This window comes from Conger conger, chromosome 9 (genome assembly GCF_963514075.1).
Source record: "Conger conger chromosome 9, fConCon1.1, whole genome shotgun sequence".
NCBI lineage: Eukaryota > Metazoa > Chordata > Actinopteri > Anguilliformes > Congridae > Conger > Conger conger.
The window spans coordinates 37,551,193-37,615,056 of NC_083768.1; the positions used below are offsets into that span (position 1 = coordinate 37,551,193).

The window sequence follows — 63,864 nt, forward strand, 5'->3', positions numbered from 1 at the left end:
TGATCTTTGAAATGGAAGTAATACATAACTGCACCAAGACATTTTCAATTTCCATATTTGGAATCGAATTACAAGTATGGAGCTTCATTAAGAGAACCTACAAACTATTTGCAAGTATTTTGACTGATTAGTCTTCCGCTGCTGTACCCCGTCCACTTCAATGATGAGGATAATCTTCTGCAAACCACTGCTGTATTTGTCTTTTGAGTTCCTGTGGCCTTCCTGTCAGCTTGAACCAGTCTGGCCATTCTCTGATCTCTCTCATTAACTAGGCGTTTATGCCAATAGAACTGCTGCTTACTGGCTGTTATTTATTTATTTTTGCACCATTCTCTGCAAACTCTCTGGAGTTCAGCAGTTTCTGAGATGCTGAAACCACCCTGTCTAGCAGCAAAAAACTTCCCATGACCAAAATTACTTTGATCCCATTTCTTACCCATTCTGATGTTTGGTTTCAACAACAACTGAACCTCTTGACAGTATTAACATTAATGAGCAGGTGTACAGGTACAGGTGTACCTAATAAAGTAATCTGAGTGTATAGCTCCATACTCTACAACACTGAGTGTATCTCTACATGCATTGCTTGGGTTATTCTTGATCTCATGCGTTCTCATCTGACCTGGCTTCATAGAGAATTCCCAAAATATGGTGCTTCTCCAAAAAATATAAATAAATAAATGTGTTAACACTTTTACAAGCATGCTGTACACATTTCTGACGTGTGTAAAAACTTTTCTCTAAATAGTTAAAAAAAGGGTCAGTAGTGTGAGATATGAGTGACGGGTACTTACATGACAAGAGAGTACCTGTTCAGATTTCTGTGTGCACGTTGCACAAGAGTAGAGGGAGGCAGACAGAGGGAGCGAAATAAATAAAGAAAGAGTTGTTTCTGCTGTGTATGGCATTGACCTTTACCTTTCTGAGCTTCAGCATGCTGTATGCCAACCTCAATGTCAGTGCTCCATATGAATAAGTCTGAAAGTTGATGAAAGTCTCTGGAGTGAAGACAAGCCTGTGAACCATTCAAGGCATTCATGCTTACAGCCATGGGTACAGTATACAGTAGAAGTAAAGATATACAAGTTTCCCATTGTATGTTGGACTGTAAATGTGAAAATCCAGTTCTCTTGTCAAGATTAAACAGACTGACTGAAGTGGAAGCGTGTGAATGGCAATTGAAAGGCACTACATTGAAATCAGAACTTTCTGTTGTGATGAATGTTTAAAATTCACCCTCTGACATTAGCTGGAAGCCAGTAGAGTTTTACAGATATGAGGTGATCAATCATGAGAGAAAGCTAATTTGTCTTTAATTTACAAGGAGATGGATGCACGATGTGAAGTAGCTGACTTCAGCACTGTTAAGATTACGGAACCTTTTAGCCTGCATATTAATTAATATCCATGTACTCAGATCTTGTGAAAGACTTCAGATGCTGTTCATTTTCCATATGAGTTCAGTGCACTTTCCAGGCATGTTTACATGTCCCAAGTAATAATTGCGTAATAAAAATCGTAATTTTCTATTATAGCAAAGTGGTACTGCAAGCAAAACGTTAGTCTGTAATGAAGACATTAATCACACTGAGAATGTCTCCATACAGCATTCGTTATTATTCCGTGGTACTACTCAAAGCTGTAAATTACCCATGAGACTTACTACAGGCCTACGGTTTACTCAAAGCAAGAGACAATTTCAGATGTAGGTCTTTCCCATTTAAAGCACAGATTTGTTATCATGCTGTTCAATTCACTGGCTCACTATTCAACCCTGCAGTTTGAAACTCACAGGTCAAATCATCACATACATATAATCAGTCACATCTGCCCATTGTTGTATTAAATCCACATATTCATTAGAAACCTGCCATTTCATGGCTCCCTGGTCCTATATTAAGATGTAGTTCTTGGAACATATTGGGTGAGACCAGAGAGCACAGGCATAAATACATTCAGCAAAGCGATATCACGTTTTATGGCCAAACCTGGAGCGCGGACTAAATTATTTTTTCGAAACACATTGATATATCAGGTTAAAATTCCAGCGGTCATGCCCAGTGATTTTATTAGAGCAGACAGGGGTATTATAAATGTCCCTACTGAATGTCAATATGCTATCTGGAAATGGTGGCTTCACAAAATATGTTTTTACGAAAATGGGTGCAGGCAGATAAAAATGTATTTTGATTTCTGAAATGCACATGTGTTATTGATTCCGTGGGTCATTTTCCTGGTCATAATAACAAGACTTGGAATGAGTATATTGGTAAATAATAAAGGGAAATGGCAAGACATTGTGAAAACAATTTCTGAAAAATGAATGTGGAGATCAATGGAAGATAAAGCTATATACATACGGTATATAAAACACTGGTGGTGCCACCATAAAAGAGAAAAACAACAAAGCATCTACAGATGAGTAATTGTGAAAGGGCTGCTAATGTAATCAGAAAGATCATGGATTAACTGCACAAGCCTCACTGCTTTGCAGTGACAGACAGACCTGCCATGACAGCCATTTTTACACCTCCCCAGAGGTCCTGCAAGATATTTCAATACAGTACATTCTGAAGCCAACGCAAACTTCGATATGCTGCTATACCCTTGTCACCATCGTGGGATCAGGTCCAAAAGCGGTAATGAGACAAAAGAAGTATGCTACTCCTTCTCATTTGGCTTTGTGCCATTCAGAGTTTGCTGCCCTATGTAGAGGGCAAAAGCATACTTGATATTCTGAGAGTGAACACACTTACACTCACTCAGCGCTTTATTAGGAACACCTGTACTCCTACCTATTCATCAGAAGGGGAAGACAATGTGATCTCAGTGATTTTGACTGTGTCATGATTGTCAGTGCCAGGTTTGAGTATTTCTGTAACTGCTGATCTCCTGAGCTTTTCACACAACAGTCTCCAGAGTTTGCAGAGAATGGTACGAAAAACCAAAAACATCCGGTGAGCAGCAGTTTTATGGGCAGAGATGCGTTGTCAATGAGAAAGGTCGAAGGAAAAGGGCTAGACTGGTCGAAGGTGAGAGTAATGCAAATGACCACGCATTACAACAGTGGTATGCAGAAGAGCATCTCTGAACACACAACACATCAGGTTCCGAAGTGGATAGGCTACAGCAGCAGAAGACTTAATAATTCTAATAAATACGTCTAATACCTACCTAATAAATTGTTCACTGGGTGCATGTGGAACATGTTCCAGTGCAATACTGGAACCAGAATACAGGCTTAACACTTTTATACAGCAGCTGCTACAAAATTTTGAGCTGTTGTATATACACTCACTGAGTGTAAACTATTCTAGTGATTAAATCTTTAATTCAATCTCATCATTTTGAGAAGCTACCCATTACGACGTTGCATTACCAAATGCATTATCTGATTGCTTCATTATGTTTTTGTAAATAAATGCATTATATGTTCATATATTTGTTTGTCTTATAAAAACACTTTCAAAAAGGTCAAAATAAGGTGCTTCGGGTCACCGTGACGCTACAAGGTAATTCAAAGTTGCTCTAATTGACATAATGACCCAAGTACACATAGATATATAATACTAGAGCACTCCTCTTATAACATTTCAGGCTTCAGATAAATGGATTCTTCATACAAAACTCAAATTATTCCAGGATTAAGATGAATCTGGGTCTGTGAAACTGGCTGAAGGTTGTATACATATTTTACTCTATTGCTTCAAAACATTCACTCATTAAGTCATTCTTTATTTTCCTCAATGGATAGTATAGATTTTTAGACCAGGAACTGTGTTCCAAGGGTGATGTATGGAAACCCCAAACCACTAAAGAGATGGGTTCAGTGACTGGACTGTCTGGTCAAACCTTTTTAATAAATTAAATGAAGACTCACATAATTCACCATGATGTGGTTGTGTCACCTAGCCATTTCTGTGAATGAGCATGTGTTTACCAGGGTTAGCAAGTTAGATCTATCACAGAGGGACAGCTTGTTAAAAATATCAGTGAATGTGGTGGTTCAGGCAGTGCAAACAGAAGAGATACATGTCATGGCTACTAATAAACACTCAATAATATTTTTTTTCCTGATTTCCCAGACAGATGACTGCTGGGAAATGAGACTAAATTAATATGGGAAGTTATATGATCCTGTGTCAAATGTTTAATACCTCTTTATAACCGCAGGCAAGTTTATATCAGGGAAACAATAGGAAGATAAAGAGATATTGATCTGTTCAAGCTCATAATACTGCAAATCTGCACTCACAGTATGTTGTACATGTATTATTGTTCAGCGGAAGGGAGTCAGGCATATGCTATGTTCTCATGTCTTGTGAAAAAACCTAGGGGTTGCATTTGGGGTTTTCTATTAGATAAACCTGTTTAATAAAATAAAAAATAAAAAAACTGTCAAAAAACATTACGAAATTACCCTAGGTCTCAAAGGGTAAAATGAGAGTGGTAGGATCAATATTATAAACAGCAGTTTATTTTGAATACATGCTTACTCCAGTAACATTGAAAAATACTTGTGGTATGCTTGTTAGGTTTCGTGTTTTTGCCTGTATGTTTTCTGTCGATGTCGTTAGCGTTTTTGTGTTTTTGTTACCTCGGTGCACAGTCCGTTTCGCTTCATTCATTCAGTTCACCTGTTTCACTTCCTGATTGTTTCCCCACCTGATTCCAATTCCCTCTCGTTAATTGTGTCATTTAAACCCCTTTGTTTGTTCAGTTCCCTGCCAGATTGTTATGTGTTTATGCCATACTTTCCAGCATGTTCTGAGTAATTGACTCATTGAAAGGGGCATGTTCAAAATAATAGCAGTGTGGAGTTTAATTAGAGAATTCATTCATTCTGTGAAAAAAACAGGTGTCATTAATTGTCCTTTATTAAGGAAGAAGGGAAACAAATGTTTCACACATTGTTATAAACTATATTTGCTTCTGAATTGCTAAGTAAAATGGTAAAATTCAGAGGAACAACACCATTTGATTAAAAAGTTGATTGGAGACGATCTCAAATGCTTCAAAACAGCAACAAAAACCCGAAACAAACGGAAGAAAATGAGCAACTACTGTTAAAACGGATCGAAGAATAGTCAGAATGGCAAAGATTCAGCCATTCATAAGCTCCAGACGTTTAATCGAAGCTAAGTTATTAGCAAAAAGCCCCCGTAAAGCACCATTGTTGAAAATAGGGCATGTGCAGCAGTAGCGGTTAAATTTTGCCAAGGAACACATCGATTGGCCCAAAGAGAAATGCCGTAACATTCTGTGGACTGATGAGAGTAAAATAGTTATTTTCAGGTCTAGTGGTCATCGACAGTATGTCAGATGACCCCCGGGTTCAGAATTCAAGCCACAGTACACTGTGAAGACCGTGAAGCATAGTGGCGCAGAAATCATGGTATGGGGATGTTTTTCATACTACGGTGTTAGGTTCCCATACCAGGGATCATGGATCGGTTTGAATACATCAAAATACTTGGAGATTATGTAGCGGTATGCCGAAGAGGAAATTCCCCTGAAATGGGTGTATCAACAAGACAACGACCCCAGAAAACGAATCGATGCAACGCAGATGTGCAGCCATTATCAAAAACAATGGTTATGCAACTAAATATTAGTTCAGTAATTTAAAGCGAAGTTAAATCTTGAAAAATGTCTTCAGTTTATACATTTTGAAGAGAGTTTGAAGAACTCTTTTTTTGAACAGATTAATATTCCTTTTCTTTGCTTCCTGTAAAAGAATAACACAGACTTATGCTAATGCTTCGATTTGGAATTGAATGTGTAATGTTTACATTACATTTGAAATATTGAACTAAAACTATTAGAAAATATTTGCATTCACTTTCATTCACTTTTTTTAACGCACTGCTATTTATTTGAACACAACTGTACATGCATACAGTCCTAATATTTGGACCTCAGCTGTGCTCAGTACAGCCAATACAGTAACTGTGTCCACAGAGAATAGTCACCTCATCATTTAGTAAGTTCAGGCAAAAAAGACAACTTATTGGATCTCCAACTGCTGTCACACTGTCATGGGAATAAGAGAGACTGAAAATAAAACAATGATCAAATAACAATTCAAAAAAGAGCAGTAACTGACATTAAGTGCCTGGATTTTATTTGAGATCTGAGGTCTATAAGGTGCTTTGCGTTTGTCACTCTCACTCCTTATCTCAGTTGGAGAGTCTTTTTTTCCCTACAAGGTTATGAGAAAGGCTGTGGCACTCCATTACCTGTGCCTGCACTCTCAGCATGTTGCTGTAAACTTCCTGAAGGCACATGAGTCATTGTTTTATCTCTGCTCCTGGTCTGAAGGTGTTGCCCACAATCCAGTGCGTTGTGCCCAAAAAATGATATTCTTCGGAAGATTTGATCAGTTATCAGCGGTGATTTCCCTTTTTGAGCTGAGCTTTGCAAACCAAACTGATCTAATCGAATGTGTATGGAAGTAATTGAGAGCTGATGTGAGCTTACTCAATGAATTGGAATAATAAACTGGAACAGTTCGCTTATGAATTTTGTCAATTCATTCCTGAACTCTACTGGATTTTCATCATGTAGGATGTCAGCGTATTTGGTCAATGCAATAAAAAGAATTGGCTCCATACAATTAAAATCTCTCAGCATTAAGTGATTTAATTTAATCCTTCATAGTGTATGCATGCTGTTTTGACAGCAAATCACACACAAATAATTTCTAAGACACCAGCTTGTTCACCCCTCTCACATCTGTTCATGCAAGCAGCAGTTTAAATAATTAAAACACAGACAAAATCAATAACAAAACATAAATAAAAAAATATTTATGGATTAAGCAAATGGACCTCTACTACAGAAAACATTGAAAGGATTTCACCGACTGCCAGCTGCAGAAGAGTAAGGATTCCCCTGAAGCTGGTTGGTCCTATATGGTTTCTCGCTATCTGACATCCAGAGAGTTTTTCCTTGTCAATACCACCTTTTTCTGGGGGTTTAGGCCAGGGTATATTGAGAGGATGTTGTGATAAATTATTTGTGAATTGTGCTATATAAATACATTTTGGCCTGATTTGTTGTAGCTAAGTAAATAACAAAAAATGGTGACTGATTATGTTTAAGAAAAATATGATTATGGATGAGGAAGATGATACTGTTGACCCTCACAGCTGAGGACCTGTCCGTCAAAAACAAAAGCCAGATTGCTCCTTGGTTTAATTGCTGCAATTTAGCTCTCAGATCTTAGATCCATTGGAAAAATAAATAAATAAATAAAAGATTTATCTGAACAGAAGAGACAGTGCATATATGCAGTTTCAGAATGGATGACCTTTACCAGAACTCTAAATGGCATATAATCAACCCAATTCAGTTCTGGAGAGCCATACAGGAAGTAGATGTGTGATGCTACAAGCAGGTAGCTGCCATTGGTAGCCCCTGTCACTATAAATAATGAAAATAACAGGAACAAGTGTGGTCAAGGCACAAACATGTCTGCTGTTGTGGCATTAACAGAATTTGGAAGGGAAGTAAGCTTCCCTTCAGGACGATTCAGTGAACATAAATCACTGCAGACAGGTGTGAGCAGATTGCAAATCTGGCCACACACTGAAGATGTGCCACATACAGCAGTTAAAGTTTTATTCTTTGCACAAGATCAAAAAGAAAAAATGCCTACCCATCCAACATTTCTCTTACACATTCTAATGCTTTTACAGCATAGAAGCAGTATTGTGGATATTTTCAACAACCTTGTAATCCTTCTTAATCTGCAAAGGCTACAATGTTATAGTGCATATATAGTGGAACAAATGTTGTTGTCATAATTTAATTGAAATTAAACAATGAACACAGGCTTAGTGCAGACTGTCAGCTTTAATTTAATTTGGTGTTTACATCCATATTGGGTGAGCCATGTTGGAATTACAGCTATGTCTTTATGTACTACTGGATGTTGTTCCTTCATCCTTCAGAAGTAATTTGATAGTTGGCTGGTCAGCTCATTATTAATTCATATTGAATAGTACATGTGTATACACTCACTAAGCACTTTATTAACACCTGTATACCTACTTATTAATGTGATTATCTAATCAGCCAATTGTGTGGCTGCAGTGCAATTAATTAAATCATGCAGATACGGGTCTCAAGCTTCAGTTAATGTTCACATCATCCATAAGAATTGTGAAATAATTTTGACCATGATTGTTGGTGCCAGACAGAAAGGTTTGAGTATCTCAGAAACTGCTGATCTCCTGGGATTTTTTAAGTGCGACGGCCTCCAGAGTTTGCAGAGAATGGTGTGAAAAACAAAAGAAATCAAGCGAGCGGCACAAATGCCTTGTTAATGAGAGAGGTCAGAGGAGAATGTTCAGACCGGTCAAAGCTGACAGGAAGGTGACAGTAACACAAATAACCACACATTACAACAGTGGTATGCGGAAGACCATCTCTGAACACACAACGCATCAACCTCTAAGTGGATAGGCTACAGCAGCAGAAGACTTAATAATAACTCTAAAAAATAAGTATAATAAATAACTAAAAAAGTGCTCACTGAATGCACAATATCGGAGTATAAACTTTTTCCTCACCATCATTCTCCCCTTCTTTATATTTCAGTAGCGTTGACAAGATCATGCCCTGATTAAACATTCTGGGCAAATGTCAAATTGTTTATAGCAGGCTGGGAGGAGAACATTTTAATGAGTGTTCCACATCTTCTTTGGATGAGTGATAGGCAATGTGAGGGTGACAGGCATTTCTCCTCCTGGCTGAAGCCTGCTAATAAATGATTGATTTGTAGACCAGTGCTCCACTCATGTGGAGGGGGAAAAGGCATACTCAAAGCTCGCTCACTCAGATCTCTGAGGTTGACAACTTTTTTCTCTTACGAGATTAAACGTTGAGAATTTTATTTTCCTAATATGTGGTGAAATTCTCTTCACATTCCGACAGCTAGCAATAATCAACTGCTCTGGGGAAGAAATCTGATATTTGTGAATGTCTCAGGACAGATTTTCAGGGACTCCCATTTTTCATCACTCCCAGTAGCTAACATCCAATGAGGGCTGTAGTATATAATGTCTTATTTGTATTGATAGAACCATTCCACTCAGTATTTGCCTTTTTTAATATAAAGTAAATATCTATGAAAAATAAAGAGTGGATGGAAAAACAACTTTTCTCAATTATTTCTGAATTGGTGTTTAAGGATTGTTTATGTATTACCTCCCAACAATACAATTTTGTTTGTTGTTTGTCATGTTGTTTGTCATATTCAAACTGGATTTTAGTCTCTCTGGGCCATACTTCACCAAGATTTATAGAAGATGAAAATCACCGATCCTTAAGAAATATCTATCCAGCCAAAGACAGAGTGGTGGTCAATTAAACAACTGGAGTTGTATTATTTTTACCCTTCATTAGTTTATATATACACACTGGCATATAAATTATTGAATTTTTAAAACTGAAACCAATCCAAGAATCAGATTGCAAATGGTGGACTACACTCTGATTATTTGATGAATCAGACCTAATTTAGCCTGCCAGTCAGTTGGATTTGTGGTATAGGGTGTGGAAACTTTTTTAACTGATAACAAATTTGCATGGATCCCTTGTTCATTTCAGAGTCATTAACTACATGCACTGCTATGTGGGTTGAGATGATTAAATGTTCATGGCTCTATAACAGGTGATTCGGGAATGCACATCATTCACAGGTCAATAACAGTGAGGGAGATTGACTGTTTTAATACGTTTTTGGATGAGGGCCGGTTGTCGGGGATCCATCTGTCAATTTAAAAGCCATTTTAATTAAGATACGCCTTGCCAAAAAAATACAAGGGAAAAGCAAAGGCGAGAGAGACAAATAACTTTCCCGCATTCACTCCACTAGAGATACAAGGTCATCTCAGGTTTCAGATTTCAGTTTTCTGTCATACCAAATTTTATTCCTCATTCATTTGTTTATCCACCACACTACTTTAAAATCCCCCTAATTTACATTTTTGTCATTTATCTTCTAGAGACAAATCTCAGCTTTTGCACAACATGCAATTCGTTAAAGTTGTAATTTCATAGCACCCTGAAGTTCCTTCACAAGAAGAATTAACCCCATTGATCTTTCCACAGCCGGGGACGAAGGCACAACTGCAGGTCAAGTCACCTGAATTACCGACATGAAAAATGTATGTGGAAATTTAATGTTTCCTTGGGTCGAGTCATACCAGTGGGGATGATGTAGCCAAGCACACAAGTAGACATGAATGATTTATGCACACGCCCCAGAGTGACCTGTTATATTACAGTGGCTGTGCCTGGCAGGAAGAACTGAAATAATGGAAAAATGAGGAGATAAAAACAACCGCCGATATATGGAAAAACAAAAAAAATACAGGAGAAAGGAAAGAGAAGACTATTTTAATATAACCTCCCATTGACTCTCTGTTTGTTTGTATCCGCATTAGACTGTGACTGGTGACAAACTCGCTGACTTGTCTCGCGTGCTTCCACGTACCTGCGTATGACAGCCGGATGAGGCCGGGGCCGGCGGGACCAAGCCATCAGCACAAGGCTCAGTGATGAGGTCACTCAGGAGACAGGCGACGGTGGTTCTTTTGCATCAGCTGAGGCACTGACAGCATTTACTAGTCAGCGGTGTAAAATCCAGGGCACCGCCTGCCGGCTGTCAGACACTGGGATTACATCCAATGCAAGTGCAAAAAAGTGGAAATGATAAGGAGGAACTCGCAAGTTTACTGTATTTAATTATCATTTTAATTAATAATTTTTTATGCTTTTGTCCTTGTTGTTCACAAAACATGCACCAGTTGTGATCTGTCAGGACCTATAATTATAACAAAAGGGAAGTAGTATTAAACACTAAACAAAGACCACTTAATGATGCTTAATAAACAATCAGCCAATGGTAAACAAAAGCATTCCTATACAGAACAGAACAGTTAAAGTTACAATAGGTAGGATTTATGTGTTACAACATTGTTACAAGACCATTGTAAATCCCTTCCTATCACTGAACACGGTTGGCTCAGGCTTTCTAGCTATCGCTGTTTGTCACTGTCATCTTTCCAAAACAGTGCATGAGAACCTGGAGCGAATGGGGGGGTTTCAACATCAGTGCATTCACAGAGAAGGGATAAACAGTGTTGTGGTTTGAGGGTGTTTGTTGCTGCAATTCCTCTCTTGACCATTAGGAGTCCAAAATTGCCTATTGTTGCCTAAAGTCTCTACAATAGAAAGGAGACCATGCGGAATTTAGCATACACAGAAAGGAATGTATCTTTTTAGGCTGGGATCACCCTACTGGTTGCTGGAGGTGGGATGGTGTTGGCCCCACTTTTAAGCCTTACAGAATATAACCATCATTTAAATCTCCAGTGCAAGTATTACATTTGCACCTTTGTGTGAGAAATATAGAATATATTAAATATTGACCAAATACAGCTTTGTGAATGGTGTTTAGCTCCAATGCATAGGCAAATGGCTGATTTGGCTGTTGAACAGGCGAATTAGCCATTCAGACTGCTGAAAAGTCTCCCTGGGAGTAATAATGTGCTGATAATGCACTTATCCACTGGTTAGACAGTGGAACATTGTGCAGTCTGGCTTCACGGACTGCTGACAGCTCCTAACACAGACAGCAGTGTGGTTCAAGGGTTCTACCATTGAAATCTAGCTGGAATCCCATTAACACACCTGTGAGTATGTCAATAGTCTGGATCATTAAGGGTGTCTGGTGTAAAATGCAGCTATGGCCAGCTTGCAGATGTTTCAAAACCAAGCTTGAGCTGTTTTTTGTTTTTTTTCAGCAGGGGTTACAAAATATTGGTTGATTACTTCTGAGTAATGGAGGTTGACTAAAACGTTCAGACTGATCAGCAACATGATGATGTCACTCTTCCTGTGGAGCGGAATATCAGGATTTTTCTCAGGGCAAAAGCATGATGATCTTTTACTTACTTTTTACACTGACATCCTGCATTCATCCATGATGATGTCATTACTGCAGGAAGTAGAAAAACTGCAGCTATTTGGCTGTGGTCTATAAACCACTGAGCTGTTAACAGAAGGAAGAGGGAAGCGGGAATGTCTGCATTTGTCTCATTTTCAGGGTGTTCTGCTAGGCCATATGAAGTTCATTAATCCCCTCATATTGGCTCATCTGGGGAGAAGATTTTCCTCAAGATTACTGTTCCATTCCCTCCAGTGAAGCTGATGTACTTATTTATTAGACTTCTTTTTTGACTTATTGGTCTTCTGCTGCTGTAGCCTATCCACTTAGAGGTTTGATGTGTTGTGTGTTCAGTGATGCTCTTCTGCATACCACTGTTGTAATGTGCGGTTATTTGCGCTACTGTCACCTTCCTGGCAGCTTTGAACAGTCTGGCCCTTCACCTCTGACCTCACACATTAACAATGTGTTTGCGCCCGCAGAACTGATGCTCACTGGATGTTTTTTAACACCATTCCTAGAAACTCTTGTGTGTGAAAATCCCTGTAGATCAGCAGTGTTTGAGGCACTCAAACCACCCTGTCTGGCACCAACAATGATTCCATGGTCAAACTCACTTAGATCACATTTCTTAGATCACTTTTCAGACATTTGGTCTGAAAAACATCTGAACCTCTTGACCATTACTGCATGCTTGTATGCATTTAGTGCCATGTGTTTAGCTGATTAAATATATGCATTAACAAGCTGGTGTACTGGTCTACCTAATAAAGTGCTCAGTGAGTGTCTATAACAGAGAAAAGGACAGGCCAGTAGTAAATCACTGAAATGATTACAGGGTTGAAAAATATCAAGAGAATAATTCAAATGTACTGAACACATACCATATGCTCTGCATGCATTTTTCAAAACATATGTTAAAACATGGTGAAAAATCTCTAGAGTATATTAGGGGCAGACACACACACACACACACACACATACACAGGGATAGACAACATGTGCATGTGATTTAAAACAGCTTAAGTGAAATTACAGTTAGAACAGTAGGAGGTGCAAACAGAGCACAGCCTGAACTGCCCATAAAAATGAGCGATATGGACACACACCACTACACTTACAGTCTTATTGGATTCCCCCTGTAATTAGGACATTTTTATGTGTTCATGAAACATATTGTGATATTATGCCAGCGGCTGCTACAAACACTGCCAGCATAATCACAGAATCAGATATATATATATTGAAATATTAAAGCATATGAAGTCCATTCCAAAAGCTTCGAGAAGCAGTAACATAATATTGTTGTTTTTTTTCTTTTCAGTGCTTAAAGAGTGGTAGAGTTAGGGCCAGTTTCACAGACACAGACTAAGCCCAGTCCAAGACTAATTTTCTATACAAAACTGATTTAGTCCCAGACAAAGCTTATTCTTTGTCTGTGAAACTTGCTCTTAATGTTTTCAGAAATACAATCTTCGATATGTTGTATTTTCAGTAATAAGCTGACCTAAGTGCATACATCATATATAAGCAATAACTAAACACTGATGTGCCATTCATCATTTCAATATTCTTCATGTTGTTACATTGACGTAACCTACATGCAGTATATTAAATAACAATTTATGAAAACTTTGAATTTGCTCAGTGTACCACACTCACTACATTGAACAGCAGCCCTGCACACTGCATACATTAGATTAGGATTCATACATGCCTTCCACCATCACAGTTCTCTACATTATAAGGCACACTGTGCCTATGGCACTGCACCTATACACACCCGCGGGATCGTTTAACATGAATGATATTCACCAAAGTAAAACTGTCTATTGGGCACATAATCCTATATAGGTTAGCCGTAAGGACAACACACCAACAGACCTGACAGAATTTAAAGTGATGGTCTTTTACGATCGCACGCTCGGGACTGACCCAAAGTTTGAGAGCTCCCCCCCCCCCCCCCCCCCCACACACACACACACACACCTTTGTGGTGAGTGATGCGCAGCGGAAGGAGAGGGACGTCCATGATAACGCGAGCAGACAGCGCTGACAGAGGGGGGAGACGTTTCATCAAGCCATCAAAAGAGCCAACCAAGATCTCTCCTTGCCAAGGTTAATTCCACAGTCCTCTGAGAATTAGCTGAGCTGGCTGCCATCCATCATGGCGGTGTCAAGTGCCGCACACACCGGCACCCAAGCGTTTCCGCCCAGCCCGTGAAGCCCTCGCACTCCATCCGCAGCCCCGCACTGAGCGCTGTCCTCTTCAATTTCTCAAAATTTATACCTCGTAATTCACGCTTACTGGAATCATGGAGGATGGCACACGGTGAGCAAGCAAGTAAAACGCTGCTATAAATGTGTAAGGGCTTGGGGTGCGCAGTTCTTTACACCTAAACGGGTTGAACATGAAATGGAGCTGGAATTTTGTCATAAACAAATGTATTACTGTCAAAAGGCCTCTTGCTGTTAAGGGATTTTAAATATATGTGGGACAGGAAAAAAATATAATGTTTTGTTTCAGGCTATATATATATATATATAGCCTGAAACAGGTCAGTAGAGTGATTTCTAATGACGTTCTGGATATCCATGCAGTGGCAGCTTTAATCTATAATAACAGTGTGTATATGACAGCAAACACAGCATGCATGCCACACGTTCTGTATACAACAATATATGTCAGGGTGTCATGTTGTTATCTGTTTATTCACGGTCGTGTTAGTTTACATGACAATGAGAATTATGTTAAAATGAAAAATAAATGAAAAAACACTGCTTAATTTTGTTTTCTCTGTTAAATGGACACAATGTGGAGAGGATAGATTACGACTCCCCCCACTCCCCAAACCCCCCTCTCCTTTTTGATTGTATATAAAGTGAAGAGCACTTATTTCCATTACTCTAATGAGAGAGCAAGGCTTAAAAACCCACTCAGCCTCGAGGCCACATGAAAATGCTTTCCTTGATTTCTGAAGTTCGGGCCAAGTGTACATTTTTACTTTACATTCTTTATGAGCTCAAAACAAACCCTTAATTTCAGTTTAATGCTGTCACGCGTAATGTGAGGCACAGTTTCCTCAACCATTGCTGTGTGAGAGTATGCACAATTAAGCGATAGCACAGCAGTTGGCTTTGAAATTACTTAAATTAATGCAGAAATGCAGACCGACGCTTAGACTAGGACACACAATAACCAAACAATTATTTTTGAGAAAATGGCCACGCTATGGTTTCTCTCCCTGGTCTTTTTAGTGAAAGCTCTGCCCCTTTCTCCTCCTTATATAGACTTTGAAATTGAACCATCCTTTTTGTATTTTAATATAATTCCCTCAGAGGACTTTTTTCTTTTACAATAACCAAAGATGTGTTCATTCATTTTTTAATGCATTCTGCAATGTTCACTTCCCTTTTCAATTAGCATTTCAAACACATAACTGTTGCCCTTGCGCGACACCTTCTCACTAATAACCTCAGATAAAAACCCTATGCATGAGTTCATTTGCATAGGCATGCTTCTCATCTCATTCGCTCTGACTGACATTGCTATTTTCAGAGGATGTTTTCTGATTAACCAGAAACATCATAGAAAATTGAAGGATAAATCTGTTACCCACAATGTTCCTCCATTTTAAAAATATATACCCTTAGAAACTTAGGGTGTAAGTTAATGATAATGAGCATGTGCCAACGACAGCCAGAGCTGCTGATGGCAGGCCACCCTGCTGAGAAGTGCCTCATTCTTTAAGGTGAGCAGCAGGGGAATTATAATGATTGCTTAAGAGCCAATTTGCCCTTTAGCAGTATGCGGTCATGAACACGGGGGAAGCCATTTTGATAATTATTGTGTAAAGCTGCTTGACGCCTGTAAGCGCCAGACCTCGCCAAACAGACCCCTCTGTCAAATCATGCCACATATTCCATTCAATTCCATTTTATTTGTATAGAGCTTTTCACAGTAGACTGTCACAAAGACACTTTACATAGTAAACAGCAGGGAATAAAAATGGGAAAAACCAGCCTTAAGCCCCCAAATAGCATATGAGGTAAACGACTCCCTAGTAGCAGAAAACCCCTCAAAGAGTGGTGAGAAAAAACTCCCTGATGGGAAGAAATCAGAAGATTTCTTTCGGCGTGATTGAATGACTGTGGCGGTGGGGACTGCAGACCTGGGACCTTGTCGGCGGCCGGGTAAAGAGGGTTGGTGGTGGCGGCTGGGGAATCACAAGAGGGAGGAGAAGGCTCTGTTATTGATTGCAATTTACAATGTATCACATCACCAGTAAACTCCAGTGGTCAAAATACTGGAATAAACGCTGAAAGTAAACTGATGTTTTGCGGCACTGCCTTCTTGTTCTGCCACACAACCGCAAAACATAATGGATCCACCTCCATGTTTCACAGTTGGCAAGGTGTTCTTCTCTGCAAAGGCTTCATGTTTTTTCTCCAAACATTGTGGTGGCCAAAAAGTTCAATTATGGTTTAATCAGTCCAAAGCACATTCAGGCTTTGGGTTTTTCACTGTTTTCTTTGGCATGCTTCAGATGCTTAATTTTGTGATGAGGCCGTTATTTATGGCAACTCTGCCATGTAGGTCTTTGTTGTTTAAAGTATGTTGTTTTGTTGTCTTTTGAACAGCTAGACCTGTGTTTACTACTCTGTTTTTGCAGCTCTTTTGCAGTGATGCATGGATTCTGAGCATTTCTCACCAGGTCTCGGGCCGTTCTATATAAAACCTTTCTTGGTCTTCCAGACCTTGGCTTGACTTCAACTGTTCTATTTATCGTCCATTTTCTAATAATATTTCTGACAGTGGAAAGAGGGTAGTTTGCAACATTGATCATTTTTGTAGCCCTCTCTTTCTAGGCGGAAATGAACCATCTTCATTCTGAAATCCTTGGATTGTTTAGAGGAATCCATGGTTGTCAACACCAGACAGAACAGCCACTGCATTTGGATAGTTCATTGAAGCCCGAGTAAATCACCTGGGTCATCTTTTTAAAAAATGACAAATAATCCAAAAGTGTTCCCAAACTTTGTTTGCACAGTGCCCAATAACTTATCAGTCAAATTAATTAAATAAGAAGCAATCTTGCTTGAACATTTGCAGAAATGGCTCATTTTGAACCATTCAGAGTTCAGGTTTACTTTCAATCACATACAGATTCATTGTAACCGGCACTTAAACCAGGGATGCACACATTTCTGCACCCCGCTGCATACTGTACTTTATATTTATGTACAGAGTACAAAAAAAAAGAGTACAAAGTACATTGAACAGAGGCACTTCCTCATAGGTATGTTTTTTGAGTGAAGGTGAAGAAGTTGGAACAAATTTGAATTCAGGTTGGACAGCCTTTTTTGTCAACTCAATGTCAACTTGTAGAATACGGAAAACTGGAATGGCCACAGGGTTTCACAGACCTTGAAATCCCCCTCAACAGAAGCAACTTTCTCATACCGTTCTTCACACTCAATCCTTTTATACTGCTGGATATTTCACCGAAGCAAATCAGGTTAAGTCCAACCACAGTGCCCCACATGGGAAATGACCCCACAGCCTTGGAGTTGTAAGCCTTGTTCCCTAAACAGTCTGCTGCGCCACCAACATAACACTCCTGGCACTCCATAACATTTTTTTTTCTGGAGCTAAATATGACATTCTAAATTTAACAACCATTTTATTCACAGTAACCAATGCAGTTTCTGCATTTTGGATTCAACTTGTACAGTGTGTGTGTCTTTCTTGTGCATTTATTTATTTATGTGTTTATTTATTTTAGGGGGGCCTTATTACACATCCATTGAATCTTAAAAATATTTTTTCTAATACAAATGTTAGTACATATATTTTATTATATGAATCTAACAGCATCTAATAAATTACAAAATTATATTCTGCATGATTTACTCTTGATTAGTACTTATCCTAGATATTAGACAGACATCTGTGCTTCTCATTTGTGCAGTGTGTACATCATTGTTTGTTTATTTGTTTATTTATTAGTTATTCCTCCCTTTCTGACTCTGAAACATGGAAGCATGCTGTCAGTAACATTGTGATGTCCTGCGCTTGTGTAGAAATCCCTGCACAAATGCACGCGTGCACACACATAGGTGTCCCACAGGTATGGGAGTCCATGAGGTATAGCCTGAAATAAGTGGGTAATGGTCTGAGCAGAGTACTATTATGTTCTTGCTCCATTCTGTGACTATTTGTTTCTATGGGAACCAAAGAGAATAAAGAATTCAACAAGGTGACCCTCGCTTGTCACATCCATTCATCACCATAAACGTAACTAATGGAAATAAATAAAACAACACTTCCGAAAGAGGGCATATGTCTCCATGTTTCTGCCGTGCATTGCAATTATGTTTTTGATTATTATTATTATTACTACTGTCTCTGTAGACTGAATTTGAATTCATAATTCCCTTCTAGTTCGGCTTGCCTTGCATCACGTGGCAATGTGGTATTGCAGATAAAATAATGTTGTGGAAACGTTATGTAAATAATATTCCTTCTGTGCTGGGCTATTACTGGAATAGCCTTAGCGCTGCTTCAGTTTGATGGAGGAGTCCTCAATGTTCACACCATCCTAAGAGATGCAGATTAGCACAAACCCATCAGGTGTATTACTTAATCTAAATGCAGGAATCGTGTCAGGATCCCACAGTGCTGAAGATCTCCCTCAGTAATCATAGAAAGTTTACTTGCAATCCCATACCATGTACTACCCCAATAGTGTCAGCCAGATTCTTTATCAGCTTGATTTGATTTTGATTCACCTGTCAGGTTTTGTGTTTTTCACTTTTGTCTAAGTGTTTTGTCTAAGTGCGTCACCTTTCCATGTTTTAGTACCCTCTGTGCACACCGTAGTCACCTTGTCAGTTTGTTCATTCATTGCTATTTGTTTCACCTGCGTTTTCACTTCCTGGCTGTTTCCCCACACCTGATTGTCCTTTCCTTTTGTTACCTGTATTATAATAACCCCTTGTTTTGTATGTATCGTTTCCAGATTATTATGTATCTTCATCATACTCTCCAGCATTTTCTGACTGATTTCTGTTATCACCTGTTTTGCCCCCGACTTCCGCATTTTGAACTGTAGTTTATAGACCCGTTTTGGCTTATCGACTTTTGTTTTCGGATTCTGTTTTTATCCGCTTTGCCCATCTGTTATTGACCCTTCGCCTGTGACCAAACATGACCCCATTTTGGATTCTCCTTACTTTTCCTGTTTGCTGGAGTTTTGACCCTTTGCCTGGACTCTGTATTACGAACTGCCTTATCCCTACTGAATCTGTTTGCTGGCTATTTACCCTCGCCTGTTTGACTTGCCTTGCCGAAATAAAGACTGAACAAACTTTTGGCCTGCTGGATTACTGTGATTACTCGCTTGTTCTACAGACCTGATATTACCAAATTAATGCAATTGCATTGTTTGCAAGTATACAGGAGGTGTTTAATATGAATGGATAACTGGCTATATTTGTAACAGCTGAGAAAATATTTTTTAAAATAAAAAAAGCAGTGAATATAATCACTTGCGGTCGAACATGATGGTAGAATGTTCACACTGTATTTGCTTCTGCAGTCTCTAAGGTATTTACTCATCTTAGGTAAGTTTAATTCTTCATCTCTGAAGTCCCTGAGGGCATCAGTTTTCTCTTTTCATTGTGTTCATAAGATCCATTTGGCAGCTGCCTACTCAATAAACTGCTGCAAAATGTCAGCCTGGAAAAAGTCAAAGAAATGTTTTTTTAGTTTGAAACAATGTAGTCAAATTTATTTTCCAAAAATAAACCATAGAACCTCTGCCATACAGCATACATTATATTTAATTGGTAGAGCATCTTTAAGATGGACAAAATTGTAGCACTGGAATTCTGTGGTTGTGGCTTTTGTTCTATTTCTGTCTTGGTTTTTTTATAAGACACTGAGCTGCGTCGGCCCCAGGGAAAGATAACAGGCCAGTGAAACCGACTAAACTGAAATCCAATGAATAGATGCTCTACTAGGATCACAGCAAACTATTCTCAAACTAAATTATGATAGCTATTGCTATCAATACACATAGCCTATCAAAAATTATACACAAACAATTGAAGGCCAGAGGGTCAGACTTTCTTCTGTACAGTCCCCAGACATATCAGAATTCTTCTTAATGTGTACATATTTACTGCCATAGCATCTAAGGAAACCAAGGATGTCAGAATCTTGTCTCAACCCAAGAATAAAGTAAAACTTGATGAATTAAGTCATGCACACAATCTGTTGTCTGAGTTATTGGCCTCCATGGAAGGCCAATCTTTTTAACAGACCATGCTTTCTCTTGTAACAAGATAAGAAAGCTTATCGTGTTAATGTGATCCTTTTTATTGTTATAAACACAAACTGTGGCATAAGTAGAAATTGATCTCATCCTAACGAGAAAGGTTTCTTTGTAATTAGACAAGTTTCTCTTTGCAATGAGACTGAGCAGAAAATATTTGCTCCGTCATACTTTCGTAAACTGCAACTAATTTCTTTTTATGTGACACAGAGCACTCGCTCTAATGGAGCAGCTGCCAGGAAAAGCACAAAGTAAAAGCATCTGTTCTTCTTCCTCTGCTGTTTTAGCGCAGCAAAGCTGAGCTCGCTGAGAGGAGTTCAAACTCGCCTTGCTTCCGCAGCGAGATGGGAAGCGCTCATAGTGACACAGACGCAACAGGAGCGCTTTGCTGTGGGAAAACTGCGTGAGGCCTGGGGACATCTCCTCTCCAGCTGTCAGTCATCACAGGGCCCTGTTAGTGGGGGTCGCCCACTCTCCCCCTCCCGTTGCCGTCATTCATCCATGTTTTGGGGGGGGGGGGGTATGCGTTCTGATCAACAACGAAGTGCAGCAACAGCATGAGCCAACTGAGTGACGTAAAGGAGAAAAACTGCATCTGGTGTAAACAAATCAATGGTTTGTCTTATCTCTTATCTACCTCTTAAAACAGATCAACATGCACAATCACATGTACCCCACTGACTCAGTCTCTCCTTCTAATTAAACACATCTGCATGCTCACTAACATGTAGTTTACTCATTTAATCTCTCTCTCTTAAGAAATACAGTATATCAACATGTACAGTAACATGTACCCTACTCAAGCGCTTCCTCTAAACAAACAAATCTACATGTACACTTAACATCCTACTGACTCAATCCCTCCCCCTTAAACAAACATGTCTGCACTCACACATGTACCCTACTGACAGATCTGCACACTCACAGACATCTTACATTTTGAAGTGACTTTTCTTTTCTTTTTTTTCCAAAACCAATCTAAATACCCAATAACAGATGGTTCTCAGTCTGCCTTTATATTTTCATTTTACCAGAGATTCTATTCAAATGTATTACTGCATTCTAATATGCACCTGCTGAGGTGTTTAAAACCACTGGCCCTGTTTTCAGAAATTCAGCTGTCATACACCTGTCAATTAACAAAGAATGAATGAACCACCCTGGCTGATTTATGCACAGGGACTGATATTAAGAAAATGAGTCACAAATGCTTTCCTTGTGGCATACTGTCATGCATATGTTCCAAAAAGAATAAATAAAAATAAGTAATAATAATTCATTTCAAATACATTTGAACAATATATACCATATATGAAGACTCGCATGTACGGTGGCTGCAAATCATGCCGCCGAACAAATGCGTTTCAGTATTGCCTCACTTCTGGTTTCAGTGAATTAGTATTCATTTCAAGCAAGGGCGTTTATACATTTGGAGCAAAAAAAAGAACAAGATGAATGAAACACCAGTCAATCTTCCTGAAAAGTTAAGAATCTTTCTGCGAAATAAAATGAAAAGATATTTCAAAAGGCATACATTTTCATGAGATGCCTTTGTTCGTATTAACAATATTTTTTCTCCTAGCTCTGTACCGATTGACACCAGTTTCAACAGGTGACATTCAGTGCAGCAGTTCTGGAAAATTATATGCATATTACAAATCATGTCATGTGGAGGAATACGCCCCTTCCAGTTATTCATTCATTTTTTAAAACAGTTCTTCTGAATACTTTCTGTTATACTGAATATTTGTATTTGTTTTCTCCCCAAACTGATTACCCACTTATATTTATAGGCCTGTCACATCATTGAGGACAATGTGTGTGGTCTGATTCGCTATATATCTCATAGAGCAACAACAGGCAGAGGTGATTTCATTCCCCCGGTTTCCTGATATCAGGAGGACTGTACATCAAAGTAGGAAAATTATGTTTTTTTAATGTATTTTTACAGAGAAGAAAACCACACTAAATTGTGATTACTGTGCAAGGAGGCCACATTTCCCAGAACCCTTAGAGGAGGTGGACATCATCCTTCATGAATCCAGCACAGTCCTGGAACATGGGAGTGCAACACAGTCCACCGTTGGTTATTTATGTGTGCGCTAAAGTTAATGTCTTGCGACTTCAATATGGCGAAGCTAGCCCCACTGCTGTGGAGTCCTGGTCTCGGCTGGCTAATATAGACGTAGCCCAGACTAGAAAGAGCACAGAGACTGATACTCGAGTGGCCTGTACAGACAGAGCCACTGAGCACGCTGGGTAATGAGAGCAATGTTCACCGGGCCAATGGCTCCTCCTGGGATGGTAGATCAAACGGACGTTCGTCCGTGTGGAAGGCCATCGGGCATCGGTCTTGAAAACGAGAGCCCATGTGAACTTGGCTGACAAGACCCCCACCCACCTCCACCCCCACCCATGTCTTGCATCTTGCAAATTAGCGTGTGTAGACGGCAGGGAACCCCTCCGGCAGTCCCCGCACGCTTCTCGGCCCAAGACAAGAGCAAAGATGCCGGCCCTGGATCAGCCTGAGGGTGGGCGCTGAGAGAGAACTGCCGTAGATAATGACATGTATACTCAATTATCTATGTGTCGTATCTATGTGCTTCACTGCAGCTATGATCATATACAGTAATACCACCTACGGCGTTATTGTGCAGTATGGACAGAGTAAAATAAAAGATGAACATAAAATTCAGTTAAATGACAGACAGCAAGATAATGCAACGCATAGACTACCACACTCCCGGTGTGGCTCCTCCAGTGGCTCAATACTCTATTTACACTGGTGCCTCTTTTTTCTATACCTCCTGAAATATGCTTGTTTTAGCAATAATTAAATTTGATATTATATATGCATTTTCGCACAGGTTTAGAACATAATATAAAGTATTTGCTTTTATTGGGGTGACCAAATTGGACATTATCTGGTCGCCAATTTCAACCGACAACAAAAACCAATACCAACAACAAATACATCACATAATTAATGGTAGTTCGTGTTTTTATAAATCATGAAGTACACAGTAAAATGTTCAGCATTAAATCAACCTTTACACAGTACATATGATCCCTATTTGACGCATATGTAATCTGCCAGCGTTGAATATTGTGATATTGTCAACTGAAGGGAGAGTTGGAAAGTATCTTAAAAGTTTAGATAATACCCAGGGAGCCAGTGAAGAAAAGTGCGCTGCAACGTGTGTGCGAGATTACCAGGTCATAGTGTGAGACAGGATAATAATTCATGAGCCTTCAGGGCCCTGGGATAAACAGAGGAACATCAGTTACATGATAATGGTCCATGTCTTGATACAGATTAAGGTGTGGCCTTCATAAATCACGAGCTAATATGTGTCAGAGCCATAATAAGATATGCAATGAGAAGAGGCTAAAAAAATATATAAAACAAAAGAAAAAAATGTGCCGTAGTTTCTTGAAAAGTCTGATTATTAATGTGCCCCGAAGGGTAGTGAATATTACATACCCCATTGGAAAATTAAACAGGGGTTCTGCAGTCAGTGAGCTCATTAAAGAAACATGGAAGTGAACCAGTTACATGTATGCTAAACTGCTGTGGCTAATGAAGAACAGTTAGTTCCTGGGGGAGGATGTCTTTAAGACAGGATTTCAACACCTTGAGTGTTCTCAAGTTTCTGAGATCAATGATCAAAAACATACACTGAGTGTGTATTTCCTTCTGTGAAATCATGATTCACCAAGCTGTTTCAGAACTGCTATAGACAGCTCAACAAAGTGAAAGAGATCATGCATATTTGTATATTTTTTTATATTTATTGATAGCCGGGAGTTTCCACTGCAGGTTGCACTTGTATCCTCAGTTAAAGATGTAGACCTAAGTTAACAGTGTGATGAGTATGGCCCTTTAGAAATTAAGAAGCAACAATTGGCTGCTATGGAAACCAGAAAAGCTAATGGCTATCCACGAGTGATGCACCCTCCCTCTGTAGGTTAAGGCAATTCTGTCATCATGTGTAATGTAACTGAACTGTCCCGATACAGGAATGAGTGGGTCCTGGAGATGACTATATGATATTTCTCAATCCCGTACAAGCCTGACCATGCTTGGCTTACACACTTATTGCTGTCATGCTTTGTCAACTAAAGCATATCAAAGAGACAAGTGTCTCTGGTGGTCAGTAACATTCCTGGCCCAACAATCCAAACAATCTCTTATCTGCTACAGTGCCGTATTCATGTTGTACTGTGTCATGCAATAATTTTCAGGGTTTTTTAAATGTTTATGTTTTGCAAAACAAATGTGTTCTTCCCTTGGCTAGCTACAATATGTGTGTCAAGAAAATGTCACCAATGCATGTCAGTCAGTCCACCGTGTATAGTGTGCTACTAATAGGCTTGTGAATGTGATGAATGTTTCATTTCGAATGATAATTACTGCCTGTCAGCATAGTTAAGCAGACATGTTTTCTCTCACATGTATTGTGTCCACAGTAAAAATGGATCATGAAACGAAAAGCAAATAAATAAATTTTTAAAAAGTTTAAACTTTTTTCCAAAGTTGAGTCTCTATGTTTCCACAGCATAGGAAGAGTCTTAGCTGCAGATCCCACCTATGTGAGTGAGAATTCTCCCCCTCTCACTCACTAAGATAAAAATCAACTACTGTACACTTCAATCTGCCTGACATCATGCACAGTATCACAATAATATACAGACAAGTGAAGGATAATAATTTATTGATATAATTTTCTCATTCTCTCAGTGATAGCTGATTTTTTTATATTGAACAGCCCAGGGTCCGGGAGAAGAAGTGCAGGATTACAAGCACACTTGTCTAGAAAATTATTCAAAAGTTCACACCGTCAATGTTAGGGGTGCTACTAACATTCTCAATTCTTATGTAGGGGGAATGTGTCAATAGGTCCTTTTTGATGGCACACAAAGAAAGGTGACATTGCTATTCTGGGGTAGCAGAAACAAAAAAAACAAGATGGTAACAAGCAGCAAGGTTGCTATTTTGAGCTTTGTTTTCTTAGCACTTGCACTGAGCAGGTGGCACGGAGGCTGAATCAGGGGGGCGGATTTGTGTGAATGCATGTTGATGGTCTAAGCAATCCACCTGGGCTGGTGTTAACATGAATGGACTCCATATCAGACTCTTCTTAAATTAGACGCAGAGACATCACAGTGGTAATTATAGAAATAGATCAGCTAAATAAATGATCATGCGCAAAGGACTTGAATAGTGTTATGATAGTGTTTGGTAGAACACTAGAATTTGTTAGAACAAGCTAAATATGACTTTTTCATTGCAATGATTGCAATTTTCTTTATCTATGATATTGTAATGTGTTCAAATCGAATATATGGACTGCCCTTATATTTATCCTCTTCCATTGGATTTTTGTGAGCTCACTCTGGATCCAAGCCCTCTATATCTCTGAGAGGAGGAGACTATGGCATGGCATTCCCTCTGTCATATCCCGATCACCCTGAACGGGGACAGGAACTCCAGGCTGCATGCTGAAAGGCCCAATCTGGATGCTATTACTGGTGGGCTGAGTGTAGTGGAGAAGATGGGTTTATATAGTAGTCTCATATAAAGGGATCCACAGGATAGGAGAGGGTAATGACTGTTCCTTTGGGCACAATGCAGTCCTGCAGTTCGGGCTGCTGTGAAGCCAGTTTCTTTTTCAATCTTAATATTACAGATAACTGAAATTCCCATGACCCTCTCCGAAAGATGAGGAGTGTACCAGGATCACATGGCAGTATTACTAACACACACATTGACCCCCTCCATCCCTGGCAGTATGTTCCCTGTCTACAGACATGCTGTGAACTGATGGGTGGCGGCCAGATGACGGTATGTGTCGAAATGTTACTATTCATAATTCAAGTAGCTAAGCAGCTGTCTTCCAGTCTGTTTGGGGATGTGCTTATAGCCATACAATAATAATAAAGACAAAACAAAAGCCTTCACAATAAAGTGGCGTGCCCTAATCTCGGTATGTTTCTTTGCAACTTTGAGAATTATTTTGTCATTTAAAAAATATCAAAAAATGAAAAAAGGAAGGATGATAAAATTACTATATATTGCCTTCAATGTGCATGCTTGTCATGTGTCTGGTGTTTGCCCCTAATGATGTCAGGGGGAAAAATACTGTATAGTTTCTTATAAAAGATATCACACCTTTTATTATTTAATCTGTGTGCCACGCTATTTGTGCAACCTGGTTTGGTTGCTTGAGCACAAAATATTCCACATAGCATCACTGTTAACTAAAAAATAAATATGCTTTCAGAGCTGAGATTGTCAGCTCCTTTTTATATTCTATAATTGTGTAGTTAAAGCCAGCTCAGGGCTACTGAGTGGGGTGGGTGTATTTATATTGCAAGATTTCAGCAATACTGGGAAAGAAACCAACTAGAGAATACAAGTTAGTTGACTGAAGCAAAGTTCATTTTCACTCATATCTAGAGGCCATGACAAACTGAACCACTTAGATATTTTCATAAAGGAAACAAAAGTACATACAGTATGTACTATAGAGAAGGAGAAGGCAGACTGAAAAAGTTTATTTGCCATCACAGGAGAGCCATAGAGCAAACTGTTGACGATATTGGAATGGATGTATGCCCCTATAAAACCAACATATCTTTGGTCCCACTGACAATGTTATAGTAATTAGATAAAGACAGCAGAACGGAATCACATGTTTTAGGTGAAAGCCATTTTCTTAATGGTTTAACCGTTTTTTTTAAGAGTCCCTTGGAAAACCACCCTGGTGTGTGGAAAACATGAATGAAACAACATTATATGAGAATCTGCATAAATATTATATATAATTCAAGCCACAAACTATGTTTTAAAGAAGAAATAATGATTGGCAAAAGCTGAAAAAGACGGGAAACATTATCTTGCACCGAGAACATTATCTTGACCTATGCAATGACAAGGCTTCCAACACACAATGCATTAATACCTGTTATGGGTACTGTAACTATGGTGGTCTACTTCAAAAAACATGTACCCCTAGGCAGACTGCTGAGGATTCAATCAAATATTCTCTTTGAATCAACAACCAAAGATTATTTTCAGAGGAACGCAGGAGTTGATCAATTTCTAGAAATCAATTAGGTACAGTAGTGTCCAGTGATCATTAAACACTTAACACAATGAAGATGAATCAGAAACCAAGTACTATTCAAGTATTTATTTCATGTAATATTGGTTCATGTAAATGAAAATAAGTAAACAGATAACAAAATATTGTGAAAACAAAAATAATAGTCTCTTTTGGAGAAAAAAGTCAATATCTAGTGTGGCCACCCTTTGCTTTGCATTAAATCGTCCACATATTTTTTTTTATTTCTTCACTTGTTAAACCATTCCATAAGGATATTCCAATATTCCAAAGAGATTATTTTGATGTTACAACATATTTATTTATCTGGGTATCCATCAAATCCCAGATTTGCTCAATCGGATTAAGGTCTGGACTTTGAGCAGGCCAAGTCATAACTTTTATGTCACCAGATGATTATTTTCATCAAGTGACCAGTGGGACTGTGGGAGGAAACCGGAGTACCCGGAGGAAACCCACGCAGACACGGGGAGAACATGCTCCACACAGAGAGGCCCCGGCCGACGGGGATTCGAACCCAGGACCTCCTTGCTGTGAGGCGGCAGTGCTCAAATTGTTAAGCATCAACAATCATTCAAAAATGCATTCATGCTATGCAAAAGTTTAAAATAAGAAAAAAGAAAAAGAAAGGTTTTTTTCAACAAAAAAAATGTTTTCACTGTTTCTGTTTATTAGTCGTACTATTACCCCAATGTAATTGTGGAAATTATTTTTTTGTTCTCATTGCCTACAATAGTATTGTTCAATACATTTTCACCAAAAGTTGTTAAAGAAGTTATATATTAAGACCCCTTTTAGACAAACGTGATGGTGTTTAATCATCACTGCACACTACTGTAAGTATTGTGTTGCTTTATGTCCTTAACATGTACCAATTATGAGGCTTGTTACTTTCTAGTAATTAATACTCTGAAGAAGAACAAAAAAAATCACTGTTGTCATTATAGCTAAATTGTCCTATTTAACGTTACATAGATAGCTAGCTAACGCAATAAGCTAGTAATTTTCATGTTACTTTACCACCAAGCCAATATAGACTAGCTAGCTAAGCATAGAAACGTAGAGCTAGTTAGCTGTCCCAATAGACATTTGATGGCTAGAATAGCTACAGGCTAACCAGAGATGCAGTTATTTGTGGTGTAAAGCATGTTACCCATTTATCCAGGATCAGACATAATGTTCCTTAGATATTTAGTGAAATCAGATCCTAGCGTAGCAGGGCAACAAAAGCCTGAAGGAAGGAAGGATGAATGGATGGATGGATGGATGGATGGATGGATAGATAGATAGATAGATAGATAGATAGATAGATAGATAGATAGATAGATAGATAGATAGGGAAGTAACACATTAGTTTGTGCAAGAAAATATTTTTATTTAAGTTGACTAGCTTAATTATAGCTTTTTACAGTTGTAACGCTAGCTACTAGCAACTAAAAAGATAGTTAGCTATCAATAGCTAATGTTAGCTGAGCTAACTGCCATCTTGAAAGTGGTCAGAAATAGCCTGTAATGACAACGAGTGCGTCCAATTAGTGCACACTCCACTACCACCCTCCTCCACTCTCTGCTCCGGAAATATATATGGTATATATAACACCCAGTATTAATGATCAGTAATCCCAGTGATCGGTCATATTTTCCCCTGATAACTGACATATGAAGCGCCATATGGCATAGAAACTGTAAAACGCTTATAAAAGTTTTAGAAGAATGCAAAGAAAACTCTTACGAAAATGCTAACATTTTCACTCAAACTAACAACGGATTTTTATGAGATTTTCTGGATTAATTGGAATAGCGCGTTTGCTTTACCAAAATATTGTTAATGTATATTGGTCCCAGAACGGCAAAACGACGATGCTGGCGATTGTTTTGCATGCAATTGAGGTTCGGACATTATTTAACAGGCAGGACCGAATATTACGTAAAAACCTAAGGAAATGCTTATAATTCAAAACTGTGCTTGTAGAAGTAAATCAAAATACCATACAATAATACAATAAAACTAGACTATCATATTTCTAGAGAACTAGAGTGATAATGTGTGTATTTATTAGATTATGAACGTAGTGTGCATGCAGGGAAGAGTTAATTGAATTACAGTAGTGCTTTATTTAAAGGGGCAATTCACCAAAAAAATATATTTCACAGCTCCTTGCGAGGTCACAAATGTACATTTTAGTCAATAACTATTTATTCTACTGCTGGAATTTGCCGACTGTGTCCATGCAGTAGAATAAGTTCTTGATTACAATGTCCATGTGTATGAGCTCTGTTGATATTCGCTAGTAACTGCAGCATTATATTCGGAAAGAGTGATGTAAAATGATGTAAATCTGAATGCACTGAATGGTAAAATATAAGTTAAAATTACTGAGCTAAAAAGCGGTATTTCATTGAATTTCATTGCTTTGTGAAAAGTATTGGGTTAAAAAAATGCATTCTGGTCTGCAGATCAGGTTATTATAATCCATTCCTCTGGCCTTCGCTTGCCGGGTAAAAAAGGTTAAAAAGATGGAGGTTGAAAAGATACAGCCTATGTGTTTACAATGCACAGTCTAATTCGAATTTGCATTCTATAACGTTTTGGGGAAATGCACTTGAAGTTTTGCTGTTTCCTTATTTTGTCAAGTTAGTTATCAGTGTGTAATCTATCTATCTGTTGTCGATCGCTAATGCCTCGTTCAAACCTGTAAGGAAACAACGTGCTGCTTGCGTTCAGTCATTATAACATTTGACTTGATCGCAGCAACATCGTGTCCGTGTTTTTTATTATATTCTATCGTAACAGTTGCTGTTGAGTTTTTCATTGATTGGTACATTGTATCAAATCTAGAAAATTCCTCACATCACACGGATGTGATAGATAGCACTCTGGTTTAGTGGAAACATACTTTCATTTAATTTTGTATGTGAACTGCTCCTTTAAAACAGAGTGAGCCTGTTATTACATGAGCATTCTGGCCTTCAGCCATCCAGCTCAGAACCAGGAAATACTTTTCTCTCTCACAAATAATGACTGTTCTTGGTCCCAGAAAGGCGAAACGACGAGGCTGGCGATTTTCGTGTTTTGCATGCAAGTGTAGTTCGTACATTATCTAAGAGATGTACGACCGTGTATGTAGCCTTGTTGACGGCACTCATTTATACGCGACTGACTACGTGGTAGCTACTGCTAGCTATCATACGTTGTCTAGCCTATATCTGTTAGGACTGTAAACTGCTATGGGTGCAGGTTAAAATTAATGCAATTTATTAAACAATGTTTAATGCAGAGTATTACTTTCTCATCCTTGTCAGTTCTAGAGATGGTTTTTGACGTCCCCTGTGAACAGTATAATTACGCGCATGAGATCTGACTGTTTTATTCTAGGTATTTAAAAAACGGATTTATTTGCGTGACTACTCCGCCACTTCAGTGAGTATTGTCTGCTATATATAACGCCCAGAATTAATGATCAGTAATCAGTCATATGTTCCCCTTAAAATTCACCAGAAATGAACATTTCCTAGCTGCTCTTTTAAAAATTATGCCACTGCTTGTAGCCTACATAAAACCAGCTTGACTGTTAACAAGCAGGGCAACTAAAGTTATTTAAGTAACCTATATAATTAAGGCATGGATGAATGTATTCAACCAACCGTTTCCAAATGGCATATTTATTACCAATACATTTGTTACAGATGTTACAGTGGTAAATAATTGTTTAACATGATATGACACTGCCTGCTATTCACACTCCTCAATGTCAAGAGGCACCATTTTGGCTCCATATGGCTCTGGCAATGTTACATCTGTGTGTTCAGTGAGGTGTGTGGCTCACAGTTGTGCAGTGCCTTACATTATAGAGTCACAATCACTGTTCTTGTGTCTGTCTGTCTGCCTCTGTGTGTATGTGAGCAGAAAGATGGCTACAGCTGGTTTACTGGATCAAGATCATTTAAGCTGTCCAATCTGTCTGGATTTGTTGAAGGAACCAGTGACTATTCTCTGTGGACACAGTTACTGTATGGCCTGTATTAATGGCTACTGGGATCAGGATGATCATATTGATGTTTATAGCTGTCCCCAGTGCAGACAGACCTTCACCCCGAGGCCTGTTCTGGGCAGAAACACAATGCTGGCTGAAGTTGTGGAGAAACTAAGGGAGACAGGACTCCAAGCTGCCCCTCCTCCTGCTCAATGTTACGCTGGACCTGGAGACGTTGCGTGTGATGTCTGCACTGGGAAAAAACTCAAAGCCGTAAAGTCTTGTTTGGAGTGTCTGTCCTCTTACTGCGAAACTGATTTAATTCTTCATGAAAAACTGAACAAAGGGAAGCATCACAAACTGACTGAAGCCACAGGAAAACTAAAGGGGATGATCTGCTGTCATCACACCAAACTATTGGAGGTCTACTGCCGTACTGATCAACAGTGTATCTGTTATCTGTGTGTAATGGATAAACACAGAGGCCATGAGACAGTCTCAGCCGCAGCAGAACGGACTGAGAAAGAGGTAAGGGTTGAGACTTTTGGAAATATTTCCTGATAATTCAAATGATACATACTTTGCAAACTTTTGAAATGATAGCTACTCTTGAGGAAAGGAAAAAATGACAGCTACTCTTGTGGAAACTTAACAAACTTTAACTTTAATGTAAGGCGGCCTGTAGCATAGTGGTTAAGGTATATGACTGGGACTGGCAAGGTTCCACAATGAGATCCACACAGCCGTTGGGCCCTCGAGCAGGGCCCTGAGCAACCCTGCATCCAGGGGAGGATTGTCTCCTGCTTAGTCTAATCAACTGTACGTCACTCTGGATAAGAGCGTCTGCCAAATGCCAATAATGTAATGTAATTATGTCACAAAAAATCACAGGACATGAATCTCACAGCTAACAGCCACTTATACAGCAATAGGAAAAATGATAAATTGTTCAAATTAACCAAATCCATGTGACACCCTCTTCATACATCTCCCCCTCCCTATTCAATTCCTAAATGGGAATCAAAATGGCTGCCACTGCTTGTTCTTGCTATAATCTGCAATCAGGTATAAAGGTCTACCTAATAAATTGCTCACTGAGTATATGTACACATATTCTTTTTTTTTTTTTTTTTCCATCTCCACAGAAGCAGTTGCAGGCAATACAGTGGACATCCCAGCAGAGAATTCAGGAGAGAGAAAAGCAGCTGCAGGATCTAAGGCAGGCTATGGGCTCATTTAAGGTGGGTGCTTGCCAGTGGAGAAGATGGCGACTAGCTGCTGGAAGCATCATTTCAAGGTTTAGTCAGGGCTCCCCTCTCATCATCCAGTGAGAAGCCCGGTGTTGGGTCTCACTAAGACATAAGGCCTAGTTGAAATATACAGTCCTCTCTATGTGTCTCCTAACAGCATGCTGCCCAGGCAGCACTGGAGGAAAGTCAAGATATCTTTACTGAGCTGATCAGCTTCATCGAGAGAAGACACACTGAGGTGAAAGAACTGATCAGAGAACAGGAGAAAGCTGTTGTGAGTCAAGCTGAAGGACTCCTGGAAGGACTGGAGCAGGAGATTGCTGAACTGAGGAGAAGAGACGCAGAGTTGGAGCGGCTTACACACACAGAGGATCACATTGATTTCCTCCAGGTAACATCACTGACAATGTGTGCTATGGAAGGGGGTGTGTCTCACACAGAGCTCTTTAATGGGGCTGCTTTTCACATCTAGGAGAAAGTATAGCCCACTGTGTCTCACCAGAAACTGTCTTTTTGTCTACCTGTCTGTAGTGCTGTCAGGCTCTCATTATCCCTCCAGGATGTGGAGACTCACCAAGAATCACAATTGACCCAGACACTTCTTTTGGATGTGTGAGGAGAACTGTTTCTGATCTGAAAGAGCAACTCCAGGACCTCTGCAAAAGGGAAATGGTCCAGATCTCTAAATCAGGTTAATGGAACACATCATTTTGTATGGTTTCACTACATGAACATCTCATCAAACATTGGCAGCGACTGCAATCAATCTGCGCACAATACAAATGGGGCATTCAGCTTCCGTTATTGAATTTATTAAGGACGTCTATGGAAATAGCTAACATATAAAAGTTTGGGGGAGAAGAGGCTGTCAAATACAGTATTGACAACTGTAATGCATGCATAGTGTTCCGATATAGTCCATCTTCAAGCATAATATTAGCGTCAGTACAGTGTACAGTTTTAAATCCATTTCTATTCTTTTACATGGAAATTTTGCCTAATACAGGATTGCCCAACTCTATTTCTGGAGATCTACTGTCCTGCAGTTTTTCACTTCAGCCCTAACAAAGCACACTTCATTCAACAGATACAGATCTTCTTAGTGGAATCAGGTCTGCCAAATTAATGTTAAAATAAAAACCTTCAAGATGTTCAATCTCCAGGAACAGGGTTCAGCAGCCCTGCCAAATACCTCTCTATGCAGGTTATCCACACTATAAAAGAGATACCAAAAAGCAGAAAGCACAAGTTTGATTGAAATTCAACATTATTTAACTTAATTAATTTAATTCCAATTCTGATTGTTTGTGACCAAAATGTTTCATTTCATGTGAAACAATACAATCGGAGCTACACAATCAGATTTACTGATTTATTTTGGAGGTATGGCTTGTTAAATAATGTGTGTCCGACAAAGTGGTTTTGAGAAACCAGCCCTCAAAGTTTGGTGAGAGATTGTCACAGTCTCTCACCGAGAAGTGACCTAGGTGTAAAACCTGGACCATCAGCCACTGCTGTGGAGGCGTCTGAGTGATTAGGGCCTGGACAATAGTGGTGGAGGTGTCAATTTGGGACAAAATGTAGGCAGGAGCTTTAGGTGGGAGGTTTAACACGAGAGTTCTTTTAACCTCCTACTAGCAACATCAGGCTTGTCCAGCATTACAGCATCAATGTATGCACCCATTGCGACCTATAATGAAGATTATGAATCGTATGCTATAAAACAATTTTATTCAAATAAAGGACACAACTGAATCAATTTAAATGTTTATTGAAATATTGTGGTTTTGTTATATAGACTAAGGGAAATGCATTTGGCCATATTATAGAAAATTGAGAAAAAGCAAAAACTCCACTATTTGGAGTGCACTTTACCACTGTGAGATGGTACACCGTTTACTATGTTGTGTCACATTTTGTCTTTAGGAGACGTGACAACATTCAAATGTTTACACTATATTACACTGGCTAATGAAAAGATACACTGGCTAATGAAAATAAATCTGTCAATAAATGTATTCTCTGTCTTTGCAGTGAAATGTGTCAACTTAACAAAGATTCCAGAGCCCAGAATATTTATAGGTGAGTCAATACACACTTGCACTTTAACATTATGTTACTAGTGACTGTCATGATGGGAACACTGGCCTAACGCCATGTTATTACATTCTCTATCTCTCGATTCCTGTCGGAAGATATGAGGGGAATGCAGGCTGTTCAGCCCCGGACCAGATCAGACTTCTTACAATGTAAGACAATTTTCACTGCAAGACAGTTTTTGGGATGGTCACCGTTGTGTTGAATGAGCATACATTTTTAAAAGAATTGACAAAATTCCCTATAATTTTGTATACGTTTTGTCTTATTCTTCTCCATCAGATTCCTTTCAGCTCTCACTTGATCCAAACACTGCACACAAGGAGCTCCGTCTGTCTAAAATGAACAGAGAGGTGACACTGGGTACTGTGGCTCAGTCGTATCCAGATCACCCAGACAGATTTGGGTACAGACGGCAGATCCTGTGCAGAGAGGGTCTGTCTGGGCGCTGTTACTGGGAGTTTGAGTGGATTGGCGATAATGGGGTTGAGATAGCAGTCTCATATAAAGAGATAAGTCGGAAAGGATTGGGCGATGAATGTCTCTTCGGATTCAGCAAGACATCTTGGAGTTTGGCTTGCTGCGCCTCTTGTTACTATTTTTGGCATAATAAACAGAGAATGAAAATTGACGCTCCTCGCTTCTCCAGAATAGGAGTGTATTTGGATCACAGGGCAGGAATTCTGTCATTCTACGGTGTTTCTAGCACGATGACCCTTATCCACAGACTCAAGGCCACATTCTCTAAATCTCTATTTCCTGGGTTTGGCTTTGGGTTAGGGTCCACTGCAACACTGTGTTCTTTGTAATGAGAGACAACCAAAGAGATAAGCTGAATTCTGACTAATTCAGTCTCATCAAAATGGATGGTAAAAAAGATCACAGTAACAGCAAATACATCTATGTATATATACACATTATGCAGAACATATCTTACTTTTAATTGTGTGAAAGTTTTGACTGCATCTTTTTTTTAACAGTATAAAAATACATTAATTTCATATTTTAGAGTGATTTTCTACAGACATATTACATTACAATCACTTAGTAGACACTCCTGAATGACTTAAAGTGTAGAGCATCAGTGTTGATCTCTGTTGTGGTCATAGTAATACCAAAGTGTGATATCACCAAGAAAAGCAAAGACCCATTTATAATCAATAAGCGCAATTTTATGAAATATGTATGTTTATTGTATAACTACACAGATAACCTTTAAAAATATATTCCAATATTAAATGAAATCCATGTGTTTAAAGGGTTGTTGATAAATAAATAATCAACTGAAAGCTTTAAAGTAGAGGTTTTTTTTTTTCTTTTCATTGGCACTCAAACTGGAAAAGTGGGTATCAAGAATGCTTGACACATGCTTGACACATGCTTGCAAAAAATAAAACTGATCATTTAGTGACAGTTACACAGATAATTTAAATGTCCGGGTTTTTGGGACAGGAAGGAAAAGGCCAGGAAAGAGTCATAAATCATGTCTAGTATGAAAGGTGATGAACATTAATCTTCTCACCCTCTTAAAGCAATAGCGAAAACTGCGGATAACCGCACAGAATGCTTGTAGTCATTGTTCAGAGATAAACCAGTCACATCTTCAAGACTTTCAATTAGAGGAGACAGACGCATCCCTTTTAGAACCTGCTCATTCATATTAATCAGTTCACTTAGCCGGAGAGCAGCAATGAATGATATCTGAATGAAAAGGCATTCAAACGAGATTTGGCCTACCCCGAGAAACGATACAATGAACCAGAAAATGGAGCACGGCGGATGGTAAAAGACCTTTTTCAAGTTTGAATAAATGTTTGTGCAGAATGGTATTAAGATCTTCACTGGGAAAGCCTTCTGGAAATGTAAAAAAAAGAAGAAATATATATATTTTAAAGCACGGCGCACGGTGCACAGCATCAGTCTGTTGCAGCACTGCACACTGCAGACTGGGGTTCGATTCCCGGTCCTGCCAAAAAAAAAGTTTGGCTAGAAAAATTGCTTCTGTTTATGGAAGCATAAATGATCCTGTAATCATTGAAAATAAAATGCTAATTGGAAGTTGCATTTCTTGTTCATTTGATTCAATGAACGAAATTAAATTGAAATTAATAGTTAATGCAGACCTGCACACTTTATCTGAAGATTTGGAATTTTTCTTTTTCCATACACTCGCCTAAATGTCACAACACAGCAAAATGTAAGGGAAAACCATACAAATCTGTCAACTACTTCCAAGGTACAAGGACGACATGCTATACTTTGCATACTCTTTTTAAACATGACTGGATTAGTATTCCATACTCATTGACATGGGTGCACACATTGTGAAATGGACTTCATAGATAGCAAGTTTTTTTTCCTTCTTATAAGCATCGGTTTCAAAGGTTCATGAATGAGCAACCTTATTAGCTTATCTTGAATAATACACATACATCAGTCGGTCTTATAAAATACTGTCATTGGTGCCTTTAGTGATGATTTCTTTTGAAAATCTCTCTCAAAAACACAGAAACATGGGCTTAAGGATCTGACAAAGTTAAATGATTGAATTCTTCAGCTCCCTTCAAAGATGCTTATGAATTCACAAACCTACAAAACAATATGTATATTCTTACGGTAAATGCTGACTCAAACACTGCCTCTTTTATGTGAATGAGCAGTTAGCTTCAGCCTTAGTTCCAGGGTTGGCAGCGAGAGTTTATAACTAGCATTAATCATAAATCAATATTTACTAATACTATTTAAGGTGCAAGTTGTTGTCACCATGACAACTTCCTTAAAGCACCAGTCACCTGACTTTTAATCGGAAAACAAAATGCCTGTATATAAAATATGCATATCGGGGCTTTGGGGTATGGGTCACGGCAGGGGGAACAGAGGAACCAGAAGCAGACACGGGGGTGTAGAGAAAATGGCGGGTTTTTAATAACGGCAGATGAAGGGGCAGACAGAGCGTTATCCAAACAGGCGATGGTTCAGAACCGGGAAGGCAATCCAAAAACAGGGAACAGGTACAGAATCCACAAAAACAAGCAAAGAGTTCAGGGAAGCAGGCAGGGGTCATACAATGGAATCCAGGAAACAAAACCAAGGAAACAATGCCATAAGGGCAAGGGCTTGGGAAACAAGGGCTCGGGAATAAAGGGGGCTAGAACTGCGGAAAAGGAATAAAGGGCTCGGGACTTGGAATGCAGGAAATGATGAACTAGCAAGGTGCAACTGAAAAGGACAGGTATAAATACACAGGAGACAAACTAGGCGGGGCATGGGAGCGAGGGCAGTCTAACAAATAAACATCAGGTGAGACACATGAAAGGGTAATGATACAATAACGAGGGAAAACAAAACTGGATTCACAAAGACACACGTAATACAAACGGCTCCGGACTAGGGATTAGACAGAATTAAGGAACGTAGTGATAAGGGAGAGCTGGTGCGAACATTTCGCTGAATCGAGGCAAGCAATTTAGGCATAGAATAGGTTGGTGGAGTTATAGAGCAGTATTGAAGTAGAGGTAGAGTTAGTCTGTTCGTTAAGTGATTAAATTACAAATACCAAAAACTAGTGAATGTTAGTTTGTTAGACATATTACTGTGTTAATATAATTAGTACTGTACAAATTCTATATTAGTTGGGATTAGTACATTTGTGCTATCTACAAACATGAAATGGAGAGAAAGCAGGAAGTAAGACCAGCGAGACAAAAGGAATCGTGTTAAACTGGAAAATTCTGAAACCACCCGAATAGTGAAGCATGCAGACAGGGGAGTGACTCGGGATAAGAAAACATTCAGACACAGACATCACAGGGGAAGATGAGTGCAAAGACTAATGAATGTTGTCGTGAGCCACGGACCCCTTGCCGAGCTCAGACCTCACGTTCCCACGAGCAGTACCCCACGAGGAGGTGTCTCGGGGACAAACTCAAGTACTCCGAACGTCCTGGAGCCCTGGTAAGTTCTACTGAACTTCCAGCCCAGTCTCGAAGTGAAGGGTGTGATGCAAATCTGGTATTTGATGTCCTGTATTCAATGTATTCCTCTAACGAATCTTTATCACATATGATTATAGTAAGATATACTTTATTACAATCAATCAAAAGAATAGAGTTATACAGATTACAGTGTACATATCATCTTTTGCAGTTTGCTAATCACATGCAAGTTACATATACCCCTTTAGCTCTTTCTAATTTACCTTTCCACCTATGATGTTTAAAAATCAAGGTACACCCCTCAAATATCCATCCTCCTCTTTGGCCTTTACCTTATCTTATGGCTCCCCCTTCACGGAGATAAAAGCTACTGAACTTCCATTAATACAATGGGTACGAACACCCCTAAAGTCTACTACTTATTTATATCGTATATAGTATCTTACTAAAAAATAAAAGACATAAAAATAAAAGGAAACTTATAATGTATTTCTTCTATGTATTACTTTTCCTACTTCTACAAGTAATATAGATTATAATTACCACCCATATCCTAAATATAGCCATCTCGTTTTCTGCGGGATTTGATCCCTCCTCCTTGCTGTTGATGAGCTTTTTGAACAGCTGCATTGGTTTGGGAATCTGGGGCAGGATCAGGACCCAGACTTTCGAAAGACGTGACTTTGCACTTCGTACTTCTCCTGCCAGTTGTATGGGATGTGCACTGGTATGTCTTCGAACACGTCGGGGGTTTTGCAGTGCAGCCGCAGCATATGCCTCTCCTCACTGACACTGAGGTTAGGGGGGGGAGGCTTCAGGTTCTTGCGTGGGTCCAGCAGGAAGGTGTTCTGTAGCGTGGAGGAACCCCGCGTCCTGGCTGTTGGCCTCCAGGTGCAGTTCACGGCTCCAAGCATGTCGTAAAAGCCCTTTAACTCTTTCACCAGCTTTTCTGTATGATGAGGGATGCGCATGAACACCTCTTCGACATCAGTCCCGCTGCCACAACTCTTGGGCTAAGTCCGCACTGCGTACATCACTCTGTTCTCCATATCCAGATCCTGGAGTGGCGCGCAGAGGGAGCGCGCCACTCCAGCTTGACTACAGCTGTCCTGCGTTGCTCTCTCTTCAACAGCTTGTAGATATCTTCTGAAGCAAAATTCTAAGATCCCACCCTAAGGTCTAAAAGCTTATTCCTTATATATCTTTTTTGCATACAAAAGTTTACCTTTTTGATAAGAGATGTCCCCAATATTTCAAGCGGGAAGACATTTATCTCTTATGTAACTTGTTTTTTAATGATCATATTAATTATTTCTGTTTTTCCAATTGTCATTTTCTCATACCTCAAAAGAAATTTCCCCAATATTTTATCTCATGTGCCCCTCCGGTTTGGGAATTTCCACCATCTTAATATACGAGTGGAAAAACACTAGCTCTTATGTAATTTTTAATGAACCTATTCATCACTGGTATTTGTCTCCCTGTCATAATCTCTCCTTGGACTCTCTCCAAACTTGACTTCATACAAGCCAGAAGTTAGTGCCCTCCACCATCTCAACACACTCTTCAGGTGCCCCTCTCCGCGGCTCCTTAAGGAATCTACAAAGGACATCCAGCCAATAGCTGAGTGTAAATCATCCACCAACTCTTCTATAGTCAGTCCTTTGAATCTATCCGAAAAATTATTTGTGCTATAATCAGGAAGGCCCTTAAAGCCTCTTAATCTTCTTTCGGTATTGACATCCCTTCCGTTTTCCTTATTTTTGTTTTTCTTTAGCCAGGCATTGTGCCCCTCCCCTGTAGGGTTGGGGTATTCTCAGTCAGAACTTTAACCTTGCTCCTTAAAACCATAAATCTAAGTCCCCCGACTTCAGACTCCTCTACTGACAAGTATGGCTGCTCATTCTCTGAACCACATATTTTTCTTCTTACGGGCGTTCTTACTACCACCTCGATGGCGTGTGCGAGGGGTTAACAATGCATTCCTTTCTAACCCATCCCCCGTCAATCTCTCATCAGGGGGGCCTAGGGCCAGGTCCTCGACAATGTAACCAGAAAACCAGACATGAATATTATAATAAATTACAGAAATACCAAATAAACTAACAGATAGAAGTCAGGATCATAACAGTATGTATTTTTATTATTGATATAGCTCTTTAGTTATACTATACCTTTGTGTATACAAGTCATAATAAGGGAAGAGAATAGAAATAGAATGGCAGTGCTCATAGACATTGATAATTATTTTCTCTGTTATCTGGCTTTATGTCTAATATGCAGTCTATCAGTTGCTTATTGGTTATACATCTGTAGAAGATACAATTTTACATGGTTGTTTTTTTTTAAGAAAGGTAATTTAAAGGTATTGATTCATCACTTTCTCTTTTTCTGTCTCTATCTTTCTCTTTCAATCATCCATTACACACACTTCACTGTACCATGTATTTTTTATTATTATTGTTATTATTATTATTATTATTATTATTATTATTATTATATTTTAATGACACCAACACTGATCATAGATACTACAATACTACAGATTATGATAACACAGGACTTGAGGGGTGCCATTGTAGCATAATGTTTAGGGAACTGTGCTAAGGCATGTTGTATTCACTGGTTTGACGTCTGATTTCATACAATGGTTGGGAAAAGTAACGTTTGCTTGACTGTCCCCTCATCAACGGGTTGTCATGTTGTGTATGTACACGATTTAGCTTAATTGATTTCAAAATTACACTTCCAAGCTATTTATTGCACACCAACTTTTTGTTCACCAAATGGGTGAAGAAAATAATCCTTGCAAGGTTGGAGAGTACCTAAGTTGACTAGCTATATGCATTTATGAGCTATATGAATGTGATTATGTATGATTATGTTATGCATGACATGTATGGCAAATAAGTGGAGAGCTCCTGATTGGTTTACAGACTGGAAGAATGCTGCAGTGGACGACACCAGCATGCTAACATTGGGTGAAATCATTCAGCATTAGACGCTATAAGTGAAATAGGATCTTAGATATACACAAGTACCTGCGGGAAATAGTTTCTGTTACTACCCATCTACACAAGCAGGTAATGCACTTCCATGCACTTCCATCATAATGAAATGGACCCAAGGAAATGTTCTTCGTTGTATAAATGTACTCCCCGAATTCAATCCATTTCTTAACCAAAGCAAAAGGCAGTTTCATAGTCCCTACCTTTCCCATTATCACAGAATGAGGAGATGCAGCCTGGCAGAGCACACATCACTAAAATGTTCTAAATGAAATGAAAGCATCTGGAATCTATGCAATTATGGTGCAGTAGATGAGGTTAGGCAGGGCTATGGTTGGGTCTGAGAGAATAGTGTATGAATATCATCAGTCACAGAATCCTTGAAACTGCGGAATGCAACCTGCTCTTGTGTCTCTCTGTATAGAGCGGTTGTATACAGCATATCATATCCTTGAAATTTTAATTTAATATGTATGGTTGTCTTTTACATCAGTGGTTTTAGTCCGTCATTAACCCTTTTTAAAAAAATAAAAAAATCTTAAAACACCATTCTTTTAAATTACTAGTGATGATGGTAACATTCACATTAGAACTACCTTGAAGGGTTAAATATAGCATTTTCTGCAGCAGACATAGCAGCTGTTTGGCTGCATATTAAATGGTAGCAGGAGAAGAGATTATCAAACTGTAAAACATTAGGCCTATAACAGCTGAAGTACAACTTTGACCAGAAAGTCAGTGCTATTTTCATCAGTCACACGCAAGCACATACATTATGAATATTTCCCATATAAACAAATCATTATTCTGGATTGCTGTTGTTCATTATTTCTATTTTTGCAGAACTTAAAAGGCAGTGTACTTTGATGAGAGTGAATAACCAGGCAGTAGAAACTATAAAAAATAGATTTTTAAATAATTTAGTGTGGTATGGCAGAAAGCAATATTGATGTGTGACTGAGGTGCACTCACCTTCAATCTATTTTTATTTGCTGTGTATTTGTGAAATGTTTGGAGTGATTATGTTTTATTTTTGAGACAAATATTTCTGTGGTGACTTTCATTGCTGACATGGAAATCAGAAAAAAAAGTGTTCTGCAACTACTGCTAATTGAAACATAGAACTACACACATAAAAAACCATAATAACAATAATATTAATAATAATAATAATAATAATATCAATTTATCTATAAATTAATCAATAAAACTAAATTATAGTCATTCAATAATACATGGGAATGGTTATTTGGTGATTAATTTCACATTTTTTTTCACAAAAAGATTTACGTTTAGCTCTGATGCGAGCTATCCCCCTGCAGCACCCCATTTAAATTAGCCACACGCCGGAGAGCAGGCCATGTTATAGGACTGCAAAGTACTGGAACCCCTGTAGAAAAAGGATTTGTCACCCTTAGACACTAAATTGATCATTAAACAGTATAAGCGCCCTCCTATTCTGACGGCTTAAATAACCGTATTGTTTTGGGACCTAGGTAATGTCCACAGCTGTCTCCAGAGGTATTGATTGTGTAAAAATAATCTAGGTAAGAGCTGGGACAATTCCAAAATCAATTTAGCCACGATAGCTACTTATTTACTTTGCAGGCGGCCATCTAATTACTTTAGAAATATATATATGTGAAGTGCTAATGTCTCTGAGGGTTCAGGTAAAGGACCATGAAAGGCCTAAGCAGGCCAATATCACACACACTGTGTGAGCCCCATGCCTTCCTCATTAGATCATTTTATTGGATCATATTAGAAAATACACAAAACAGTAAAACAGTTAGTGCACACTAAATGGATTTCAATTCTGTTGTTTACATCCCCTGCGACAGCATAGTGTCCATTCAACTCGAACAGAGTGTATAGTGTCCAGCGGGTGTTCAATGTTCTTGTTCAGAGTAAAATGTACTCCATCATAGTTGGTTTAACATTTAACATTGTGTAAGGTAAGATCAGGTGAACAGAATTCCAAAAGTAAATGTAATTAGCAATTAAACTGAATTAAAACACAGTGGAACATGTTCACTCAGGCACAAACATGAACACACACCCACACACGCATACATGTCTATGTGACAAAGAGGAGACTGTCACTCTATACCTGCCAAGCGGGGGAGATAGTTTCTGTACATTATTTTTCAAAATAAAACAGTAATAGAACATTTTGTTTCAAGCTCATTATCCATGCTGGGGACATGAACGACGTCTACCTAACAAAGGGGGGCCTTAACAGGAGGACTATTTATGTGCTCTCCACCAAGGCATGTACAATTCTTACAAGTTTTTCCAAGGATGAAACACTTTTGAGAATGAATTTTTACATTTTACCTCATAGTAATCACCGCAAGTAACTGTAATATAATTAAAGTCACTGTCAATGTCTTGTAAATTTACAGCTTAATATTGTTATGTACAATACTGAGAACCTAGATGCAGACCAAGGGATATTACAAAACGTAGTTTATTACAGTTCAAGTCCAAAGCCAAGAGATCACAAGACAACCAAGCCAAAACGAGATGCAGAAAAAAACCAAGCAGGGGTCAAAAATCCAGAAAAACAGAAGGCGAAGATACATAAGGGGTAGGCAAAAATCAAAGTCGAAAAGGCAGAAGAATCAAAAGTCACAACCAAATAAACAGAAGTGCAAACAAATCAAAAGTGGCTAGGCAAACTCGGAATCAGGCAAAGGGATGTCGAAGAGAATCTCAATGTACATGCGTACAGGTAACTTGGCTCTGAATAATGATCAACATTGTGACACTGAACACTGCGGAGACTGAGGTTTAAATACATGAGGGAAGGTGACAATCTAGGCGGGGCTCAGGAGAAAGGTGGGCCAAACAGATAGACAACAGGTGGAAAACATAATCGGGTAATGATACAATAACGGGGAGACGAAAACACGGACTGGATACACATAGACCCAAATGTAAGACATACGGCTCTGGATTAGGGAGTGGATATTTGCATAGAGTTGGAGACGTAGTGATAGTAAGAAACAGGTGCGAAGACTTCACTGAAACTAAGCAAGTAATCAGGAATAGCAAAGGAAGGCGGAGTTATAGAACAGCATGGAAACTAGGAGATAACGTTAGTGAGTTAGTTATGTGATTACATCTAAACTACCCAAATTAAGTGACTGTTAGTTTATTAGTTAGACAGGCGGTAAGTGTATTAATATGATTAGTACTGTACAAATTCAAAATGAGTAGTAGTTAGTAAGAATCGTGCTTTACAACATTAACTAGCGAAAGAAGCCGGAAGTAAGGAATGCGAGGCTGGAAGAAATTTTAAAAACCCGGAAATTACCGAAACCACCTGAATAGTGAGGCACACAGACAGGGGAGTGACTCGGGCTCAGAAACATACAGACACAGACATCACAGGGGATCACAAATGCAAGAGCTGTAATGGAAACAATAAACCTGATATGAATGATGATGAATGAACAACAAGAAAACACAAAAACAAACAGACAGAACATTACAAATATATTGTAATCAAATTATTAATTAATTTATTACAGATATTTTATAGTGGATTCATACAATGTACTGACCAGCCCTTTTAAATTTACAGCTTAATATATTCTCAAAATGTAGTAATAAGGTTTACTCAATAATTTTCATATTGTTTCTAAAATGAACACACACACACACACATTAAAAAAAACAAACGACTGGGTTATGTATCAGAGGTAATGCATTTCACTCCATTGGCTTCTCTCAGCTACAAATGCATATGCTCATTTACACCAAGTGAACTATTCGCTGGGTAAAATTAATTCATGTGTTTCCCATTAACATCAGAGTGGATAGGGCCCCTGAGACAGCGGATCGGGGCTGTCAGGGGTTACAGCCAGCCTTGTACCGAGTGACATGTACAGATAACGCAGATGTTACCTTTTTGTTTCTTACCACTTCCTCATGCTCCTCTCCAGACCCATCACTGTCCCTATTAGTGTACACTTTTTTTGTAGTGTATGGTCTTGATTGCGTTTAATGACATCTTTTTTAAAAGAGTACTTAAGATCTCTCTCTCTCTCTCTCTCTCTCTCTCTCTCTCTCTCTCTCTCTCTCTCTCTCTCTCTCTCTCTCTCTCTCTCTCTCTCTCTCTCTCTCTCTCTCTCTCTCTCTCTCTCTCTCTCTCTCTCTCTCTCTCTCTCTCTCTCTCTCTCTCTCTCTCTCTCTCTCTCTCTCTCTCTCTCTCTCTCTCTCTCTCTCGTAGATTACATGTAATTTATCTTCCCTGGAACAGTCCAGAGTGTTTTCTGTTAAGGTCGGCCGATGTCTGAATAGCTCCTTTGAGCTCATCGGCCACAATTCGTCACAGGTCCACTTAGAATAAGTGTCACTTTGAATTGCGCTAATCTATCTCAGGCCATTTAGAGTTAATGCCCCCCTATTCCTTTGTCTTCAGCCTGTATTGTGAAGACCACCTCCACTGAAGTGGTGAGGACGTTTCCCAGATTTCATCAACGTGGGACAGTTAATGCCATGATCGATGCTAAATAACAAAGCAATAGCCAAATGCTAATCAGGGCGCAGTGGTGGAGGATGCAATTAGATTTGATGGTGATGCATACAGGTTTACGCAACCAACAGTGCTGATGCTAAGTAATCAGGTCACAATCAATAGTCATAGTCTATAATCTTACATCTGAGTTTGTGGCGCCCTCGTAGAGAATATAGTTTAGAACACCTATACAAACCCATGGAAAGGACTATTCAAATTTTGTGAAACATTGCTTTCAATTTTCTCAAATAAATAATATTGCATTACTTTTGACGAGAATAAATGTAAAGCTTCAGAATAAATTTTACAATCCTGTGGAAAATGCTTCAGCTTGTTTCTAACTGGATGTATTAGCAGTGGGCTACACAATAGCATGCAACATTTGCACTCTGGGATCATGCAAAGCTTGTCTGTAATCTCGATTGAGCTTGCGAGCCCGGCACCAGTCCATAGGATTTAAAAGAGTGTCTCCGTATGCCACATAGTATTCGGTGCCATTTTACAGTTTCGTGCTTCCAATCACAAAATGCAAATGCAAGCAAAGGTTCACATGTTTCCATAAGCTGCAGTGTCAGATAAAACACTGTTTCTATCAGTGTGATATTTGCCATGAATAAGCTTAGGATGTCTTTGTCGAAGGAATTTTGTATCAATGAATTCAAAGACTGTTCTGGCTGTAGTTCTATTGTATCGGATTGGCAAGGACAACATAGTCATAAGTATGAAAAAAATGCATAGAATTTAGACTATGTATTTATTAAACTAAATAGCTGCTTTTCAGTGTAAATGTTAACAAGCTAGAGCGTATGTTTGTTAGCAAATAAATGAAATCAAACAAGGACAAAGAAATCAGACAGAAGGGCATGTTAATTAATTAAAGGCCTGACTTCAGAATTGCTACTCCTGGCCATTGTACTGCCTGCTTCATTAGTTCTTTTGTCAACAGAGGTGGCTGAAATTCATCCAGACATGCTCACAGAAAGCATACACATGAATAAGATGTTGAATTAATAGGTGTGTGTGTGTGTGTTTGCTTGTGCATGTCTGTGTGTGTGTGTGTGCGTGTGTGTGTGTGTGTGTGTGTGTTGAGTGTGCTTGCCATTGCCAGTATTATGCAGCCTGACGTGAATGGTTTTTAAAGCAGTGGCTACACGCTCCTATTTCAGAAATAAATAAATAAATACAAACACAAACAGCTTACACTACAATCACCCACACTGTCATGGCACTACCAACTGATTTAATGAAGCTCACAGCATTTATTGTTTGCAGCAATCCAGAATGGCTTGCGATTAATTCCCAGAAGGACCATGTACATAATGCAATGAGAACCAACAGTATTGGCAATTACAGTCAGAAAACCCACTGAAATATGGTATGACTGAAACACAGGACAAAGTGAAATTGCCAAGGCATATGAAAATGGGCTTAAATAATGAGGCTGTCTCGGGAAAACATAACAGGACATCGAGTCACCCTGTTAAATATGAATTTTGCTCTAGGGTAAGGCAGTGCCCGGCCTTTGAACCTGCACCGTTTGGGACACAGGTTACAGTTATGCTTACGATATGTCATTATACTGTTATTAAGAAGTCAAATTTATATAATGTGTGCATTCTCATTCACCTCACCTGTAAAGCGAAAGTGAGTGCAATTTAGACTAATTTACACCAACACAAATGATGAAATATATATGAAATGCAAATGCTTTTGGGAAGCAGTGAAGTATAATGGTTAGGGAACTGGGTGTGCAATTTAAAGGTTGCAGGTAATTTGGCTGGTGAGATGCTGTTGTAGTCAAGGGCAAGGTACTTAACCTGAATTACTTCAGTATATATCTGGGTGTAAAAATAGGCTGTGAAAAATTAGACCTTTGTACATTACCCTGTACAATAGTGGCAAATGGCAAAATGCATTACTGTAATATATGAAATATAGTCATTTCCACTCCAAACTATATGAGTATGCACCTTGTTTACCAAAAAAAGAGGCTCAGCTGGAGTATTTAATACGTTCAAATGGGAATTAATATGGCAGTTTACATGTTATTTCTGTTATGTTCTGTGCACCAAACCAGATGCCTCTGACAAAATTGGTTTCACTGAGTAAATTTCACACTGAATCTTGAAAGCATCTCTTCCAACAGTGAGCCTTAAATGCATGTAATAGCTTTCTGAAGCAACGGGCACATCCGAGAACAGTGGTTCTCAAACTCCGTCCTGCGGGACTCCTGTGCATGCTGGTTTTCGTTCCAACCATATAATTGCAATCCCAGAATTTTAACAAGCTGTTAATTTTTCTGAATTTTCCTTCCATGTTTTGAGGGATTATTTACCCTCTTAAGTCACAAAATAGCCACGCATGCCATGAAGAATAAGTCCACTTCACTCCACTTGACGCACTGGTAACATGATGCAGGTTTGGCTCGTTATCATTTGCAAAGCAATTATGTCAATTTGATCAGTTGCTATGACTGTATATAACTATATTCCTAACTTTACTCAATGCGATATATGGGACTTTTATTCTACATGGCATGTATTGTTATTTCTGGAATAATGTGGGGTTAAGAGGGTAAATGATCCCTCAAGACATAAAAGACATAATAAAAAAATTAAATAAACACAGTGGTCCCTCAGGACCAACTTTCTGTCTTAGAAGAACCACTGTCTTAGAAGATCAAACTCAAAGCACTGATTATATGCATATGGTGAGCTATGCTGGGATACACTGTGAGTGTATTCTCTGGTGATTGTATGTTATAGAGCAAACATCTAAGTCATCTTTATCTACAGTATAAACTTGAGTGAACAAAAACATTTTTGTTAAAAAAGTGTTTGTTCAGAAGAAGATGACAATGAAGAAGAAGCTTCAGTTCCTAAGATATGCTGTAAGGGTACGCAATAAGGACTTGGAGTCTGGCTCTGCACCAAGTTGAGTTTGTTAACTGCCTTCACCCTCCGTGTGGAAAATCAATGAGAAGGGGATTAGCAAAATTTAATGAAAATATGGAAAGGTAGGTAGGGAAGACTGAGAGGGCAATGGCCATTTTTTCCAGCAGTATAGAAAATTAAGTACATGTGAGGTTAGCTGAAAAGGCCTTTCCTGAGTATTTGAGCACATTGAGAGAAATCAAAGCACTGGATTTGTGAACACAGTACAGTAGTAAAGCTTATTAACCCATTGGAATCCCATCTAATGCCTGCGATGCTAGAGACTGTCCACATAGATTATTGTGAAAGCTCTATTAAAACAAACATTATGCAAAGTAAATGTCTGTTGATGATATTGCTACAAGTATCAAATACATTATCACTCTAGTTAACTGCTGTCATTTGATTTTAATCACAGCACTTCTCAAATGTTGGATTATGAATGTCATATTTCTCCACAGCATTTGGTAGTGTGTCTATGAACACTGGGGTGTGAGAACTGACAATGTCAGACCTCTGAAAGAGATAAATCTTGTTTCCTGGGTTTGTCCGGCTGCATCCATTGCACTATGCCCATATGGTAATAGTGAGGCACTCTGTCACAAGGCCTTCTCAAGGAGTAATGTCTGGTTATTTATTCATTTTTAATAAGAAGCATCCATTTTACGTATGCTGATTTGTGCACTGGCATAAAAGAAGGCACTTGTCTATTATGGCATAATGGCTGACTGGATGACTGGCATAGTGGCTTCATTTTTAATGGTTTAAGTCCCTTCAACCTTCATTGGTGCATTAGCTCCTCCCAATCATGAACACAATGGACATAGTCTCTAAATGGAGAGAGAATAATGCCTCAGAAATGTATTCCTACTCTAATGCATTCATTCTATTCCAACAAAACAACACCCCACTGACCTGCTGAGGGGTGAACTCGTTTTACCTAAAACAAAGCCGGGTATACAATTTTGAAAAGCTGCAATTATTAAGCATTGCCTTGGTGCCGGTCAAGTAAGACTGCTGTCGCACTCTAATTTTAATATGCTGAGATATGACTAGCAAACAAGCTAAGTACTGTAAGTAAAGAAAAACGTGGTTTTCCCTGATGTGTACAGCTGGTGTGAGTAAACCCTCCGTATCTCACATGGTAACAGCCTGTGATTGTGATTATAAGGCTGCTACATCTAATGTATTTGTATTCAATCATTTTCTAAATCTGGCCATTTCACTCTGCTCTAAAACACATGACCTGCTGGTGCAGGAGCCTATTAATCACTAATAGTAATCACGAACACCCTCAGATGGAAGTGAAGGTTATAATGCTTTAACCAAGGTGACACGTTAATCTGAGCCAGTCCACTTTGCTCAGGTAGAGCTCTAGTAGAGCGGACATCAAACTAGAATTGTGAGGGCACTCAGACAGCTGTCCTGCTTATCTTTAGAATGCACTTAGATTTCAAGGCTTGCTTTTAGAATGTTACTGATTTCTATTTGGATGAGCCATAGCGCAATCTAGGGTCTAGTGTTGACCTGCAGCCCTACAACCGGACCACAATAGCACTTTCTGGCCAATAAGCTTTAGGAATTGAAGGCAAATGCACACCACTCTCCACAACACACACCAATCTCCATGGGAAGTGCTCAGGCAAGTGACAGAGCAATGGGTTCCAAAACAGGGAGGCTTTGTTCACAGGCTGTCCTGTAATGGATTTGGAAGTGCAAGGGAGACGTGCCACATATATCAAATATCCTCTACCATGGCACTACAAAGGAAACATCCAAAATGACGACCGCCATTGCCAGCAACACTACCAAAGCATCGCTAAAGGTACGTGTGTGTGTGTGTGTGTGTGTGTGTGTGTGTGAGAGTGTGTGTGTTATGTTTTTTCCTCAAGCAGTTTTTTTGTAGAAGGGGAATTATTATTTAGCTGGCATAATATCATCAATACTGCAAAAAGAGATACATTTTGTAATTTGTCTTTAACTTTGCCATATATATTGTTACATGATTGTATAGCAAATGCAATTTAAAAGAATAGTGGTTAATTGCAAGGCTATTTGATTCCAGATTAATGTCATTCATGACTTACATTGTATACTAATACTAATTTATCATGTACTGTATCATATAAGTCTCTGTATCTTAAGATTTCACCTTACATAAGCTACATTAATGTAAATTAGACACATTTTTGTAATGATTATAGCATAGGTGTAGGATTGTCAGGCACCAGGGCTGAAGAACCAATTGCAACAGGAAATGCGCAGAATAGCAGGTTTTATTAAATTCCAAACAAGTAAAACAGGCACGGGCCAATTGCCAACAAATGGATGCAGTAACGATAATCCAAAACGAGTCGAGGTCACAGGCTAAAGTTTGTCAACCAGTCAAAGCAGTCCGACCTGGTAACACTACAAGGGTGAATCCAGGAATGGTAATCACAATGTTCAGTCCAAAAATGTAAACAGCAGATCAAAACAGTGACAGAATCAGAATGCAGAAAACAAAAGTCGGGGTATACAAAACGGGTCAGGCAATTAAAAACATGCAGGAAAGTCTGGAGTAAGCACATAACAATCTGGCAAAGGAATACAGGAAACAGAGGGGTATTAAATACATAGGTGAATTAACTAAAATGACAAACGGTTGAATCGAATGAATGAACGGGAGGACTAAGGAATGAGCTGAGCGAGTAAAAACAGCACAGAACAAGTAACAGAAAACGACAAAACAGAAAACCGCAGTTTGACAGGGATTGAATTAGACAAACATACAATTCCTCATGTTTCTCTTACTCTTTCCGCCTGCAATTCTGTCAACTCACACAGCACGCCTTTGGGAGCGTGTGCTTTAGTTCCACTGCCAGCTACATTGAAGAAGCCACAGGAGTCCTTAATAATGAATGTAGTCAATTAAAAACAGCATCTGTTAGGAACTTCCCACCTACCTCTACACCATCCCCAGTGGGGATGGGTTACGAACGTGTTAAGGAAATGTAAATAAATACATTGATTGCAACCCTGGTGACCTGTGAAGGCCAGGGAGGCGGGGGGTGGCGGGGGGGATGGGGGCAGGGTGCTTTCTCCTGCAGGGATACATGTGTATACTCACAGTACTTCTGAACTTAACAAGGTCAGGCCAATTAAAAGCGCTGTCTATCTGGAAGAGTCACCGCAGAACAGTGTCGGAAGAGTCAGAGGGGCCAGGCTGCAACATATGTGAAGCATTCATGCGATAATGTCCTATGAATAAATAAAAACATGCGTGGTAGAGCTCCAGTCTTTATGCCCTTTTCATGTTCCAATGGATATAAAAATAAAGTAACAAAAACAAAACGGTTTGAAAAAAAAGAGTAAAGTAAAACCCTTGTGTATAGACATTACACATTGTGTAATACTGGTATTATAGACTCAATGCCCAGAGGTGAATTGAATGACCTGAACTTCAGACATCAGTGAACGCACCACAAGTGTAAAGTGGTAAAAAGGGATAGGATATAAACGTTTGGATTTGTGTGAAATAAATAAGGAAGGGGTCAATGGACTAGATATTGAACTTGAAAAATGTCCATGAGTGATTACAGTAAGGAATTTCCCTGACAAATCATCAAAGAAAGCACAAAAAAACAGCTACATCAACAACAACAACATAATAATAGGAATGTGCTAGAGTTAACAATCTTTTTTCAAAAATGCGTGTGATTGGTTGAATGTGAATGTCTGAAAAGAGGGTAGAAACAGCTGTGAGCTATAGTTGCCAAGGTTCCCAACCAGGAGTAATATGAAAATCTTGGGAAGAAAAATATGAAAAACAGGTTGAAGCCCAAGTTGAATGGAATTGATCACAAACTTCATGGTTACACGCTGCCTAAAATGGTGCTCTGCGTGACAAAGGCTTTGGTTCAATCATTTGTCCTTAGCATTGGGTTACTGTAGGAACAAGCACGCACATTGATTTCTTCCAGTGTTTGGTTGACAGTACAAGACAATATTTATCAAATGTCCTTGGAAGGTCTATTCACAGGAATTGGGTTGCAAATGTCCAAGTATTTCCCCTTGATTTATTTTTGAAATATAATACATATAGTCTTTTGTTTTACAGAGGTCAGTATAGATATCGGGCTATGCTCAGACACAAAGCACATTTGAAATGCTAATAGAGAAATTTTTATATGGATTTAGCTGAACAGTGAATGCCATCGCTATTTGGGATGGCCGCCCACAGTAAGTAATCAATCTGCTGTAGCGCTGTACGTGTAGTGCGTGCCGCCTGCAGGAATATCAGCTTCATAAAGTTTTATTGCTGAAGTAGAAGTCATTGAAGGTGACTGGCGTGATTACCGCAAGCGCTTCTGATGCCTTAGCGCAACTGTCACTTCTTAGCTCTCCCGCAAATTGACTTACTGCTGAAAACACAAGGGATGTCATTTACGATGAAGAGAAGTGGGGGGGGGTGGGGGGGCGGGGTAGTCCTACACATTGACCGGGGCGTAACGCTCAGTGCCGTCTCATTCCGGCACATTCTTAAACTCTGTTTGCTCACGGCTACTGAAAACGCTGGCCGGGCCGACTTTTACCACGTGAACCAAATAAATGAATTTGTCGATGTGGTAGTGAGCAGTGTGCTGTGTGCTCCCAATAAATTCAATAAACTGTTAAAACTTCATTGCCCTGCTGCGCGATGGTTGCCATTACTTTATTATAGCTTGGTGGCATGGCTTTAATATGCCATATGATGTGTTCATTTTGGTAGAGACACATTCAGCTGGAGTAGCGGCTGATGGCTAAGATGAGCAGAGTAACACTGCTCACTGCTGCTGAACACAGCCCCAGGACTAAATTGAACAGAAACCAAAGATTAGACAAAGATTAGTGCAATATAGGGTCAGAATGATCGTGCGGACCTGATGCAGTACATCTAAAGTTCTGAACCCGAGGGTGTCCCAAGCTATGGATCCCTCCCAAGCAGCAGGGGGCACAAGGAAGGACCCGAGGGGCAGAGCTGGCTGCTGGCAAAAACACTGTGCAGGCATCTCACACAATCCGTTTTTATGTGTGTGCTTGCTCCTACAGTAACTTTTTATGCCTTTGCAAAGCACTTTGAATTATCTGAAATAAGCTATAGAAATAAACTTGCCTTGTCTATGTGATTTTTTATTGTGATTATCAAACTGGACAAAAGAAGCTGTTTCAGCTTGAGTTCTGACAATGAGGTATGTAGGTATATGGTATAAAGTCTCACACCAGGCAGCGTCAATAGGAATGATAACTTACCGTGCATTATAATAGCACAGACCTTCATTGTGTTAAGGACAGGTCTGTCTGCCGCAGTGCTTGATATTGCTCGAGAGCAGGCAAAATGATGATGGCTGAATGGCCCATTCACATCATCAGCTTTCTTATGTTTTAACATTTGAAGTGGTGGCCTATCTGCACATGCTGTGGTGAGGGTTAGTGTGCACAGAGAGACAACTGAGAGACGCCAATTCCTCAGTTTATCAATTTCACGAGTGCCTGGTTTTCAATCTGAGGGGACAGTGGAACAGCACGATACCATCTTACTGTCCAAACCACTATAGATAAAAATAAAAAAATCTGACAAACAGAAACATTGAGACTCGTCCCAATGCTATCGTACCTCAGTCCATTTGTTTAGGTAAGGTAATGTATTCTCTCAGGTTGCAAACACATCCAATAAAGGTTTCCCTTTGGAAAAACCTCCTTTGAAAAACATCAAGTAGCCATACAGGTCTTATTGGAATGATAATTGTGAATGTAGTAGGATAAAAATGTATATATTCGTATTGATGTTTTGATTAAAATGCACGTATAAAAGTGTAAAAGGAGTTATGTGTATCATTGAACTTAAGGAATATGCAGTTTGGCCAGAAAAACGAAACAAAAAGCCCACCCATCTTCTTTATCAATTCTAATGTTGCCCGACGCCGGTTTTAAAAGTATTCGTACAAGTTTGGTTTGTGGTCTTGACTGCACAATGCAAGTGTGCCAATGTAAGGCTGATTTGTTCTGACATCCCCCAAACCGGCCTGAAATTGGTTATGACAATATGTGCATGTGTACAGATGGAGTCCGGTTTGACAAGTTTGAAATCTGGCAACCCTAGTTGATTCAGCCATCCATGACTAATCCGACCAGTGTGTTTGTGTGTGTGTGTGTGTGTGTGTGTGATGTGAGAGAAGCAGTTGAGAGCGATAAAATCATGGCCAGCACCAGTGTTACCAGGTCAGAAATACAGTATCTCCAGCCCAGTGGTTTCTTAAAAACCCATCCACTGCGATCAGAAACGGGGCTTGTGACAACTTTTCCAGCTTTAAGGGCAGATACATCCAATTAACTGTGTCTCACCCCCACCACAAAATCACAACCCCATTTATTTTTCACCCACAATTCCATCTTTAAAGTAGCCTAATTGGGTGGGAATCCAAAGACTCTGCACTCTACTAGCAGAGGTAACTATTGGTATGATACCCCTCACAGCAGAAAATGGCTTTTGGAATTTAAGCAATGTGGTTAACCAGGCTGTGTGCATGGAGCAATGACAGCGCATCACTGCAGTAGAGTCACGCCTGGCTCAGAATTTGAGCTCCATCACAATTCCAACAAAAGTTTTCTGCCAATTTTAAACAAATTCCAGAAGTGACCACTGCAGTTTGCATTTATTATTTTACAAAGACCTGTGATTGTACAGGGATGAGCTCCAGCGCAGCACTGTAATTACAAAACGGCCTTTTCCATTTCACGCCTTCCCCATTTCATTAGCAGACAAGCAGTTTGAGACCAAGTCAATATGGTGCTGTTCTCTATGCCGAATTCATATTTTTCAGTTACAAAAAGATGGATATTTGTGATTTTAGAAACTTCAATCCACAGTTACATTCATAACTGAATGGGAAAAAAAATAATAAATACCATTTAAATATGTTTTAAAATGGGTTACTTTAGTGCTGCTTTCAGAGTGAGCATCCGTTTTAACAGCGCATCTGTGAAAGAGATGGTAAATAAATCAATTGTTGTCTTGATGAATTACAAACCAATATAGCTCTCTTTCTGTACATGATTAAAAACATTATAATAGTGATTATCATTTCAACTGCCACTCTCTCTATGGATACTTGTCGTTTTCCCCCTCTGCTCTTCGAAGAGATGTCTACTGCAGTTGGAAGCCATGAAATTACTCAAGAACAGTGTGAGTCCAACAAGTTTTTCAGCGCTTGAGTCCCTGAACTGGTATCAGAAAGGAACGATTCTGTGTCAAGCAACTGATGTGTGTTTTTACTTTTAAATGCCAGTCTGTGAAAATAGCATCCACTTTAAAAAGTCAAAAGAACATGTAGAAAGGCTTGTTGAAACAGATCATCCAGCCCATCTATTCCATGTTGCCTACAGCCAAGAGTCCAGAAACAAATGGTTTTTACCTCCTCGTTTAATTAATTCATTAAAATATTGAAATGTAAGCATTCTCAGTATTGAAAATAGTGAGATGAAAACAGGAAAAGAGTGCTGGAGCATTGTTTTTTTTAACTGACGTAATTATTTTGAAAGCTGTCTTGCGTTCTGATTGCTATGCCTGTGAGTGCAAATGATTTGATGATTTGGGTTGAGATTTGTGGAGCTGTTCAAATAATCTTCCTCTCACCCACAGCTGTCAGCTGAGTACGAGCAAATGGCTTTGTGATAAGCATGACAGTCCATGTCTTGTTGGACAGTTTAATATGATGGTGATATAAAAGCTGTAGCCAGAAAGATTGTACTCTTGCACTCATACATACCAGCACAGCCACATGAACAACAATTACAACAAACGTTGGGAAACATGAAACAGTGTTGAGTTCTGATAATGTAAATTGAATTTATCAAATCATTCCTCAAATGGACAGATTTTTAGAGGGGCATGTTGGATATGTTTATATAAATATAAATGCTAAATATGGCTGCGAGTCCTATTGCTAGTGCTTAACGCCGCCAAGTTTGTATAGTCCAGTTCTGGAAGGGAACACCACCCACAATGGATATTTCCATGAGAAACTGGCAGGCACCCGACTTAATTAGACAAGCTAATATCCAAAAGAGTTTGGTATTGCCTGTGTGATTGACACAGTAGTTGACCAGAGGAACTCACTGCACAGTGAAAAACTGTAGTCAGCTGTGGACAGGCTGAATAATTGACTACTACTCGGCAATCAGATTTTTGGTCTGTGCGCCACACAGCAGAATCTCCATGCTTGATTGCAGTGTGACATTATTATAATTCTCATTCAAGGTTGATTGCTGCTAACTGTGGTACTCTGAATGATAGCCCACATGCTCATTCACACTTAGGATCTTTGGTCCTCTCAAGTGTGTGTGGGTGTGTGTGTGCTAGTGTGCGTGTGCATGTGTTTGTGTGTGCATGCGTCCGCGTGTTTGTGTGTGTGTTTGTGTGTGCGAGTATGTGTGTGTAAAACGGCAGTGAGTATGACTGTTACTACAGCTGTCCTGGAAAAAGTGTGAACATTGCCAACATCTGCACTATCCTTCTGCTAATAGAACATAACTAGCCAATATTTGTATTACCCTTGGGTACACAAGAAAACTAAACAGTGACCCAGAGCGATTGATTCCACACAGTACATTCCTGTGATATTCCTTATATCAGCTCCCGCCTGTTGACTTGAATAAAGCGTGTTTGATTTTACATGGCCAGCCTAATTATTGCTGTTGCTTAGGAACAGCTAAAGACTCAAAGTGAACATGGAGAATCAATAATAGCCACATCTGTTCTTTCAGGTGCGTAATGAACAGAAATGAAGTTCAATGTTAGATTAAACAGAACAAGAATGGAAAGAATACATACACCTTATAAATTATTTTTGGTTGTTCTTTATTTGGCCTGAAAAAAAGGTCATGAAATAACATCAAAGAAAGGTCATCATAACAAATACGGCAGAAATATATATTTTATTTAAAGAAAATTGCATGTAATCTGGAAAGTCAAAGTCACTGTAGAATGATTCCTCGCAAAAGATACTCCTCTCATATTATTGCATTGGTCATCTCTCCTCCTCATAAATCAGCTTGGTATTGAACGATTTACTATTTAAACACGTGCACACCTTATATAAATCATGATTAACCCCATTAATGGCACTGGGAGCACATAAATACATATTTTTTCTCACAGGTATGACATAAAATACAATGCATTAAGGAAGTGTCTTTTTTTAATCAAGTGAGTGCACTCTTCTAATAAACTAGCCCATTGGGGACTGGCTTGCAAAAGGCCTGTCCTTGGTAGTGATATATCCTTCATGATTGAATTATTTATGCGATCTTTTTATGCTCACGGACATACATAAATCACTTCTAAAACTTCAACAGCATCACATCAGGAGGGAGGGTGGGATAAGTGTTACAGAATATTAATAATCCACTCCATGATCCAATTTAATAATATTAAGGGAGGTGGTTATTGATTGACTGCAGGAATGGGGAGATCATGCACTTATGCAGTGTTGCTGTCCTATTTCCTCAAGTTCTCTTAGCAACAGACATCCTTAAGTTATTTCAGAACTAAAATTAAGCATTGTAAGTGGTGAGAGATGAAAGAAAATTAATATTGGTCATAATTCAGTGCACAGTATGTGAAGAATATATCTGAGTTCCATAATACATATGGTCCATAAAAAAGAGTATGTCACATTTCAACCATCTATTATCAAATTCATATAATGATGCATTTGTATTTGCAAGCCAGTGTTACAGTTACACCTTCAGAGGAATTATTTATGATTAAACATCATTACTTTAGGGAAATCATTACTTTAATTGTGTGAGCATCGCCTGAGCACACACTGGATTGTTGTAAAACAATGTAAGCAACTGGTGTATTAGCATAAACATGTTCTCTTTTTCCCCAAGTGGAGGAAAGAAATGCTGGGGTCAACTGGAGGATTAAGCAGAGATAGGAGCCACAGCGTGCTGACAGAAAGTGAAAAGAAGTGCCGAAGGCTGGACATTTCTTTTGGAGAGGAGCTTTCAATGGTCTGCCTGTGGTCTGAAGAGGGATAGTACCCTGAGAGGGAGCACTTGGCTAAAGACTCACGACCTCACTGCTCTGGTTTGAACTTGGCTGTCCGTGAACAGCTGTAGTCAACACCAGCGCAGCAACACCTCAGACCCAGGTGACACAATGCACAGTAAAAAGGAAAACTATGGATGTCTACATGGAAAGATGTATGGGTGGTTTCCTGCCTGAATTTCTGTGTACATGTTCATGTTCATGTTCATTGGCCCCGGTGGTACGAGCAGTCGTCTGGCAGTCGGAGGGTTGCCGGTTCGATCCCCTGCCCAGGCTGTGTCGAAGTGTCCCTGAGCAGAACACCTAACCCCCGATTGCTCCTGATGAGCTGGTTGGTGCCTTGCATGGCAGCTGATTGCTGTTGGTGTGTGAGTATGTGTATGAATGGGTGAATGAGAAGCATCAATTGTACAGTGCTTTGGATAAAGGGGCTATATAACCATTTATTTGCCATATGTTGTGTTGTAATGAGGCACGTGCACTATATGGACTGCGGTAACATATGTATTTCCACTAGAAAGACAATACAAAATAATCTAACCTCATCTAATTGTTAAAAAAAAAAAGATTTTTTTTTTTTGCCTTAACATATACAGTATGAATGCATTTGAAATTAATGTAATCTTCACTTCAAGTCCATAGCCATGTGATGTGTGCTGTTTCAGATATAGTACTGTGCAAAAGGCAGGCAAGTGTGAAAAAAATGCTGTAAAATAAGAATGCTTTCAAAAATAGAAATGTAATTAATTTTTTGTTCACCAATTAACAAAATGCATGAACAGAAGAAGTGAATGAACAGAATAAAAATCTAAATCAAATCAATATTTGGTGTGACTACCCTTTGCCTTCAAAACAGCACCAATTCTTCTAGGTATACTTGCACACAGTTTTTGAAGGAACTCAGCAGGTAGGTTGTTCCAAATATCTTGGAGAACTAGCCACAGTTCTTCAATGGATTTAGGCAGCCTCAAATGCTTCTGTCTCTTCGTGTAATCCCAGACAGACTCAATGATGTTGAGATCTGGGCTCTGTGCGGGCCATACCATCACTTCCAGGACTCCTTGTTCTTCTTCACGCCGAAGATAGTTCTTAATGACATTGGCTGCATGTTTGGGGTCATTGTCCTGCTGCAGAATACATTTGGGGCCAATCAGATGCCTCCCTGATGGTATTGCTTGATGGATAAGTATCTTCCTGTACTTCTCAGCATTGAGGAGACCATTAATTCTGACCAAATCCCCAACTCCATTTGCAGAAATGCAGCCCCAAACTTGCAAGGAACCTCCACCATGCTTCGCTGTTGCCTGCAGACACTCATTCTTGCACTGTTGTCCAGCCCTTCAGTGAACAAACTGCCTTCTGCTACAGCCAAATATTTCACATTTTGACTCATTAGTCCAGAGAACCTGCTGTCATTTTTCTGCATCCCAGTACCTGTGTTTTCATGCATAGTAGAGTCGCTTAGCCTTGTTTCCACGTCGGAGGTATGGCTTTTTGGCCGCAATTCTTCCATGAAGACCACTTCTGACCAGACTTCTCCGCACAGTAGATGGGTTTATCTAGCATTCTTAGTTTAGTGTCAAAATGGCATTAAACATGGAAAGCGCTAGCCTTCGGACACTGAGGTGGAAGGAAGTCGAGACAGAGATGAGACATTGACCATGAAAAGGAAAGTAAATATAAAAATGAAATAAAGTGTCAAAGAAAAGACCAAAGAAGAAGAAGAAGCTCCTGGAGTATTTAGGCTCTCAGAGTGCAGTCTGTGATGAACAGGTGCTCTTGAGAAGGCCTCCCTCACCACAGATGGCCAGGGGCAGCTCTGCTCTATGAGCTCAATATCCCAGGCCCTGTGAGATCTCACACCCCGCCTCGTGTGCCTGTCTGTCCCAATAAAAGCAGCGCCGATGGGCTGAATACCTTATGTGTTTATTTATGCTTTTGGGTCCATGGGAATAACCCAGTTTTCCCGCCTGTGTGTTCATTAATTGAGGTGGGAGTCGCAGCCATTCAAGGTTTGGGTTGCCGACAACGTGGTCATTAATAGGGACGCGTGTCACGGTTCCTGCCTCTGCCGCTGTAGACCTGGGACAGCAGTTTGTGATTCACCGGCCGTAGCTCACCTGTTCGTTAATGCAGCGGTCCTGGGCTCTTGCTCACGGTCTCTGGAGGACTAAACCACATGGATGGATAGATCTTTGACAGTGACTGAGATGAAAACAAGGAGACTGTGCCAATTTTAGCATGTCTGAATGTAGAAAAAAAATAATATAATAATGATCTGCATTTGTTTCGGGCTTCCTGATCGTCGCACTTCATTACATTTTAAAGATCCTGCATAATTAATTTCACCCAACAGCATTTAAGAGCTGACACCATTGGCAGGGAGAGCGCTGCTTTTCTGACAGTGCGCTAATGATGGGGGTATGCTCACTGAGTCAATGCAACCTATCCTCATCTTTCAAACTCAAATTGTTTGTGACACTTTGTTTAAAACTGTCAGGACTCAGCGTCTCCTGTAAAAATAAAAAAATAAACTTTTGTTAGATGTTTACACTTGTATAGGTGTATTCATTGCAGAGAAAAACTTAAATGAGAATATCCTTAAAAAACAAATTTGTATGTACATATATCCAGGTTGACGTAACCACAACTGTTTCTGACTGTAGAAACTAAGTAATACTGAGAGTTTGAACCTAAATTAGTGAAAATATATCCAAAAATACAACAATTGTGGATATTAATCAGGTTCTTACATTGTTAATAGGTTGTGAGGAAATAAAAAGAGTTAGATGTGTGTTTTACTATTTTTTATTTATTTATTTCACTTCAGTTGCTAAAATTGCTCCCTATCAAGATGTTATATGATACTATCTTTCAGCATCCACAGCTAAAAATTATCTTTTATTTAATTAATGGAAGGCGTGACATTTCCATTATTACATATTTTATAGCAGTCAAATTCATGTAATTTGCAAGACAGGCTTGATTTAATACATAAAAGTGTTCAATTAAATTACACACCCAGGCGTTTCTTATCTCCTTTATCTAACTAATTTATGTATTATAAAGCTGTATAAAAAAAAGAAAAAACTACAAGGAAAACAAATTATTTCTCAAGTCCATTGTAGTTCTGTTTCACCATTTAACAGACGGGAATACAGAATGAACTGCAGAGCTTACATTCGCCGTGTAAGTTATTTACTGAAGCAATTCAGGTTTGGCACGTTGTTCAAGAATCAAACCTACACATTGGAGTTGCATTTTTTTCTCTGTAAATTAATTTTATATGTTTCAGCAACTACAGCGTTTCCACGGGATTGTGGGAAATAAAATAATTCAGAGTTGACAAAGGATCATCAGAAAAGAAGTAAATGAAAATAAAAAGCTATGACAGAGGTCAGGGTCATGTCACAGAAAACAGCTGCCATGCAGGAACTGAACAGATGCAGCCGATCCACGTTTCAACTTTCAAGGTCATCTTCAGATTATTGAATCAGTGTAGCACAGGCGGCAAAAAATGTGTCCATACAGTTAAGAAATAAATGAATAATATGAAATAAAATCAAATAACAACAACGAAAATAAGTTCAGACAAGTGTGCTTTCAGCAAAGGTCAATATATGTCAGGGGTACAACGTGCTGTGTACTAAGAAATAGAGGCAACAAAACACATTCTGCTTGTAATAGTTTTTGACAAGAAGGTAACCTTGGTATGAAGTTTAAGAGAATCTCTGCATACCCATGGATATCCCAGAATGCATCTGGATATGCTTAGTATGGGTGCTTTTTTTTCAACTGGATGGCCATGGTCTCCTGCTGTGGGAGTGACTGCACATTTAATGAACACCTCCTCCCCCCAATTTGTGTGTTCTCATAAGGTCCCGGCCTGTATAATATATAACACTGTGGGCCTCACCAAATTATCAGGGACACTGATTAGACAGAATAAAGCAGCACAATAATCTGTCCTCATGTACCCTCAGGTACCTCAAGCAGTAAGCAATGCATTTATATGTACCTGCATTTTGTTTATTCATGTACTTCTCTCATTATGCTTTGAACACATTAGCACATTAGGCCATGTGCTCTTCCACATTGTCGTGGGGAATTAGTCACGGAAGTGAGAGTACTCACCAGCGGTCGGTCATATGAGTCCTTGACACGGTACAGGAGACCTTGCCAAGAGCCTTCCGGAAAGGTCTCGTTATCTGACGCGAGCGTGGCTTAACTGTGGACCTCCCTCATTACGCCGCTGCCCTTCAGAAGGCCGCACACCGCTTCCAAACGGCGTTGGCCGTTAAATGCGAGGGTAAGTGAAATTAATTATGGATGATCTTTAACATGTAATGAGGCACGATGCTCATAAGGAGGAATGGGGACATGCAAAGCGAACGTGCCTTCGGACATGATGTAACTAATCTCAGCCTGTAAGTGCGGTGAAGGGCTTATGAAGGCCGGACTTCATATCAGTGAGGCACAGGTGCTAAGGAGGAAAGACCAGGGACTTAAACCTCTGTAATATCCTACCACTACCGAGGCCGAGCTCCCAAGGTGATGAGGAGCATGTGGAACGTGACATCTGAAAACCCGGTTCTGACAAATATAGGGCAATGTAATATAAGTTCTGTGTAATCAAGAATGA

General features: G+C 39.3%; 1 non-coding gene and 1 pseudogene across 1 annotated transcript; both read left to right on the plus strand.

Annotated features, from left to right (window-relative positions):
• Positions 1 to 30,170: 30,170 nt before the first annotated feature.
• LOC133137900 (tripartite motif-containing protein 16-like) lies at positions 30,171 to 36,035 on the plus strand (annotated as a pseudogene).
• Positions 36,036 to 53,871: 17,836 nt separating this feature from the next.
• On the plus strand, positions 53,872 to 53,930 carry LOC133138036 (small nucleolar RNA SNORD83). The gene has a single exon (XR_009709655.1). It is a non-coding gene; the product is annotated as a small nucleolar RNA SNORD83 (small nucleolar RNA).
• The last annotated feature ends 9,934 nt before the right edge of the window (positions 53,931 to 63,864 follow it).